The following is a 71,689-nucleotide window of genomic DNA, read 5'->3' as shown; positions in this document are numbered from 1 at the left end:
CGATCTACTTCAGAAAGATCACAGCCACTGAAAACCCTATGGAACACAGTTCCACTCTGACACACAAGGGGTCTCCAGGAGCGGGAATTGACTTCACCGCAACTGGTTTTTTAAAGACAGGGAAAGCCACAGGTGGGGCAGTCGGGAGCCCAGTTTTAGACAGGATGAGTTTGAGACACCACCAAACCTGGGGGGCATGGCAAGGATACAGCTGGAGTCTGGGGTCAGGAGATCAGGGGCAAGGGTCTGGTCTGGAGAGAGGTCAGGAGTGGTCAGTGTGGTAATGGCACTTGGAGCCCCAGGCCTGGGCACGGTCATCCAGGGAGTGGGCATAACCAGAGAGGACGGGCCATGGACAGGAGAGGTGCCTGGGTCACCCTTCACCCAGGGACCCCAGCACCTGCTCCCGCATGCTCCTTCACTGGTGGGACCTCTGGCCGGGGACGCTGCCCGTGACCTCTCCCTCTTCCCCAGGGCCAGTGCTCCCAGATGTGCCACAACGTGTTTATTGTGGAGTCGGTGTGCGTGGGCTGGTTCTCCCTCGAGTTCCTCCTGCGGCTCGTCCAGGCGCCCAGCAAGTTCGCCTTCCTGCGCAGCCCGCTGACGCTCATCGACATGGTGGCCATCCTGCCCTACTACGTCACCCTGCTGGTGGATGGCGCCGCCGCGGGCCGCCGCAAGCCCGGCGCGGGCAACAGCTACCTGGACAAGGTGGGGCTGGTGCTGCGCGTGCTGCGGGCGCTGCGCATTCTGTACGTGATGCGCCTGGCCCGCCACTCGCTGGGCCTGCAGACGCTGGGGCTCACGGCCCGCCGCTGTACCCGCGAGTTCGGCCTGCTGCTGCTCTTCCTGTGCGTGGCCATCGCCCTCTTCGCCCCCCTGCTCTATGTCATCGAGAACGAGATGGCCGAGAGCCCCGAATTCACTAGCATCCCTGCCTGCTACTGGTGGGCGGTCATCACCATGACCACCGTGGGCTACGGAGACATGGTCCCCAGGAGCACCCCCGGCCAGGTGGTGGCGCTGAGCAGCATTCTCAGCGGTATCCTCCTCATGGCCTTCCCGGTGACCTCCATCTTCCACACCTTCTCCCGCTCCTACCTGGAGCTCAAGCAGGAGCAGGAGAGGCTGATGTTCCGGAGGGCCCAGTTCCTCATCAAAACCAAGTCGCAGCTCAGCAACATGTCCCAGGACAGTGACATCTTGTTTGGGAGTGCCTCCACGGACACCAGAGACAAATGAACCCGGGGGGCCGCCGGCGCCGCCGTCAGGACATCCCCTGCCCCTGCGTGGCTTGAAGCTGTTGCCACCCACAAACCTGCAAAGGGACACGCCGCTTCCGAGGCCGGCGCTGGAACGGCTCTGACCGACCGGCCCGGGAGGGCCGTCCGGTTGGCAGAGGGGGCCCTGCGGCTCCTCGGCCGGAAGCGGGGCGTGACCCGCACGCAGCCGCCCCGTCCAGCCCCCAAGTTGGTTTCTCTCGGCGAGGAGACGGCTGCTTGTTCTTTCCACCGTGTAAATAACATGCCCAGCAAAAACGTGCTTTGTGGAGCTTCCTGGAGAAAAAATACAAACAACAGCAACAACGTGCCTGTCTGTGTGTGGCTCATATCTTAAAAGAGGGAACTGTTTCCCAGTCCCTTGGCGGTGCAAGCGTTAATGCACTTTGCGGCTAACTGAGAAGTTGGAGGTTGGAGCCCACCCAGAGACACCTCGGAAGAAAGTCCTGGCAAGCTACTTCCAAAAAACCAGCCACTGAAAAACCTGTGGAGCACAGTTCTACTCTGGCACACATGGGGTCGCCAGGAGCTGGGACCTACTCCATGGCAACTGGTTTTTTGTTTGTTTATCTGTTTGTTTTCCAGCAAAGCCAGCCACAGTGGGTCCCGTAAGTAAACGGGCCAGTTTCCACGGGCTGCTCAGGCCTGATGGGGGCCCATGAGGTTGGAGGAAAAGTAAAAAACAGATACCTTTAGGAAAATTGCCACTAAATACAGTATTTCTTCTGTCTTGTTTCTTTTTGAGGAGCCCCTGGTGGCACAGTGGCTAAAGCACTCGGCTGCTAACCAAAAAGGTGGGCGGTTCAAACCCACCAGTCGCTCCAAGGGAGAAAGATGTGGCAGTCAGCTCCATAAAGATTTACAACCTTGGAAACCCTATGGGGCAGTTCTGCTGTGTCCTCTAGGGTCCCTATGAGGCTGAATCTTCTCCAGGGCTATGGGTTTGGGGTTTTTTTTTTGGGGGGGGGGCTTTTGTTTATTTTTTATTCTCTACCCTTCCTTCCTCCAGGCTGTCCTTGCCCCCTTCTTCCTTCATCTTTTTTTTCCTTCTCCCCCATCTCCTGTTCTCTTTGACACCTCAAGTCATGTTTCTCAGACTTTTCCCCCAAGGCACACACAACAGTTGAGAAGAAACCCAGAAAACCGTTGGCATTGCTGACGGCAGGTGAAATCGCTTCCTTTTACATTTTAAAAATAGTGCGAATCTTTCATTCTACTCCACGTTTGTTTTAATATTTTTAAAAAATGCTTTAAGTCATTTACCTGAATCTAAATCTGAACCTGAAGTGTGACAGTTGCTTCAGGAAGGTGTGCATGCTTCCCCAGGGTGGGCTGTAGTCCCCAGAGCCTTCAGAGCACCCCCCCACACACACACACACACTCCGGGACAGCTACCTGGACCCCCTGCAGTGGGGGAGACATGCAGTGCAGAGGAAACCTAGGCCCCCAGCGGTTCTAGCTCAGCCTGCAGGGATTAGCAACCCCAGTACCAGGCCTGGTGGAGAAGTCCTCTTTCTCCCCCTCTCCCCCCGCCCCTTCAGCACCCTCTCCATCCTTCTCTCTATTCCCCTTTCCCCCTTCACCCCCTCTTCCCCCTCCCCCCCTTCATCCCCGTCTCCCTCCCTCCCTCTCCCCCTCTCTCCGGGTGGGGAGCTGTGGTTATCTCAGCATGGTCTCCACACTATGATGCAGAGTGGAAATACCATCCGAGTCACGAGGGCCTCATTAAAGGTTCCCCTGACACCTGCTTCCAGTGACTCATGCCTGAAGAGTAAGTTTTCCGACTAATTATCTCTCCCTTACCCAGCCTGGTGGGCGTCATAGCATGGGCTGGGCATAGCCATCATCACAGTCATAACTTAGATTTATGGAATGGACTTTCCCCTCCAAAGTGGCTCTGAGAGACAGGAGGCAGTTGAAAATGCTAAACGCACCCGAAATGAGTATAAAGTGGAGCCCTTTAAGACTCAGGGGAGTGGGAAGAAAATTCCATTTGGGGTAGAGGAGGGAGACTGGAGGGGAGGGGAGCCTCACGCCCCACCCACCAGGCTGAGGACTGGGCTGGGGCTGTGCAGAGAAGCGGTCCCTGAGGGCCAGCAGGTTTTTGGCATCTTTGTGGGCAGATTCTGACCCGTCCTGGCAGCCAAGGCAGAGACCTGGACTTGGGCACCTCTCAGACCTCACCAAAGGGGCAAAGGAGCTCCAGATACTGACAGTCACACCCTAAGTAGGACTGATGGGCCCTTACCCCTAATTAATAAGCAGGGAGTTGGTCCCAAAGTTTCCTTCCCCATAAATCAGTGTGATTAAAAGGGCAGTAACCAAGTTATGTTAAGCCCTTCTGATGACAAATCAGAAAATTTGCCACATATATGGGGGCATCCCGAGAAACATTAGACCGCTCCAGGTGATGTTCATCTGCTGAACTTCAGGGATGACCTTGAACTGCATTTTTTTTTTTTCTGTCTATTCTAATTGACTATGATCGTAAGATGTTCCATTAACTGAAAAGTTTCTTGACATCAATTATAAGATGAACTTCACTTTCAGGAATGTAAAAAGTGAAAAAAATACTTATTTTCAAAGTGAGAAAATACAGTATTAAAAGGTATGATTACTTAAAAAAAAAATAGAAAGAAAGAAACAGCAGGGAGGCCTCAGAACACCTAACAAGCAGATTCTAGGACGATGAACAATTTTAAGATGGTGGCTTTTTCACCCTTTTTAACAATGGAACCTATTTTTCACATGAAGTCTGATGCAGAAAGCCCAACTATGAATGAGATGGAAGAGGGGCTGTTCTGGTGGGGCGCGGGGAGGTTCGAGTCCTTGCTCCCACCCTAACAGGACCTTCCTTGTGACCCTGACACAGGCAACTAACCCCACAGAGCCAGGATGTGGTGTGAGAATGACTCCTTTAGGGGTACAGCAAACAGACTTCCAGTTGGTTTTGTGATTTTGTTGTGGAGAGTGGCTATCCTCCATCTCTGATTGAGCTCAGTGCTTCTATAAGACTCACAGACTGGGGGAGGGAGGGGGTTTGGGAAGGCTCATTTCACAATACGGATTCCCAGGCCCCACATTTGAGCAGGGCCGGGACTAGGGTGAGGCGAGTGAGGCACTCGCCTTGGGTGCAAAATTTAAGGGAATGCCAAAACATGCAGTAATCAAGATAAATCATGTTTGACTGCAGTATTTAAAAACTCAAAATTAATGCAAAAACATCTGTGATGACAAGGGGTCCAAATTTTAAAGAAAGACCGGATCTGCCTCAACGCATGAACAGCTCAGCCTCTCTCGCCTCACCCTAGGCTGGCCTTGTCCCAACATCACCAGCAGGTCCTTGAATTGGCCAAGCACAGGCCTCCAGAGCAGTGCAGCTGGGCAATGAGGGGCTCAGGCTGAGCACCACGAAGACCTGCTGCCACAGGGACCAATTCAGAGCAGGCCCCTGCCCTCATGGCCACTCTGTGATGGGGAGAGAGACCGGAAGGACTCTCTGGGGAGGTGACATTTAAAGGGAGGCTGGGAGGACAGGGAGGAGCCAGCTGTGCAGGGAACTCAGAGAAGCAGCATTGCAGGTGGAGGGAACAGCCAGTGCAAAGGCCCTGAGGTGGGAAGACATGTTCATGCAACCAGCTGTGGGAAGCTCGTGGACACAGAGACACCCCACTGCTCCCCCGCACATCCCAGGGAGAAAGCTCAGATGTGTAAAATCAGCACTCTTTGGACAAGCATTTCCAGAGGCTGTGCTCTGAGCCAAACCAATCGTAGCAGCTGGGGACAAAAAACAGACTAACAAAAAACCAAACTGGACTTAGCCCCTGCTATAGACTTGCTCACAATTTGGTGGCAAAAAAAGGCAAGTCAATAAAATGTTGGCACATGTGGACTGCCGGGGATGCAGGCAGGGGCCGTAGATGTAAAGAGGAAAAAGAAGTCATACCCTTCTCACACTAGTACTCAATACTAGTGTGACTAGTCCTGTTAGCTTCATATCCTGAATCTGGCCGCTTTGTGCTTCCTCCTCTCTCCAGCCCCATCCTGTCTCTCCGGGACTAGTGCAGTTGCCTCTCACTGCTGTCTCACCTGGACTACTGCGGTTGCCTCTCACTGGTCTCCCTGCTCCTCTTCCTGCCCATTCTACACACATACACACACACACACACACACACACACAAACACAAGGGACCCTGTTAGAATCTGTCTTTGTCTCCTAGTGCTGCTATAACTAATTACCATAAACAAGGTGACTTGAAAACAATAGACGTTGATTCTCTCACAATTGTAGATACTCTCACAATGGTGGAGGCCCCCAGAAGTCAAGGTGTGGGCAGGGCTGGTTCCTTCCGAGGCTCAGAGGGAGAATCCATTCCATGCCCCTCTCTGAGCTTCTGGTAGCTGCCACCAATCCTTTGCATTTCTTGCATTTACGTTAAGCCCTTCCCACAACAAGCCAAAAAACTCCCCACATATCTGGGGGCTTCAGGAGAAAGGTTAGAGCACCTCAGGTGATGTTCACCTTGTAAGCCTCAGGGATGACCTTGAGCTCTGTCTTCACAGGGCTTTTTCCCGTGTCTCCAGTCTCCCTCTTCTTTCTCGTATAAGTGCACTAGTCATTGGATTTAGGGCCCACCCTAAATTCAGAATGATTTCATCTGGAGATCCTTGCCTTGCTTACATCTGCAAAGCCCCTTATTCCAAATAAGTTCATATCTGAGGTTGAGAGTGGACATTATCTTTTGGGTGCCACCATTCAACCCACTAGAGAAGCAGGTCAACTCATGCTGGTCTTCTGCTCAGGGCCCCTCAGTGACGTCCCACCTCATTCACAGTCCAAGCAGGCAACCACGCACAGAGCAACTGGACCAGGGGGAGGTGGAGAGCGGCTACTGAGGACAGTCTGGTCAAGGAAGGACTCTGAGGAGGTGACATTTAAACACACACCAAGAGGCTGGGGAGGAGCCAGCCATGCAGAGCACTCAGAGAAGCAGGATGGCAAGTGGAGGGAACCGCCAGTGCAAAGGCCCCAAGGTGGGGAAGATGTGCCCATGCCTCCAGCCATCAAAGCCCTCTAGGCCCTACCTCCCTGACCTGGCCTCCTTGCCCCTTCCCTGCCTTTTCTCTTTTCTCCACTTACATCAGCAGCACTCCATTCATTAAATACACTGGGCACAGTCCTACCTCAGGGCCTTTGCACTCGCTGCTCCCTCTGCCTGGAACACTCTTCCCTAGGGTCCCCACCTCACTTGCTCCCTCTCCTCACTCAGGCCTCTGCTCAAATGCCACCTAAACAGAGAAGCCTAGCTGACCACCCCCAATCCTGTATAAAGACCCCACTCCCAGCTCTCAGCATGCCCCACCCACCCCTTACCCTGTTTCATCCTTCCCTAAAACCCTTATCATCACTGGACACATTATATGTTCATTTGTTCATGGTCTTTCCAGCCCCACTAGGTGGTCAGCTCCATGGGGGCAGGGGCTTTCACAGCAGTATCCTCAGTTTGGGACAGCACCTGGTGTATAGTAGGTGCTCAATAAATATTTGTTGAATGAATGAGTCAGTGACTCCCTTACCTCTGTACAGAGTCCCACTAAACACACACACACATTGTCCACAAAGGTCCTCATTTTTTTCAAATTATCATAGCATGAATCTCATTAAGAACCTCTTCACCGAGACCACAATTACAGTGGGCAAACCACCCCCCAGATCACCTAATAATTTCTGCTTGAAGACAACGTCCACCACGGGAGGTGATTCCTCCATCAACATCCTTGCATTCTGAATTAAATGTATGAAAAGATACAATGGAACTTGTGATTGCAACCATAAAATGGAGCCCAGAGATTTTTTCTTTTTCTGAAAATGACCTGTAAAAATCCAAGCTCGCTTTGTTGAAATAAATTTAAAGCCTCTAATGACCTTACTTAAAATTTAAAAAAAAAAAAAACTTTTTTTTAATTAAAAACCAAAGAACCCAGTAAGACTGTATTCAGGGCCTGAATTACTTGGTAGCTATTGGTATTCCCTGACGCTAGTTTTTATGTATATACATAAACCCAAATAAAGAAGTACTTAAAATCATTCTCTAAATCACAAGACCGTTTAATAAAAAAAATTAGGTGTCCAGAATTGCTGCTAAGTGCACAGAGGATATTTCTCTACAAAGATGATTAAATGGGAAATGCATCACTTTAGCAGCTCGGGGGTCTTTTGCAATGGCATACAGTAGTGACATTCAACCCAGGTAGCTGGAGATGGTGGTGGGGAAGAGAGGGGGAGCCCGAGGAAATGAAGCAATACCTTTGGTCTCTTGCCCTCCTCGGCTATTGAATTTTATCCCATCCAGTCTGCTAGACTATATTTTGCTTTCAATGGAGAATAAATTGGGGATTTTCTTCAGCTGATGGGAGCCACAGCATCCAGAGATGAATGGGGGTTAGTTACACCCCACTCTGCCAGACAGGACCCTTAGAGCCCTGTGAGTAGCAGGGAGTACTGAGAGTCCCCCAGGACAAGAAGAAGGAACTTTAGGGTTTTAGAGCCCGAGAATCTCCAGTTGGATTTCCCAACAAGCCACTGTCTGGCTGTGTGGCCCTGAGCAAGTTGCTGAATCTCCCTGAGCCTCTAGTTCCTCCTCTGTAAAAAAAAAAAAAAAAAAAAAAGGAACAATAATACCCACCCTACTGGGGTGACAGAGACCTGATGGCTTAATGGTTAAGCGCTGGGCTGCTAACCGAAAGGTGGGCGGTTCAAACCCACCAGCCACGCCATGGGAGAAAGATGTGGCAGTCTGCTTTCATAAAGATTACAGCCTTGGAAACCGTATGGGGCACTTTTACTCTGTCCTGTAGAGTCCCTGTGAGTCGGAATTGACTCAGGGGCAATGGGTACTGGGGTGACAGGAGGAGGAAATGAAATAATGCATAGAAAGCACCAAGAACAGCACCTGGCACACAGTAAGTGTTCAGTAAATAGTGGCGATCGTTACTGTTGCTAATTATTCCACGAGAACTCAACAGCAACAAGGGAAAGGGTCTGATAAGTTAAAAGCATCCACCAGATAGCAGGGGACATGCTTTAGCAGAAGTTTTGTTTTTTTTTTGACCATTCCAAGCAGCTCACACGTTTCTCGTTTACGTTTTCGCACTTCACTACAACAGACTTGGCAGAAACACAATTTGCACAATTTTCATTAGCAGTTAGATAATGAACGGAGCAGGGCGGGGGGCATTGCACTGCTGTACAATTATTCAGGGATCCAGGTGGCACGCCAGCCTGCCCCACATGGTCAGAATCACGTTGACCGGCCTGTGAGATTTCCTCTGCGGCCCTACACTGCTCCTGTTCACTGAAAGGCGGGCCTGTTGGCCTCCACGCCTCGGGGAGGCAGCGTGGTGGGTGGAAAGGACTCCAGTAGTGGGGCCTGAACAGACCCATGCTGCTTCCTGGTTCACCACTCACTAGCTGGGTGGCCTTGAGCAAGTGACCTAACTTCTCTGAGCGTTCTTTTCCCCATCCGGAAAATAGGGGTGTTAAAAATAAAAGTTTCACAATATGTAATTTGTGTATGAGCTCATAAGCTTTATTCTTCAGTTCACCTACTGGGGAGCGGCTGGGCTGGAAGTCAGACCAGAGTTCTGAAGCACAGCGCAAAGCGGGAGGGTTTTATAGGCTCTCGCACAGCACACGCACACAGGAGCAAGGAAGCTTATACAGGGTAGATTTCAGATTGGCTGGTGGGCATTTCTTTCCTTATTTGGGAAAAAAGGGGAATTTTGAACTGGGTTAAATTGAGCACACTTAGTTTCTTTTCCAGGAGAGTCTGTTGATTGACTTAGGCTTTGGCCCTGGGAAGATTAGGTATTTACAAGAAATAGAAACTTAGGTTTCGGTTTGCTGTCATGGGGCTCAGCACGACTGTCTTAGTTATCTAGTGCTGCTATAACAGAAATACCACAAGTGGGTGGCTTTAACAAGCAGAAATTTAGTTTCTCAGGAGACTAAAAATCCAAATTCAGGGCACCAGCTCTAGGGGAAGGCTTTCTTTTCTGTTGGCTCTGTGGGAGGGTCCTGGTCTCTTCAGCTTCTATTCCTTGGCTCCTTGGTGATCTTCACATGGGATGGCATCTGTCTTCCCCATCTCTGCCCTTCTGCTGCCTGATCTTCGGTTTTACATCTCAAAAGAGATTGACTTAAAACACACCCTACAGTAATACTACCTTATTAACGTAACATAAACCCATTCCCAAATGGGATCATAAGCACAGGTATGAAAAAAAACCGAACCCGTTGTGATGGTTAAGGTTGAGCGTCAACTTGGCTGGGCCATGATTCTCAGTGGTTGGGCAGTTATGATGTAGTTTGGCAGCTATATAAGGATGTAATCACCTCCATAATGAGATCTGCTATAATGTAATCACCTCCATAATGAGATCTGCTATGAGTAGCCAGTCAGTTGAAAGGGAGTTTCCTTGGGGGTGTGGCCTGAATCCAACATATGTGGACCTTCTGACAAAGCTCAGAGGCTTTTTGCTCACTCTGGATCCTGCATCTGACCTCCAGTTTTTGGGACTTGAGCTAGCGGCTTACCTGCTGATCCTGGGATTCGTCAACCTCTGCAGCTTGTGAGCCAGCAACCTGCCATCTTACCTGCTGATCTTGGAATACATTGGCCTCCACGGCCTTTGAGCGAGAGGCCCACTCTCTGACCTGCCAATCTTGGGTTTGTCAGCCTTGCAGCTGCATGAGACAGGAGACACCTCCAGCTTAATCCACAGACTTGAGACTTTCCAGCCTCTACAACAGCAAGAGCCACTTCCTTGATATAAATATCTCTGTCTCTCTCCCCAAAATACGTATATATACATACAGACTTCACTGGCTTTGCTTCTCTAGAGAACCCAGCTTAAGACACCCATTGGTGTCAAGTCAATTCTGACTCCTAGCATCCCTATAGGACTGAGAACTGCCGTATAAGGTTTATAAGGCTGTAAATCTTTATGGAAGCAGACTGCCATGTCTTTCTCCTGCAGAGCAGCTGGTGGGATTGATACTGCATAGGAATTAGGATTTACAACACATATTTTGGGGGGACACAATTCAATCTATAACAGCAAACATCTCCCTTTTGGGCCTAGTTTAGTCAGTTTACAGGGGTAATGATAATGCCTTCCTCCAAGGGCTGTGGGGGGATGGAGAGAGGATTCAATGAGACAGTGTAGTGGAGTCCCTGGCAAAGAAGACATGTTCAATAGTAACCTGTTCCTAAAACCATTTAGGAGCCATGGGAGGCCCAGGGCCTTCACCTGCAGAGGGAACCAGAGCACCAGGGCAAAAGGTCACGGGGAGGTGATCACGAGGCCAGGGATGCGAGGTCACCGAGGGACAGTACGGTGCTGTGGGCACATAGCTGGGGCAGAGCACCTCTGGAAGTCCCCACTCCCATGCCACAGAGCAGAACCCTCGGCAGAGCCTTTTCCTCCTGCAATGCCCCTCCAGCGCCCTCTACTGAGAAGGCTTAACATTGCACTCCCTGAAAAGGAGCGATGCTGAAAGGAATCTGTCCACTCCCGCAGAGCAGGTACTGAAGGGTGAATTTGGAGCTGAGAGGCAATAAATGAATAAGTGGCACGTGCCCACCAGGCCTGGCATTATGGAGCTGGCTCTGTAGGGACGTCCACCTGGCAGGAGGTGGAGTCAGAGAGAAAAGCACAGCTGCAGCCCAGAGCAGGGAACAAAGTCCCGAACACCCCTGTTCTGCCAGCCTCCCTTTGCATCCCCAACCAGATGCCAGCGTGATGCAATCCTTAATGGTCAGGCTCCTGGGCTCCCAGAGAATGGGCCTGGGGAGCAAACAGGGAATGCCCAGCTCAGCAGGTGCAGTCTTACCCCGTTTTACAGAGGAGACCCAGACAGGACAAGAAAATCACCTGATGAGTCACACACTGCCCCAGGTCCTCCATGCTGAACTGACCCTCCTAGAGGCAGCTGAGGAGTGGAGAGAGGGCCTACAACAGAGACCCCTGCTCTTCCAAAAACCATCCGTAGAAGCGCAAGTGCCAATATTGTCCCTTCTGGCAATTCAACAAATCTGCCTCTACTTGCTCAGGAGAAGGGGGTGGGATTCTTTATTTCGCTCTCTTTCCTGCAGGCGGCCCAGCAAGAGCGCTCATTTTCCCGGGCACGTCATTTTCCCGGGCACGTCTTTCCTCTCTTTGCACACTGCCGGGCTGCTGCGGGTGAGGAGTGAGAGAAAGAGAGGAGACACAGAGATGCAAAACACAGCCACACTACTTCCAGCAGGAGGCACTGAATCACCGAAAAGCAACGCAAATACCCAGCGCTCGTGATGGGTGCTGCCTGTGGAGGGGAAGGGTATGGGTTTTAAGCAGAAACACAATCAGAAGCTGATTTTCACTGCAAACTTGGGGCCAATCCAGAGGAAGGGGCGGGTCATGTCTGCCTTAGGAAGTGTAGATGTGCTTTCTGGGTGGACCCAGCCTTGCTCTCTTAGCTATGGCCCAAAGAAGTTCCTTTACCGGCAGCACGAGTGACTTCCAAACCGGGCTGCTCAGTGTGGTCCGTGGACGAGCAGCACCTGCGCCCCCTGGAGGCTGGTTAGAAATGAATTCTCAGGCCCCACCCAGACCTGGGGAGTCGGACCCCAGGTGATTTGTGTGCAAGGTGGCTCGGGGAGCGCCGGTCTAACCGCACACCAGTGGGACCAGGAACAGGTTGGAAATAGGGTGGGGTGAGCTGAAGCTGCTACTAGTGTGACTCACTGCCCCAGGTCACCCAGGATTCTCCCGGGTTAAGCACTGAAAGGTCTGTGCAAACTGGGACAGCTGGTCACCCTAGCTACTCCAACCACCTCTGCCAGTTTCTGGGGCCCAGATGCTAAAAAAATATTGTAGAGAACATGCCTGGCTCCCCAGCGCCCTCAAACTAAAGTGTAAGAGGTCCAGGGAGACCTGGAGCCCACTGTAGCCTAGTTCTGCTCACCTCTTGGCCTCCTTCTTCCCCATGCCTCCCTTCTCTTGGAAGCTCCAGGCACGCAGGTGGTCTGCAACTAGGGCCATGGCTTGCAGAAGGAGGGGAGGCCAGGCGCAGGCAAGCCGCAGCTGACAGCTGGATACATGGGTCTGTCGACACCCATGTCCACACCCCCTGGTTTTCCTGTCACCAGCCTTTCGCACATGCTGTTCCCTCTGCCTGGGATGTTCTTCCCACTCCCTTCTCAACCCTCCCTGCCTCCCAGGGTAACCCCACTGTGAGCTGATGGGCTCTCCTTCACAGCTGCACTCCAGCCTTGAGCCTGGGCCCCACTTAGGACATATTTGCACAGAGACAGCCAATCCAGAGAGGGCACAATGTGTAATAAGAAGGCTTATCATACTTAGCTGGCCTGAGATTCTTAAGCTATCCACAGGTTCTCAGCCCTGCTCACACTAGAATCTTCTGGGGGCTTCCTTTCCCAAACAGAAGGTCTCACATATTTATTACAGAACCAGCCTGTTAATGCAGAAACACAAAAACAAAGGAAGAAACCAGAGATTTCCCAATACAACATGTTCAATTGTTCAGACAGTGGCGAAACTTTCAGCTTGATCCAGTAAGATGCCAGTGAACTTGAGAGAGCATAAATCTGTGCCCCGTCATCCATGTGCAGCTCCTAATAGACACAGCTTGGTTCTTCTCCAATGGAGTTGTGACTGATTTTATTACCAGTTTTCCTTCGAATCCAATGGGAAACGGGACAATTCTGCTTTCATTTCTTGGCCAGGAATCTCTTAATCCTGAAAGTGATGTTAGAAGACATGGCAGGGATAGAAGTCGGCAGCACACACCACAATGGTGGAGAAGGGGGTGTCCTTCTGGGGGCTTTTGAAACTGGGGGACCTGATAACAAGTGCTTCAAACCAGTTCATTCCAGCTCAAGCTCCTACTGAGAATTTGCATTTCTGCTACAGATATACTGGATGAGAATCAAAGTTTTAACATGACTCCCAGGTGATTTTTATGTATAATAAATTTTGAGAACCACTGCTCTACTAGTCATTCTCAGCATTGGTCCCTAACCAGCAGCATTAGCATCGCCTGGAAACTTGTTAGAAATACAAATTCTCAGCAGGGGTTCCAACTGGAATGAACCGGTTGGAAGCCCTGCTGATAATAGGGATTCTTGTCATGAATCACTGAGCTAAATCCTCTGAGCCTGCCAGACTTGGGCCCTGCTGAAGGTCTCAGGGAACTGGGCAGGGACGAGAAGTTCAAACATAGAGCTACAGGCCCAGACAAGCAACCTGCAACTGTGAATTGAGAGGGGAATCACACGATAGAGGGTGGCAGGGCTTGGAGAGCACATGATCCATCCAGATGCTATCAACATGGCCCGAGCAAAGCACATTCAGTGGAAAGCATTACCAGTGATTGAGAATGACTACTTCCCCTTTCTGAGCCTCAGTTTCCTCACCTGTAAAATGGGTATGCTACTGATAGTACCTACCTCTTAGAGTTGTTGTGAGGATAAAATAAGTTATTACATGTTATCATGGGTTGAATTGTGTCCCTCAAAAATATGTGTCAGCTTGGTTCGGCCATGATTCCCAGTTGTATGGTTGTCCTCCATTTTGTAATTGTAATACTATGTTAAAGAGGATTAAGGTGGGATTGTAACACTCTTACCCAGGTCACATCCCTGATTCATTGTAAAGGGAGTTTCACTGGGGTGTGGCCTGCGCCACTTTTTTATCTTACAAGAGACAAAAGGAAAGGGAAGCAAGCAGAGAGTGGGGACCTCATACCACCAAGAAAGCAGCACCTGGAGCAGAGTGCGTCCTTTGGACTCAGGGTTCCTGCTAAGAGAACTCCTAGTCCATGGTAAGATTGATGACAAGGACTTTCCTCCAGAGCCGACAGAGAGAGAAAGCCATCCCCTGGAGCTGATGCTCTGAATTTGTACTTCTAGCCTACTAAAAAAAAAAAAAAATTTTTAGGCTGTGAGAAAATAAATTTCTCCTCCTTAAAGCCATCCACTTGCGGTATTTCTGTTATAGCAGCACTAGATGACTAAGACACGTGTTAATTAAGAGCTTAAAATATTACTTGGCACATAGTAAGAATTTAATTAGTATTGCTATAATCACTATTTCTACCAACCACAACCGGCACCTGTGGGCTATTAGATGTTTGCCCCCCACCCCACACCCGGCTACCAGAGTTGTATCTAGGGTTTGCAGTGGACTTGGTTTTGGTTTGGGGGGTTTGGGTTTTGAGTTTGGGGTGTTTGCTTGTTTGCTGATTTTCATGGATTGAATTGTGTCCCTCCAAAATATCTGTCACCTTGACTAGTTCATGATTCCCTTGTATGATTGTATGATTTTCTACCAGTTTATCTTCTGATGTGATTTCCGTTTGTGTTGTAAATCCTATCACTATGATGTAATGAGATGCATTAGTGGCAGTTATATTGATGAGGTCTACAAGATTAGATAGTGTCTTAAGCTAATCTCTTTTGAGATATAAAAGAGAGAAGCGAGCAAAGAGACATGGGAAACTCATGCCACCAAGAAAGCAGTGCCGGGAGCAAAGTGCATCCTTTGGACTTGAGGTTCCTGCACTGAGATGTTCCCAGACCAAGGGAAAACTAATGCATCACGAGGACCTTCCTCCAGAGCTGACAGAGAAAGCCTTTCCCTGGAGCCAGCGCCCTGAATTCAGACTTCTAGCCTATTGGACTGTGAAAGAATAAACTTCTCTTTGTTGAAGCTCTCCACTTGTGATGTTTCTGTTATAGCAGCACTAGATGACTAACACACTGGTCTACCCAGCCCCTGAGCTTCCTTCTAGATTTAAGAAATTGTCATCTTTTACAGTGAAGGCCTGCCTCCCACTGTAGGACTCACTTTCCCAGCCTCCCTTGCAGCCAGAGCACAGGCACATGGTATAGGATCCACCAATCAGATGGCAGCTAACCCAGGGACCGCCCAAAAGAGGCGGGGACTGCACAAAATTCCTCTTGGTGCCTGCATTGTTCCTGGGCTCCCTCTTTGAAGGCAGTGATGGGGAACTGACAGGTATTCTATGGAAACGTGAAGGCTGCAGAGCCTTTAAGGGGAATCCTTCTAAAATCTTCAGCCCTGGGTTCAGGTCTGCTATAGGCTCAGCCACTAATGTAAACACTTCCGTTACCATTGATTAGACTAGAGCATAGTGGTTGGGAGCTTAGCTCATGATGCCTAGTTCAAATCCAGGCTCTCACTTTCTAGGTGAATAACCTTGGCTAAGTTACCTTTCCGGGCTTCGCTTTCCTCCTCTGCAAGGAAGGGGTGCTAATAATATCACTGGAGTCCCTGAGTGGTGCAAAGAATTAACCCGCTCAGCTGCTAACCAAAAGGTTGGAGGTTCAAGTCTGCCTCAGAAGAAAGGCCTGGCGATCTACTTCCAAAAAATCGTCTATTAAAAACCCTACGTAGCACAGGTCTATTCTGATACATGCGGGGTCATCATGAGTTGGAGTTGACTTGACAGCAGCGGGTGGTTTACTAATATCACCAACCTCAGAGATCTGTTGTGAAGGTTGAAACAGGGCGGGTGTATAAAAAGGACAGAGCTTAAAACAGGGGTGCTTAACCATTTTGTGCCATAGACCCATGCTGCTAACAATCTTTTTAAATGCATAGGATTCCAAAAGAAACCTATTATATCGAAATACAATTACCAAAATATTTTTAAACCAATGGGTAGTTCAATAATAAATACACGCATTAACTCATTCAACAAGCCATAGCAGTGATTCTAATGATTGTCATAATTTTGGAATATTGAGGGATATAAATAGTATTTCCAGATATCTGCAGCAAGTGTAATGTAATATAAGAATACCTGGAATTTTGCAGGCTGTGCGCTAATACTATGGAAGTTTGTGGCTACATTCTTCGTGGACGGAACTGATAAATTTCAGTTAGAGGTCAGTGAAATAAACATGTACTCTTTTCCCATCCAAGTTCAAGCATGCTCCAAATTCTAGCTCTGAAGCCCCCCAGTTTAAAACCCTTGGCCCAACACAAAATAACATTTAATGATGGGTTAGCACCTTAGCAAGGTCCCTGGGTCTGCAAAGGGTTTGCCCTCAGCTACTAACCTAACAGTTGGGGGTTCAAACCAACCCAGCAGCACCACAGAAGAAAGGCCTGGCTGTCTGCTTCCCTAAAGATTACAGCCAAGAAAAGCGTATGGAGCAGTTCTATTTTAACACATGGGGTCAGTATGAGTTGGAATTGACTTGACATTGACATGTTTGGTTTGGTAACATCTTAGCATCAATTAGTGGCCATTCATCCATTCAACAAATATTTACTTAGCACCCTCCCTTTCCCGTCCTTCCTGTGCACAGCCCCCCAGAGGCGTAGTCGACTTCAAGTGAGTTAAATGTGGAATGGGATGTGATGGGTCACCAGCCTCATGTCGTGGGCTGTCACGGGGCCAATCTGCCCAGATTGGATTCCTGGCTTGGCTGCTTAGGGGGTGTGGCACCTGGGCCAAGTTACTTAGGGTCTCTGTGCCTAGCTGTACTCATCCTTCCTGGGGGTAGCAATGATCTGGCCTCCGCATTCAACGGGTGGTCCTCAGACCAGCGACATGAGCATCACCTGAGAGCCTGTTAGAAATGGAGATGCCCAGGCCCCTCCCCAGACCTGCTGAGTCCGAGGCAGCATTTTAACAAGATGACCAGGGGCCTTTGTGTGCACAGTGACGTCTGAGATGCACCCTGTACACTTTCTGGTTTTGTTATGAGGCTGAAATGAGTTCATATCTGTAGAGCACATAGACCAGAGCCTGGCACAGCACAAAGTCAGACCCAACACAAGAGGAGGGAGAGAGGGATCTGCTAACAGAAAAATGACTGTTAGTGACATTTATTACATTCACAAGGTTACACAATCATTACCACTGTCTAGCTCCGTGACATTCTCATCGCCCTAAAAGGAAACCTTGGACCCATTAGCAGTCACCCCCCACCGCAGGCCCTGGCAACCACTGATCTGCCTTCTGTCTCTATGGGTTAGCCTATTCTGGATATTGCACATAAACGGAATCACACGGTTGTGGCGTTTTGTGGCTGATGTAGTTCACGCAGCATGTTTTCAAGGCTCATCCCACATCATAGCATGTATCAGAACATCATTCCTTTTTATGGCTGAATAATCTTCCATTGTATGGATACACCACAATTTGTTTATCCATTCATCAGTTGGTGGGCATTTGGGTTGTTTCCACTTTTTGCCTGTTGCGAATAGCGCTGCTGAGACGCAGACTGAACTCCAAGAGGTCAGTTTCCAGACTTCCTGGTCCCCGACTTCTAAAGGGGGCAGTGTGGTCCAGCTTCAAATCCTGCTTTGCCTCTGCTTAGCTGAGCGCCCTCCCGGCGGTGGCTTGAGCCACTCAGAATGGAAGCTTCTTAGGGTGGGAAGGCACATGAATGATGACAGACGTGAAATCTCTTCCTAGGCATCTGGTGATACAAGAGAGACTTAGGGCTTCCTTCTCCCCCCTCAGTCAAGGGGCCATAACAACTCTTTCCAGAGATGGAAAACTAGTGGCCTCAAGGCTGCCTCCAGACATGTTGCTGTCATTAGCTGCCGTCCAGTCGGCCCCCAACTCACGGTGACCCCATGCACAACGTAACAAAACACTGCCCTGTCCTGAGCCATCCCCATGATGGGCTGCTGATTGGACCATGGTGATTTATAGGGTTTTCATTGGCTGAGTTTTAGAAATAGATTACCAGGTCTTTGTTCCTAGCCCATCTTAGTCTGGAAGCTCTGTTGAAACCTGTTCAGCATCATAGCAACATGCAAGTTATGCAACTCTCCACTGACAGAGGGATGGTGGCAGTGAGTGAGGTGCATTAGCCGGGAACCGAACCTGGGGCTCCTGCCTGCAAGGCGAGGATTCTACCACTGAGCCACCAATGTCCCCACATCCAGGCACAGAAGCGTTTTATTTGGCCCGCACATTGTTTTGTGAGTTGCCAATGCTTTAAAGCTTGAACCTTTTACATAAAACCTAGATTTCTGGCTTCCCTGCAGCCCTGGGCCTGAATTCCAGCCAAGTGACCACTGGCTGCGCTGACTATCAGCAACCACTTCAGAGGGAGGAGTGCTGACCCTGCCTTACTGTCCTACCGGCAGCAGGAGGCCCTGTCTCTGCCTGACCTTGAGCCGGAGTGTCTGTTGCTATTTCTTAGGGCTGTTATGTTTCTTACAGAAGAAACATATTTCTTGGTGCTTTTGATTCTTTTCTAAAGTGGGGAAATGAAGCCACTGCAAAAGAGCACGTGTTTCTTGCGCCGACGTCTCTTTCACTCATCGACATTCCCTGCACGCACCCTCATTTATACAGTAGTGGGGAGTCAGAAGGAGAAAGAGGTTTTACATGGGTGTCTTGGCCCATAACAGATGCTCCGGAAATGTTCAATTCACTCCTTTGGAGCGCATATGGGCCCAGACATGTTAAGTGTACCAGAAACTAACGTTTATACACTTATGCGTGGAAATAGATTCAGGGAGTGATTGGAGCAACCTGAATTGAAAAGAAGCCCTGGTGGTACAGCATTTAAGGGCCTGGCTGCTTTTTTTTTTTCTGCTAAGCAGAAGGTTGGCAGTTTGAACCCACCAGCAGCTCTGTGAGAGAAAGACCTGGCGCTCTGCTCCTGTAAAGCCTTGGAATCCCTCTGGGGCAATTCTACTCTATTCTATGAGTCAAAATTCACTCAATGGCCACAGGTTTGATTTTTGATTGTTGCAAGAGACCTCTTGTCTGTTCCTGGTCCTTCACCTCCACCTTCCGGTTGTTTCAAGAACTACAATCTGAGTCAAACCTGCTCTCCCTAATGGCATTGCTTGTGACTGAGGACAGTGTTGGTGGTTGTCAGGGCAGCAATGATGCAGTTGACTCCCTCCCCCGCCCCCTTAGGGCTGGGTGGGGCACCAAGGGCAGTCCCTTCCCAGGGGCCTCACCTGCGCCCCCGGAGCAGACAGGGTGGGGCTCTTGCTCAACCTGACATCTCCGCTGGGGCCATTCACGCCTGACACTCAGCCCAAAATCCAGTGGCCCCTTCAGAGCTTCCACCAAGGATTCACTCCAGGTTCCGCCTCCCACCAACATGCTGGGACATGTCCGCTGCCCTCCCCAGACTCAAGCCCCTCTGCAGGGGGAGGGGAGCATCATTCTTGCCTAAGAATCCCAAGCCCCTGCCCCACCCCAGTCCTGGCTCCAAGCTCTGCACGTGGCAGGCACCTGAGAAATGTCAGGTGCACACAGCAGAGTGTATGGAAGGATGATAGCCGACACCTGGGGTCACACCTGACCCTGCCTTTCCACCAGTATAGAGGCAGCGGAGTGCAGTGCAGATTCCAGAGCCTGGGTTCAATGCCAGCTCTGATGCTCACCACAGTGGGACTCAGGACAAGTCCTCTAATCTCTGCCTCAGTTTCTTCATCTGGAAAACACGGATAATAATCGTACTCCCACATAAAGTAGTTGTGTGAATTAAATGAGTCAATATTTATAAAGTTGTTTGAACAGTACCTGGCTCACAGCAAGTGCTGCATGAAGTTTTGTTCTTGTTGTGGTTGTTGTTAGGTATTTATTTTAATGTATGAAAGGAAAAAAAAAACGTTGCCATCGAGTTGATTCCAGCTCATAGTAACCCTATAGGACAGAGTAGAACTGCCACATAGAGATTCCAAGGAGTGGCTGGTGGATTCCAGCTGCCGGCCTTTTGGTTAGCAGCCAAGCTCTTAACCACTGCGCCACCAGGGCTCCATTTTAACAGAGAGTAGGGAAAAAATAAAACCAATACAGAAAGTCAATTATTTCATGAGTATTATTATGAAATACTCCCCCTGAAAAAAAGAATTGACTTAAAGAATGTTACGGTTTTTTAAAAGGTAGAAGTGGCACATAATGACGAAATTTTTTAAGTGATCTAGCACCCCCTTCTGGTACTGGAACAGCAGCCGACTTGCAGGTCCTTTACGTCCAAAGCTGAAGAGCAGAAAATCAGAAACACTGAGGGTGTTCTGCTCTGTAAGCTCACGTTCTTCACATCCTGTTTGTTACTAATTGAATTGTGTCCCCCCACTCCCCTCGCAAAAATGTGTTGAAGTCCTAACCCTGGTACCTGAATATACCTTATTTGGAAATAGGGACTTTGAAGTTGTAATTGGTTAAATGAATATAACATCAGACTGGAGTGTCATGGATTCAATTAGGTCCCCCCAAAAATGTGTGTATCAACTTGGTTGGGCCATGATTCCCAGTATTCTGTGGTTGCCCTCCATTTTGTGATTGTAATTTTATGTTAAAGAGGATTAGGGTGGGATTGTAACACCCTTACAAAGCCAATTCCCTGGATCAATGTAAAGGGAGTTTCCCTGGGGTGTGGCCTGAACCAACTTTAATATCTCAGGAGATAAAAGGAAAGGGAAGCAAGCAAAGAGTTGGGGACCTCATACCACCAAGGAAACAGCACCGGGAGCAGAACGCGTGTCCTTTGAACCCAGGGTCTCTGCGCCTGAGAAGCTCCTCAGCAAGGTGAACATTGAGGACAAGGACCTTCCTCCAGAGCTGACAGAGAGAGAAGGCTTCCCCTGGAGCTGACGCCCTGAATTTGGACTTTTAGCCTACTTTACTGCGAGGAAGTAAATTTCTCTTTGTTAAAGTCATTCACTTGTGGTATTTCTGTTATAGCAGCACTAGATGACTAAGGCATGGAGTAAGGTGGGACCTAATCCAATATGAGTCAGGTCCTTATTAAAAAAAAAAAAAAAGAGAGAGAGAGAAGATACATAGAAACAGACACAGAGGGAAGACAGCCATGTGAAGACAGCAGCAGAAATTAAGAGTGATGCGGCTGCAAACTGAGAAACGCCAAGGATTGCTGGGAACCACTAAAAGCTGAAAGAAGCAAGGAAGGCTCTTCCCCTAGAGCCTTCAGAGAGAGCACGGCCCCACGTATACCTTGGCTTTGAATTTGTGGCCTCCACACCTGGGAGACACTACATTTCTGCTGTTTTAAGCCACCCATTTTGTGGTACTCTGTGCTGGCACCCGAGGAAACTAACACGCTGACTTAGGTGTCAAGTTGTTCCAGGGTAAAGCCTTAATATTCCATATGGCCAACCCTGAGAAATGTGGTCCTGCAGTGTGGAAGGAGCTTAGTGGGGAGCCCACCCACCACGTTCCTCCAGAGAAATTAAGGGCTCAGTGCAGCCCAGGCTGAAAGGCCAGCCAGACGCAGCCCAGCCACCTGTAGCCATGCAGGGATTGCTCTCTGGTTTCCATCCCGGTCCTGCCCTGGGATAGCTGATAATTTCCTGGGAACGTCCACAAGTTTGAGGGACCCCAGGGAAAGCCCAGGAAGCATCTCCCCTGGGGCCCTCGTGGCCAAATCACCCCCCTCGGGGTGGGGGTAAGCGTTTGCCTTTTCTGTGCTTGGTGCTCTTTTATACATCTTGTTTTTTAGCCCCCAGCATGTCCTTAGAACACAACCCAAATTCCTCACCGTGGCCTCCAGGCTTATAGTCTCTGACCTTGACCTTATCCTGTGCCCTCTCCCTTTTCTGCCCCCAGTTCAACCAAACTGGCCTCCTTTCTCTTCCCAAGCGCACTGGACTTTTTCCCACTTCGGGGCCTTTGTTCTTGCTAGTCTCCCTGCCTAGGTTGCCCCCACCCAGGTTTCCACAGGGCCCCTCCCTCCCGAAGGTCTCTCTCTACCTGGTACCATCCCTCCCAACCATCCTGCTGACCTGGCCCCCAGCCAACCACTCTCTGTCCCACTAGCCTGTCTTATTTCCCTCATGACACCTCTCAGTGATCTCTCTTTTTTTACCTGTTTATCATCAGTTTCTCTCACCAACTCCAAGCGCCAAGGGAAAAGGTGCCTTGTCACTCAGCCTCTCCAGCCCCAAGTATTTGTTGAACAAATAAGCAATGTAGCCACTTTACACCCAAGGGAACTCAGGTGGGGAGACTTGATTAAGGAGGGGCCCTGAAGGTCACGTCTTTGACCTCTGCTGTACTGCTGACCCAGCATGGTCGCCCCCTAGTGGGGCCAGGGATCTCCAAGGAAGCCGTGGCTTAGTTGGCCACCGTTGCTGTAACAGAAACACCACAAGCGAGCGGCTCTAAAGAACAGGGATTTATTTTCTCACGGTTCTGGAGGTGAAAAGTCCAAACCAGGGTCTCGGCTGTGTTGATGCCTCCTGTGAGCCTTTCTCCTAGTTTCCGGTGTCTGCCAGCGTTCTTCGGGGTTCCTTCGCTTGTAAACGATCCTCACATGGCGCCTGTCTTCCTCCTCTGCGTGTGTGTCCATGTTTATTCTGCTCTTTTTATAAGACACTACTCAGAAAGTTTAGGCCCTGCTTTACGCCACCATGACCACAGGGACATAAGAAAACAAAGCCCCTGTTTCCAAACAAGGTCATATTTACAGGTACAGGTCGTGTATCTTTCTGAGGGACACGCAGCTCAGTCGATACTAACCACCTTCCCCTTAGGGGGAGGTCACCCCTCGTGTATGAGGTCGTCTGCATCCCTGACTCTCGTAACATCACATGGGGAGGTTTAGTCATCAGTCGGCTCCCATGGGCCAACCCCATGGTGAAATCCCTCAGCCCATGACTCATTCCACTGACATTTTCAAAGAATGTGTAGACAGGATATCAATGGAACTTTTCACTCACAGCAAAGGGTAATGGGTTACTCATTCCTTCGGCCACTGAGTTGCCAAGTGAACTATTACTGCCTCCAAGAGCTGTGGACAAAGGGGGGACCTATTCTAGGGATGTCTACTGGGCACACTCAAAACCCAGACACATCACACAGGTTCTGTTCAAATATTCCAAACCCTGATTCAGACCCGACAATAGCTGCCAGGGCAAGATGATTCAGTCATTCATTCAACAAATATTTATTGAGCACCTACTGGAGTCCCTGGGCGGCACAAATGGTTAAGCACTTGGCCTCTAACTGAAAGATAGGCAATTTGAACCCACCTAGAGAGGTGCCTCAGAAAAAAGACCTGGAGATCTGCTTCCAAAAGGTCACAGCCATGAAAACCCTATGGGGCGCGGTTCTACTTTGCACGCATAGGGTCACCATGAGTCAGAATTGACTCGGCAGCAACTGGCTGGTTGGTTGGTTAGTTCTAGGCACTGAGGATACAGCAGGGACCAAAAAGAGGAAGTCCCAGTCCATAGAGAGCTGACATTCTCATGGCAGAAACAGACAGCAAGTAAATAAACAAGGAAAACACATAGAAAACCAGGGAGAGAAGCAGAGTGGGGAAGCAGGAGCAGAGGGGAAGTTTTAAGTTAGATGATTAGGGAAGGCCTCCCTGAGAAGGTGTCATTTGGGCTAAGTAGAAGGAGTAGCAGGTGCAAAGGCCCTGAGGAGCATGCCTGGTGTACTGAAGCACAGCAACGAGGCAGGTGGCTGGAGTGGAGTCAGCAGGGGAGCACACGGGAGATGAGGCCAGAGAAGGAGAAGAAGGGCAGATCTTAGTACTCACGGGCAATTTACTGAGTAGACGGGAGCCAGGGGAGGGCTTGAGCACAAAGGTGACAGGACCCCACTTGGGTGTTAAGGGAAAGGGGAAGTGATTGTTCAATGGTAGAATTCTCTTCTTCCACGTGGGGACCCAGGTTCCATTCCCAGCCAATGTACCTCGTGCACAACCACCACCCATCTGTCAGTGGAGGCTTGCATACCGCTATGATGCTGAACAAGGAGCCTTGGTGGTGCAATAGTTAAGCACTTGGCTGCAAATCAAAAGGTTGGCAATTCAAACCTACCCAGCAGCTTCATGGGAGAAAGACCTAGCAATCTGCTTCCATAAAGATTATAGCCTAGAAAACCCTATGGGGGAGTTCTACTCTGTCACATGGGGATGCTATGAGTCGAAAATCGACTCCATGGCACACAACAACAATGATGCTGAACGGGTTTCAGCAGAGCTTCCAGACTAAGATGGACTAGGAAGAAAGGCCTGGCGATCTAATTCCAAAAATCATCCAGTGAAAACCCTATGGATCACAATGATCTGATTCCGCAACTGGTCAGGGGAATGACATGGGACCAGGCAGCGTTCGGTTCCATTGTGCATGGGATCGCCATGAGTTGAGGCCAGCTCAAAGGCAGCTAACAACAACGGCTGGCTGCTTTAGGAGAACATTATGGAGGTGAGGTGAGAGCAGGAAGACCAGTGAGGAGGTGTCTTAGGCTGGGTTCTCTAGAGAAGCAAAACCAGTAAGGTGTATAAATAAACAGAGAGAGAGATTTATATCAAGGAGATGGCTCACATGGTTGTAGAGGCTGGAAAAATCCATGCATCAAGCTGGAAGCTTGATTCACATAGCCACAAGGGCTGATTCACATATCCACAAGGGCTGGCGAACCCCAGATGGGCAGATCAGAGAGCAGGGCTCTTGCTCACAGGCTGGGAAGATCCATGAATCCCAAGATCAGCAGGCAAGACCACAGGTAAGGTGCTAGCTCAAGCCCCAAGAACCAGAGGTAAGACGAACAGGAGCCAGCCGCAGGATTCACGGCAAGCAAAAACTCCCAAGCCTTGCCAGAGTGTCCACTTATATTTGATGAAGCCCACATGCCCAAGGAAACTCCTTTTCAACTGGCTGGCTGCTCACAGCAGATCCTATATCAAATCTCATGGAAGTGATCACAACATCATATGACTGCCAAGCTACATCATAACTGCCAACCCACTGAGAATCACGGCCCAGCCAAGTTGACACACAATCCTAATGATCACAGGAGGTGACTGCAATAGTTCAGGCTGTGGTGCTGGTGGCCTGGGCCAGTGGAGGTGGAGAGAAGTGGGCAAATTCTGGATGCATTTTGAAGGTAGAACCAACAGGGTTTGATGACAGAGAGGCTGTAGGACTAAGAGAAAGAGAGGCGTCAAGAATGATGCCAAGGTCGGCCTCAAGCATTATGCCCTTTTAAGAACTATCTACGTGGATCAAATTGACAACAGCAACTCGAAAGATTAGACAGGAACCATAGGGGGAAGTGAGCTTATGTTAATGAGGAGGAACAACTCAGACAAGGAGAGTGAGAATGGTTATACAACTCGAAGAATATAATCAATGTCACTGAACTATACATGTAGACACAGTTGAATTGGTATACGCTTTGCTTTTAATAGTCTCAACAATAACATTAAAAAAAAAAAAAAAAAAGCTCCAAGTCCCGGGCCTCAGCACCTGGAAGGATGGAGGTGCCATTTTCAGGGGGTGGAAACGACTGTAGAAAGAGCAGATTTGAGAAGGAGGGTTCAGGGAAACATTGGCATGCCATACCAAACTTGTCTGGAACCATTAAGATCAAGATGCTCCCAATGTGATCTCTCTCAAATACTCAAACACCAGTTTGGTGCCAGGGGAAATGGCTCAGTTCAAGCAGTTTGCAGGCAGATGAGAAAAATTTCAATGGGTATGCAGAAACTCCTGTTTTGATGACATGAGCCACTGGAGAAAAGAGAAGGCTGAGCCCTGAGGAACAAAGCATCCTGGTTGGAAGGTGGCACCTGGAGCCCCCCTCCCCCTGCACAGAATCAAGGGCCCAGGCCACCTTGACTCATCACCTTCCACCTCACAACCACAAAGGAAATGCCTTCCAATCCGCAGCTTCTAATTAATGCGCCAGCCCTCTGGGGAGGGTTTGCAGTAAAGAAGGAGGCGGGGCGAACAGCCAGAAGTGACTCAAAATCTGACAGTCTCCTCTCAGCTGAAACTGTCCAAGCGGCAGCTGCCCTGAATGGGCGTCTCTCACCTCGCCTGATGCTCGCGACTCTGAGGTGACTAACCGTCCTGTTCATGCCTAGAGACAAACGTTTTGAATGGCTCAGGTCGCCCCCTGTTCCTGCGACAGCAGGCACACTTCTGGGCAATTTTAAACCACGCAGGAGGGCCTGGTGCCAGGGGAAGTGAGAACAGCAGCCACCGTCAACTGTTGGTTTTCCCCGACAGTGATGAGGAATGAATGGCGTGGGAGATGTGGCCTCTCTGACACTGTGACCTGGGGCAGAGAAGCCTGGAGAAGACCTGGACATTTTGTCAGGGGTCCCAGGATGAGACAAGCGGGGAGGCCTACGGATGCAGTAAATCCCAGCGACAAAGAAAGCCAGTCCTTTTGAAGTGTGAGGTGAACACTGGCCAAGTGAGCAGAGTCCTTATTTGGGATCAGAAGCAGCTGGAATTTTATTTCTGTCATGCACAGCTTTTGTTTCTGCCTGTCCAGCGTCTGTCTCCAGTTCTTCTGTGCACAGAACCAGGATTTTTATTTGGAAAACCACCTCTCCCTAACAGGCAGTTCCTGGGGGTGGATGGGGATTACGTCATGCTCAGCCCCGTTCCAGGGGTGGGCATGTGACCCAGGCCTGGCCAATCAGAGCATCCCACCCTTGCTTGTCTGAATGAACTGTTCAATGGGAGTCAGCCCAGAGACTTTAGTTAGAACTATTGGGAAAGAATGGCTGACCTGGATGATATCTCTGCCTTCCCCTCACTGCTTAATTCTCAAGCAGGCTCTCCCCAGTGGGCAGCGCCAAGAGCCCTCTTGAATGAACACTAGAACCAGTCAGCATGGTGGTGTTTTCTGCCTGGATTCAAATCCTGTCTCTACTACTCTCTAGCTGTGTAGGCTTTGACAGTTATTTAATTTCTTAGTACTTCTGCTTCCTTATCTGTAAAATGAGAATAATAATAGTATCTGAGTTCCCGTGAAGATTAAATAAGTGAATAAGTATAAAGCACTTAGTGCTGATACACAGTGAACTGCATTGGATCACTATTTGCTATAATTATTATTCTAGACAGAAAGGAAAGGACCTCAAATAAAACCCTCACATTTCTGAACTTTACAAAAAGAAACACTACTCTCTGAGGAAGACCTCTGCAAAATGGATCTTCCCCCCAGATATGGCAACGCCTACTGCTAAAAGTAACCTTTTGGTGGAGATTTCTCTCAATTCAGGTCAGCAAATTACGGCCCACCACCTGTTTTTGTAAATAAAGTTTTATTGGAACACAGCCACACTGTCTACCTATGGCTGCTCTCATGCAACAACAGCAGAATTGAGTAGTTGCAACAGAGACCACATGGTTTGCAAAGCCAAAAATATTTACTATCTGGCCCTTTACAGAAAAACATTTGCAGACCTCTGTTCCAAGTGGCTTATGTTCACAAGCTGTAGACTTCTGGACACTGGACACAGGCTGCCTGGCATCCTGGCAAAGCTGGTACCAACATTATTTCCTGCTGTTTCTTTAGCAAAAATAACATGGGCCTGGACTAGAGCAGGAAGTGAGCTGTGAAAGCATCATTTCGCTTGGGGAGATGTTCAGGGCTGGAATTGGATTCCTTATAAAAATGCTGTGGGCATAGGCTGGTGCTGCTATAGTGCGGTTACACTATCCCTCTTTCAGCCTTTTAAAGAGGGGCTCCTGGGAGACTAATTCCACCTCTGAGATCCTGAAGGAACTACACCTGTTCCAGGGGGAACACCCCAGGCTGCAGCTGCTGAAGGACCACCTACTCTACCTGGCTTCATAATGAGATGCCACACAGCCAGGACTGGGCAGAAGAGGAAATTAAGGGAGATGCATTTCAGCCCCAATTGCTTTGGACTTACAACTCATAAGGGCAAGGGGACTTGAGTTTAGCCTTTAATTCATTTGAACTTCAATTTACTTGCACTTTCAGTTACAAGGAATCTTTAGACATTAATTTGTCCCAAGGAATATAATAAAGACAGACTTTATATTCAAATGTGGGGAAATATACTGTTGGCTTTTATTATTGGAGTATATTTAACCTCATTACTGAACCCCTGGTGAGTCACACTGGACAACAAAGCTGGACATAATTTAAGATGGGAAATGAAATACGGAATTAATTTTCAGTGTGGAGTGCTGAGTAGCCTTTGTATTGATTTAACGAATGTGCTTTTCCCGGCCCATTTCTGAGCCAGTCAGACCAGGGGGATTCACCAAGGGTCACTGGTTGACGTTGGGGTTCAAGAAGGCAGGGCCAGGACTGGGCAAGGAGGCCATTATTCACCCATGGGAACAGCCCACCCTGGTTGTCCATAGGCTCAATTATTACACCTAGTTCAAGAGACGCAAAGGCAATGGGATGTGGTAGGGGGACACTCATGATTCCTTGGAGAGGCACTTTGGTTAAAGCAGTGGTTTTCAACTTTGGCTGTACATTGGAACCACCTGGGGTCCTGGAGTGGCCAGATTTAGGCAATAAAAATCCAGGACACCCGGTAAAATTCGCATTTCAGATAAGCAACTAATACTGTCTTAGTATAAGTATGTCCCATGCAATATTTGGGATACGTTGTTATTAGTTGCCAAGTCAGTTCCAACTCATGCTGACCCCACGTGTGCAGAGTAGAACAGCTCCATGGGATTTATGGCAGGAGAAGATTGCCAGGCCTGTCTTTCAAGGCACCTCTGGGTGAGTTCGAACAGCCAATCTTTCATTTAGTTGTTGTAGTTGCTGTCAATTCTGACTCATGACAATGCCATATGTACAGAGTAGAACTGTGCTCAATAGGGCTTTCAAGGCTGTGACCTTTCAGAAGATCACCAGGTCTATTTTCCAAGGCACCTCTGGGTGCGTTTGAACCACCAACCTTTCAGCTACCAGTCAAGCACCTACTGTGTCATAACTGAAATGCAAATTTGATAGGACATCCTGTAGTTGATTTGGCAACTGGGGGTGGGGGGTAAAAAATACTAACCAGAGGTGTAGCTAAGGTATGGCAGGTAGGGCGTGTGTCCTGGGTGCTGCCTGAGGAGGGGCGCTAATGAGCAGTTTCCATTGGCCATAGCAGTTTCCATAGCCAGCTGTGAGAGGTCATTCAGCAATTTAAAACTAATTGCCATAGGCACTATTTTCTGTAGATACCAGCCAAACCAAACCCACTACCATAGAATCAGTTTGGTTTGCAACTTTATAGGACAAAGTAGAACTGCCCCATAGGGTTTCCAAGGAGTGGCTGGTGGATTCGAACTGCATACCTTTTGGTTAGCAGCCAATCTCTTAACTGTCTCGCCAGCAGGGGTCCGTAGATAAATAAATAAATAGGCCCCTGCTAATGCTGGATCCCACCCCCAGATATTCTGGCTTAGTTGGGCTGTAGTGCAGCCTTCTTGGTGGGCTTTTCAAAGCTCCCAGGTGGTTTTACTCTCCATTAGTTAATAGGAGGAACCCTTGCTGAGAATTTGCATTTCTAACAAGTTCCTGGGATGTTATACATAAGAATCACCTGGGGCTATTGTTAAAATGTAGATTCTGATTCAGCACATCTGGGGTGGAAATGCAAATTCTCAGCAGGGATTCGGACCTAAATGAACTGGTTTCAAAGCTGCTCTCAGCCCTTGCTCTCATGCCTATTCTGGGGAGATGAGAGAGTTAATCTGGGAGAAGGGATTGGGGATGTGTTTCGGCCCCTCTTCTCTCCTCTTTTTGAGGTCAGCCTACAGGGTCAGGAGGGTGCGTTCTGGTGAGGAGCAAGGGAGCTTTGTTCCTGGGGGTGGGCCTGCAGGTCAGGGGAAGGGAAGCAGCATCTTAGCAAGGCTAGGGTCACTATGAGTGGGAATCGACTCAATGGTAAAGGGTTTAAGCACAGTCTCCAAGTAGCTTTGTTAGTTATAACGAGCTGCTGTCAAGTGGACTCTGACTAGGGGTGACACCATGTGCGTGAGAGTAGAAATTGTGCTCCATAGGATTTTCAATGGCTGCTGTTTTGGAAGGACATCACCAGCCCTTTCTTCTGAGGTGCCTCTAGGTGAATTCAAACCTCCAACCTTTTAGTTAGCAGCCATGTGTTTTAGCCATTTGCACCACCCAGGGACTTCTTAGCAACAAAGGTGGTACTTTCACTATTGTCTTCCACAGTAGGGAGGAGAAGGGTGTTCAGTATTGACCCCCTAAAGCCCCAACATCTGCTATCTTCTCTCTTCCTCCCTAGCTTGGCTAAGTCATTCACATTTTTCTGTGTCTCAGCTCAAAGATCGTTTCCTCAAAGAAGCTTTCCCCAGACTAAGGCAGGTCCCCTGGCTGTCAGTGTTCATAAAACCCTCTGAATTTTTTTTTCTTTCTGGCTCACATCAAAACTGTAATTAACTAGATCAGGGCTTCTCCACCTCAGCATTATTGACATATAGGGCCGGATCATTCTTTGTCACAGAGGCCCATACTATGCGTTGAAGGATGTTTAGCAGCACCCCTGGCCTCCATCCACTAGATGCCAGTAGCAACCCTCTCCCCAAGTTGTGACAACCACAAATGCCTCCAGATGTTGCCAAATGTCCCCTGGGGAGGCAAAATGGCCTCTGGCTGGAAACTACGGAACAAAATAATTGTTTTCAGGCCAGCTTCGTGGATAAACGACCTAAACAGTCATGCAGGCCCCCACGCTTGGCTTAATGATCTACTGTAGCCGTCTTGAAAGTCTTAAGTCTTTGAATGAGGGGCCCCACAAATCACGTAGCTGGTCCTGATTGTGTGCCTCGTTTTTCCCTGCTTCTCTGCGGCTACCACGTGGGCGTGGGAGGGCAGAGTGTCTGTCTTATTCACTACCGTATCCCCAGGGCTGGCGCACAGGAGGTGCTCAAAAATATTCACAGAGGGCAGGAAGACAGCAAGAAAGAGAAGCTGAACACAGGCCCTGCGGCTCACCCCCAGCTCTGAGGGACAGAGGGGAGAATAACCTTGGTCAGTGGAGTAAGCTGCTCCTTTCAGTAGCTAAGCCTTCCTTCCTGAAGCTGTGGAAACATTATTCCAAGTTCCTCATGCGTGTCAAGTGTGCCCTGTGTGATCTGCAGGTCTTTCACATGGCCCTCCATATGCCGCGTCAGCTGGACCGAGCAGTAATCCCCAGATGTCACGGGAGAGTCTTCGCGCTGAATTTCTGAGCGCTACTCATTCATGGGGGCCCTGGTGGGGCAGCGGTTAAGTGCTCAGCTGAAAGGTCAGTGGTTCAAACCCAGCAGCTATTCTGTGGGAGAAAGATGTGGGGGTCTGCTTCTGTAAAGATTACAGTCTTCGAAATCCTATGGGAGAGTTTTACTCCGTACTATAGGGTGCTATGAGTCAGAATCGACTTGATAGCAACAGGGCTTTTTTTTCGTTTTTGTTTTTTCTTTTGTTACCCATTCAAGGCAAGCCTTCACTTTGCATTCATCTTGGGCAGTTTGGCTTGTCCTCCCACTCTGAAGTCTGAACGTCCAGGTTGCAATTCTCATGCCAGGATGAGCTAAGGACAGCAGGTCCTAGCTAACCGAGTGTAATTGGCACCAGAAAATGGCCATTTATCATAAATCCTGGTGGCATAGTGGTTAAGGGCTATGGCTGTTAACCGAAGGGTCAGCAGTTCGAATCCGCCAAGTGCTCCTTGGAAACTCTATGGGGCAGTTCTACTCTGTCCTATCGGGTTGCTTTGAGTCCGAATTGACTGGACGGCACTGGGTTTGCTTTGGCTTTTTTATCATAAATCCACTGAAAATGGGAACTGAAATATCAAAGAAAATAGCTGTTGTTGTTGTTAGCTGCCATCAGGTTGGCCCCCAACTCATGATGACCCCATGCACAATGGGGTGGGACTGTTATGATTCATACCCACTGGCTGATTTTCAGATTAGATTGCCAGGCCTTTCTTCCTAGCCTTAGTCTGGAAGCTCTGCTGAAACCCGTTCAGCATCATAGCAACACACAAGCCTCTGCGGACAGAAGGGTGGTGGCTGCACGTGAGGTACATTTGCCAGGAATCGAACCAGGTCTCCTACATGGAAAGCAAGAATTCTATCACTGAACCACAAATGCTCCCAAAGTAAATAGTAGGAGGGAAAAAAGTTTGGGACTCTATCTTGAAAAATGAAAGTAAAATTTATCTTAAAAACAAGCATATTCATGTTCATAGCAGGTTTATTCATAATAGTCAGAAACTGGAAACCACCTAGAGGTCTTTGAATGGGTGAATGGTCAAACAAACTGTGGTACGTCCATACTATGGAATACCCACCCAGCCACTGCCAGCAAATCTATCCTAACTCATGGCAGCTGTGTAGGACAGAGTAGAACTGCCCCACAGGGTTTCCAAGGCTGTACTCTTTACAGGGAGCCCTGGTGGTGCAGTGGTTAAGAGTTGCACCTGCTAACCAAAAGGTCAGCAGTTTGAATCCACCAGCGACTCCTTGGAAACCCTATGGGGTAGTTCTACTCTGTCCTCTAGGGTCGCTATGCTTCGGAATTGACTCAAAGGCAACGAGTTTGGAATCTTTATGAAAGTAGACTGCCGCATCTTTCTCCCGAAGTGTGGCTGGGGGGTTACTACTCAGCAGTTAAAAGCAACAAACTACTGATACACTCAACAACTTGGATGTGCCTCAAGGGAATCATGTTGTGAAAAAGCTAATCTCTAAAGGTTTCATATGGTATGATTCAATTTATGTAACATTCTTGAAATAACAAAATTATTAGTGGTTGCCAGGGTTAGAGATGGGCAAGGGGTGGCAAGGCTATAAAGGGACAGCGGAAGCATCGTGGTGACAGAACAGCTTTGTTTCTTGTCTGTGGTAGCAGTTACACGAATCTAAATGTGGTAAAATTGCATAGAACTATACGTGTGTGAGTGTGGGTGCCTGTGCACACACACATGTGTGTGTATATCTGGTGAGATCTGAATAAGATCTATGGACTGCAGCAATGTCACAGTCCTGGTTTGGATATTGTCACATAACTATGCGAGATGTTACTATTGGTGGGAGCTGGGTAATGGGTACATGCACCTTCCTACACAGTTTTTTTTGGCAACTTCCTATGGATCTATAGTTATTTAAAAATAAAGTTTAAAAAAATAAGTTTATAAGCTCTCTTCCTTGATGGTGCCACCTCCTACCTGGCAATGACTACAGCTCGTACACAGACCTGGGTCTCTACTACCATTCCCCACTGAAAGGGCTTGTCAGAGAAATGGCTGGTTCTAGGGCTGAGACAGGATGAACCTGGAACATCCTGTTATGCCAGAAAGTAAGAAAGTTGCAGTTCAATGGATGACTTTTGTGTGCCCTTTCTGGCCATGGTCCTGTAACTCCCAGCCAAGAGATTGGGTAGGACTGTGAAAATAATTGTGACCCATCAAGGGGATTGGTCAATTTTGCAATCCCCTTGGGCTTGAAATGAGCCATCCCAGAGGCGGGAAGGAGAAGATACCACCACCACCTAGGAAGAACAGCCAAGAGTGAGCACATCCTTCGGACCCGAGATCTCTGTGCTGAGAAGCTCCTGGAACCAGGAGACAGAGAAAGCTATAACACTGAAGGCAGCGAGAAGCGGCAGCAAGAGACCTGCAGCAGGAGGCAGGGTGGTGGGCTTCCCAGCCCACGGAGAGAGAAAACTGAGTACCTTTGCCCAGAGGCCAAGGGCCAGGGAGAGGTGTGCCTGCAAAGCACGGCTGGGAAGCGGCTGTCCTGATGAAAGAACTGTATCCTGAGTGTTCCTGAGCCTGAATTGTAACTGTTACTTCCCTAATAAACCCGATAATCATGAGTATGGTCTGTGAGTTCTGTGTGGCCATTGCAAGGAATTATCGAACCCAGCAGAGAAGTACAGAGTGCTGTGGGAGGGACGGTTGGTGTCAGAATTGGTAAAGATACCAGAAAGAGGAGGCAGGTCGGACCTCTGCCTCATAGGAATCAGCCTTGGGCTGTTGATCTTGGTTCTCCTTCTGCTTGTGAAGTTAAAGGTCAGACACCACCCCCATACCATTATTACAAACGTGTTCCCCCAAAATGATGGCGGCATGTTGCAAGGATGTAGGAGTCATCTTGAAGTGCCCCCACTGGCTACAACTGGGGCAATTTGAGCACCAAAATAATGGCGTACAGTAATGAACTCTAAACTATTGCCAAAAGAGAAAATCAGGAATCCACACTGATAGTAGAGCTAATAAGGGAAAGAAAGGTATCTTGCTTACAGCAGAATGCCAAGGGCAGGCTGCAAAACAGGGAAGGAGGGCTAGAGTTGGCAAATTATCATGTGCAGCTATCACGGTGAAGATGAAACAGGTAAGAATCACCCATGAATGCTAAATCCAGGGTAGAAATTTGGTGAAGAGCAGGACATTTTCAGGGTGTCAAAGTACGTCCCCATGTGCCGCTTGCCCCCTTAGATGTGACTCCCTGAGAAGAACACCTCACCTCTGCAGGACCCTGGCCTGGAAGCTTCGCTTCACTCTAATAACAATCACAAAATAAATACAAAATGCAGGACGTTCGTTTGCGAAGGGGTGGAGGTACCATGTTCTTCAAAAACGGCAATGTCATAAAAGACCAAGAAAGGAGGCTAAAGAGACATGACAACTAAGTGTGATCCTGACCCTAGGCTGGGTTCTGTACTGCAGGGAAAATGCCAGGAAGGGCAGTATCAGGTCAAACATGTCCAGGAATCCAAGAAACCATTGGAAAAGGCAGCATTATGTGATGGCTAAGAGCGTGGACTTGGGAGTTGCCTGAGTCGAATCTTAGCTCTGTATTTAATAGCTCTGTGACCTTGGGCAAGTTACTTAACCTTTCTCTACCACAGTTGCCCCACCTCTAATATAGGGATAATATATTATCTATTTCATAGAATTGTTATGAGGAGCAAATGAGTATATACATATGTATGTGTACATGTAATCAAAAAATAAAGCCACTACTACCATGGAGTTGATTCTGACTCATAGTGACCATATAGGACAGAGTAGAACTGCCCCCATAGGGTTTCCAAGGCTGTAATCTTTCCAGCAGACTGCCACCTTTCCACACAGAGCAGCTGGTGGGTTCAAACCACTAACCTTTTGGTTCACAGCCAAGTGCTTAACCACTGCACCACCAGGACTCCTAACATTATATTCAACCCATAAAGAAGAATGTCAGAAATATCTGCTCTTAGCTAATAATCCAGGTGTCCCATGTACCCTGACTCTAACCATATAGTCTTTAAAAAAAGACCAAAGACTGTGCTAACTGATTCTTACCCTATGAGGAGACCATCAAAAGTGGACCAACAGGATACAAGCCTCATTATACTGGCAATTCACCGTGCTCACGATGTCCCATCGTCATTCTAAAGAAAAACTTTTTTGATAACGATAAGGACATACAAGATACTTGGGAACAGCTGAAAAATTCACCCAGTGTATAATGGAATCTTTTCTAAAATGCTACACTGGGACGAGAGAGCCTGATCTCATTAGCGACAGAAGGATTCCACTCTGAGAACAAAGCTCCCTGCCCACTAAGTTATTCCAGAGAAATCTATTGAGATGTAATGACATGTAAGTGGAAAGTAGGAAAAAGAGATAATACTTTGTATTTCAGAGTTGTTGCAGAATTGAATGAAATAACGTAGGTGGGAAAGGACTCTGTAACTTATACCTATAAAGTTGTAAAATGAGAAGGGAACACCTGGAAGGCAGGCCCCACATCTAAATTATCTTGTATCTTCAGGACTTGGCCAGGGCCTGGTACTAAGTAGGCTTTCAATAAATGTCTGCAGAATGGATTTATTAAAAACTCTTGCTAAGGAATATAGATTGCTTTTTCTTATGTGTTTTTTCATAATCATGTATATTAATAAGAACGAGAACACAATGCAGTAGAAAAACGAGTTAAGAATAAAAACTGTTTTTTACAAACTGAAAAGGATTTTAAGTGTATAAACACTGCTCAAACTTACTCAAAAAATCAGAGTAACACGATGTTTTTGTTTTATCATCAGATTGGCAAAGATCAGACTGTTAGAGGAATATGCTGGTAAAGGTGTTAGGAAATGGCCATTCTTAAGCATGCTGATAAACATTAATACAGCCTCTTGGAAAGGGCATCTGTCACTGCCTGTTTGAAACTAAAACATACTCTTTGACATAATTCCATTTTGGGAGTTTACCCTATGGATATACTCACGGGGATGCCTACGACTGTCTGGCACAGAGTAAGCACTTTATTATTTGTTAAATGCATGTGTACAAAGATATAAACATTAATATTTGAAACACTGTTATTAAAAACAAAAGACTAAAAAAAGTAAGTGTCCACGAAGTGGGTTAAAGAAATCACAATGCATGTATATAATGGTATTCTAAACGGTGGTTAAGAAGAACAAGGCTGACCTCCATGAACTGAAATCAAACCTAACTGCAGCCAATATATACTACTTTTCTAAAAAGCAAGGTGTAGGAACAGTATAAAGGAAATATTGCCATTTATGTTTAAATACAACAAATAAGCATGTATAAGAACATAATAGGACTGGTTACTTGAACTGTCTCTGGGGAGGGAACCTGAAGGACTCGGGTTAGGAGAGGGAGGGAAGCCTTACACTTTCTGCATATTTTTCGTTTTGAAACTTTTTGACATAATTTTATATTTTGGAATAATATTAGAGTTGCAAAGATAATACCCATATATCCTTCACCCAGCTTTCCCCAATGGATAAAAACCTTTTAAAATAATCATATGGTCTATCTTTCAGTGAATCTTTTTTTTTTTTTTTTTTTAACTTATTCCATTTACCTTTCTTTTCTCCTGCCATTAATTTATGGGTCTAAACTAGCCTAAAACAATGCAGGTGCAAATTTTTACAAGTATCAAGTGTAAACTCTCCCTTCCATTACTCTTTTCCTCCTTCTTCACTCTGATTACTTATTATGCAGGGACATTTTCTAAGAAATTACATTCAACCAATTCATCAAAATACTAGAAGCAAAGGACGGATAGCGCATGTAGCTCCCCGATTCCAGTTTTTCAATCTTTCGAAAATATCAGTCTCAAATTAATTTACATCTCGAAATGATGACGTTAAAATGATTGAGCAAAAAATACTTTTCTTCATATTTTAACTAAGATGATTAGCCTACAAATGAAAAACACAAATGCAGGTGGTACCTAATTTTTAAAGCTGTTCTGGGCTTCCCCCCAACATTCAGCCACCTCTGCGTCCACCAAATTTAAAACTCAAATCATGGATCTTTTCTATTTAAGCCTACAGGCTTCATTCAGCCTACTGAGTGTTTCTTCTGGGAAACAGTTTCAGAATATTGGAATTAGTTTTTGACATTTAACTTAGATTTTGAAAAAAAAAAAAGTTTAGATTTTCTTACAATAGTGAAAGATAGGTAAGACTGTACCCACATTCTAGCCGAAATTCCCAGAGAAAACAAAATTTCAAACAATAAAAGTGATTTGGATAGCATAGTGGGCATATTATATTCTTCCACTGTTTGCGAAAATCTCACTTCATGAGTCCTCCCTCCTTAATTTAAGTCAGAACTCAAAATTCCCAGCTCCCCTTACACCTAAACTGCAGGCATGCACTAGGCTCTGCCTATCAGACACACCTTCATGAGACTGATTCAGAAGAAAACCTAAAGTCACTCTTGGCAGGGGTTCCCCGACCCTGCTCCTTTCTCCCCTGCATGTGCAGTGGCTGAGTATTGGGCTTTTAGGGGAGCAGAGATTGCCTGGACAAGGGAAGGCTGTGGCAGCTACTTCCTCTAGTACCTGCAAGGGCAGCACAGTGCTGACAGTTTGCTCACAAGGTCAGTTTGGGGCATTGTTCCTAGAAGTTCGTTGAGCTTGTCCCCAAAACACTTCATATCACTTTAGTGAACTCTTTTCCCCCTTAATCACGCAGTTAGCTTCTTGTCATCTGTCTCCAATGGCTAACAGGTTGGCAGGATTTACCAAAACTCTCTAACTTTAGGACATTCCATTTTACATGAAATAGTTCCTCTATCTACCTGTTTCCTGACATATACCAGCTTTGTCCCTGGAATAAACAGCTGAGAGACACAGGCCAGCCATCTTTGCTCTCCCCTGCAGGTCTCAGTCATTTATTTCCACAGCTTCTTGAGAGAAGCAGTCACAGAAGCCTGCCCCATCTTCATAACAGAGGGCACGGCATACTTTCAGCTCATCTGTTCAAAGAATTGACTCAATCATAACGGGTTTGGTTTTTTTGTTGTTGTTGTTCAAAGAATGAATTACAATATGTTTGTCCCCCAGTAAAAAAGTGATGTTTATTCTAATTTTAAAGTCGATTACTGAACAAAATCATCTTTTTATAACAAGAGTCCATACCAGAAGTTGAAAAGTGGTGACCAGCTAAGTAAATCTGGCCTGCAGGGCTTTTGACTTGCCAACAATAGTTTTTAAACTTTTTTTTTTTTTTAATTTTCCACCAGAGATACAAAGATTTTCACTTTTACATCTGTGATTTCTGCCTTCTCTTTAAAAAAAAAAAAAACAACAAAACTGACAACAATGGGCCTGCATGTCAACAATCAGCTGGAGAACAGAGACCCCGTTTTGGCAGGGCATGTTTTTCAACTTGCTACTGATATATACTCATATATTAAATTTCTGCTTTTAATTTTGTTGTATACAGGGAAGGCAGGGCAGACTACCTTCCATTTCATGAAAATGTTAAACAAACAAAAAACTCTGTATTTAAACTTCCATAAAATGCCGGAATAAAATACACTAAACCAAAGTAGAAAAGGCAAAATAAAAGGATGAGAAGAGGCTAGGACTTGGACTTAAAGATCTTAAATTAATTCAAAATGTTTAACTGAATAACACTTCCCAGATAACTAAAACAATTTAAATATTAAAACACTTATTTCAAATATTCTATCCTTTGAAGTAGAAATCAAACCCAAAGAATACCTCACTAAACAATAAGCTGTGATCAATTCGGTAAGACTAAGTTTGTACATCCCAATTCCAGGCATAAAATGGACCATTTAAAGATCTTTGGGGAAAGCGGAAAACCCGGTGGCATAGTGGTTAAGAGCTACCACTGCTAACTAAAAGGCTGGCAGTTCAAATCCACCAGGTGCTCCTTGGAAACCCTATGGGGCAGTTCAACTCTGTCCTATAGGGTTGCTGCAAGGTGGAATCCACTCAAAAGCAACAGGTTTGTTTTTTTTTTAGGGGCGTAAGGCAGAAACAAGTGGTTGAATAAATGATCTGAAGTTTAAAACACAAAATCTGTCCCTTACATTACAAACAATGGGTTCAAAACTCTCCAAATGGTGAAAACAAGAGGGTTCTCAGAAACAGTGTTATTAACAAGTACTTGTTATTAAATAAAAGTCATCCAATAAATTCCAATCAAAAAGCTCCTCATAAAAAAGGATCCCATGTATTTTTGTAGAATCCCAGTCTCTTCCTCACATTTCTGAAAAATGTAAATAAATTTATCTTTGAGATATTACGGCAATCCACATATCTCAGAAGTTAAGGCTACAGTTGCCGTTTCAGTACTGCGGAAATGTATCATCAATTTTGGCAGCCCACGCCATGAGGCCCCCCACAACATCCTGAACTGTTAAAGAGTCTAACTCTTGGGCTGCTGTTAAGGACTGCAGGATCTTCACGGCTTTCTGGGAGTCATTTCCCAGTTTGCAAATCACATAAACGGGGACAGCTGCCCCTTCCTGTACGCCCTGTTTCCGTTCCCGGACTGCTTCTCGTAAGAGCTTCAGGCTCTCCGCATCCCCTCGTTCTAAACGTTTCAAGGGGATGTGTAGGGCATGAGGCAAACGACAGATGTCCACCTCCACTTGAGGCCTGACATCCAGCAACAGATGAGATGTCCCAGAATCCAGAAGTTGCTTATACTCGGTGACAGAAACTCTTTCTTTTGGACTCAGCAACTGCAGGGAGCGACACTTATCCGTAGCTGAAGAACCACAGAAAGCTTCGTAGTCCTGCAGGTCAGTGACAGTGGGCCGCTCCCCGCAAGCTGCACAGTTGGGCCTGCGCTTCCGGAGCCGAATACAGCGGAAATGGCCTCTGAGAGCATCGAAAAGCAACAGGCTGCCACTGTAAGAGGGGCCCAGACCCGCTGCGATCTTCAGCACTTCCAGCGCCTGGAGGCAGCCCAACACCCCTGTTACGACGCCGAGCACCCCACCATCCGCGCAGTTGGTCACCGTCTCCGCTGGGGGTGGCTGGGGAAAGACGCAGCGATAGCAAGGCCCGCCGTCATAGTGGTAGACTGTAATTTGGCCCTCGAAGCGCAGGGCGCTGGCCGACACGAGAGGCCGGCCCGCCAACACACATGCGTCGTTAACCAGGTAGCGAGTAGGCACGTTGTCCGAGCAGTCGGCAACCACGTCATAGCGGCGGACCAGGTCTAACGCGGTGGCTGGCGTAAGGGCCTGAGCATAGGGCACGCACTCCACCGCCGAGTTGAGGCGGCGCAGCGCGGCGGCCGCCGAAAAGGCCTTGGCCTGCCCGGCCAGTGCCTCGTCATGCAGCACTTGGCGGGGCAGGTTGCTCATCTCTACTACGTCGTAGTCCACCAGGCCAATGCGACCAACGCCGGCCGCTGCCAGGTACTGCGCCAATGGGCAGCCGAGCCCACCACAGCCCACGACCAGCACTGAGGCGGTCGCCAGGCGCAACTGTCCGTGCACGCCCAATTCAGGCAGCACGAGCTGCCGACTGTAGCGCAGAATCTCGTCTCGGGACAGGGCGGCCTTCGGAGGAAGCGGCGACACTAGAACCAGCCGTTCTGACTCAGATTCCTGCTTCTCCAAAAGAGCCGCAGCCAACCTCTGCTTCAGGGAACTCAGCTCTTCCTCACGCTGGGCAACTTCAGTCCTCAAAGCCAGAACCTCGTCGCGGGCAGCCATGGCGGCCTCCTCCGGAAGTTGTCGTGAAAGGTATTTCCGTTTCCGGCCTCCCGTCTCCTAGCGACGGGAATAAACTAAAATACTTTATGGAGCTTGGAAAAAGGTGATGAATATATATTCCCTGAAATAATATTAATATTTTACTTTAAATATTACTAGGTTCTCACTACTCCCAATGGTATTATACAGAGAGCTTTAGAAGAGCGAGACCATTCCCCTCTTCTCTTGTTTGGTACGGCCCGACGCGTCCACTTCCCGCACCGCGTTTACGTCATTCCGCTTCCGGCATTTTGCACAGTTCCGTCATGGCCTCTATGGAAGGGAGTAGCTTTCGCAAGTCTCACCGGGATCCGGAGGGGCGAGCCCCGCGGCAGGACAAGTTTTCTGTGCTTTTACCCACCTACAACGAGCGCGAGAACCTGCCGCTCGTCGTGTGGCTGCTGGTGAAAAGCTTCACTGAGAGGTAGCGCTCCCGGCCGCCGCCCCGAGATGAGCTGAGCTGTGTCGGCTGTTGGCTGCGCGAGGCGGCCCTGCCCGGCCTCTCCTCGGCTAATGTAGGGAGCTTCAGGGAGGAAAATAGGCGATACATTTCTTGTTCTCTCTGTGCACTGGCTTTCATACTTGCCCTTGGGTTTTGTGAGACACTCTTTTATTATAAACGATTTTCTTTTACTCCCCGCCAATGAGCCGGCCATTCTTTAACTTCAGAGCGAGGCTGAAAGCCTGACCTCACTCGTTCCTCTAGGCCATCAGATCTCCGGCAGGAATCTGTAGGAGCGCGCTCACTCCCCGCCCGGCGCTGAGGGCTTATGTAAGAATGAGGTTTGGTCTCTGTGGGTTGGGGAGGTGTTGGAGGGCAGGGTAGCCGTTTTGGAAAGGAGAGAACAGAAGGGCTATGCGTACATCTTATCACCTGGACTGTGGGTATTTGGTGTCGCTGATAGAAACTGGAGGTCGGGGAGGTGGGGAGGTGTTGGAGTTTCAGTTTGTAAGGTTATACAATTTTTTAAAAACTGAAGAAAATTCTTTACCAATACGAAGTAACTTGTTTTAAGGTTACCCAAATAGCATCACGCTGTACGCATCGCTGAAGATCTTTCCACCTCAGCGCGTGTAAACAGCATTTTTCTTTAAACCTTGGGTAGTATTCTGTATGGGCGTGTTATAATTTAACCGGGTCATATTAGTGAACACAGATCATTTCCAGAGTTTTTTGTTTGTTTTTTGGGGGAGGTTTAGCTTTACAAATAAGAACAGGGAATTTTTTCATGCCTTATTATCCCATCGCTGTCAAGTTGATTCCGATTCATAGCGACCCTGTAGGACAGAGTAGAACTGCCCCATAGGGTTTTCAAGGAGTGCCTGGTGGACTCTAAACTGCCCACCTTTTGGTTACCAGCTGAACTCTTAACCGCTATGCTTGATACATACTCCTTTACTAAAAGAGTCTTGTAACAAACACACTCCTGCTTTTGCCAGTACACACGCACACACAAAAAACAGATCAACTCATATTGACGCCATGGGGTTTCCAAGGCTATAAATATGTACGGAAGCAGACTGCCACACTTCATCTTCTACTCTCGGAGTGGCTGGTGGTTTCAAACCGTGGACCTCTTGGTTAACAGTTGAGTGCTTTAACCACTGCACCACCAGGGCTCTTTTTTTGCTACTGACCCTCAACGAGGTGGATTGACACAGTGGCTGCAACGATGGGCTCAAGCATAACGACGATTGTAAGGATGGCACACGACCAAGCAGTGTTTCAATCTGTTGTGCGTAGGGTCCGCATGAGTCGGAATCGACTCAATGGGACCTAACAACAACAACCAGGGGTAAAGTCCTCATACTGGATTTGCTGGGTCAACAGAGATACGCTTAAAAGTGATAGTTACTGCCAAATTGTTGTCAAAAAAGATTTGTCTCGCCTTCTGACTCCCTAGCAGCCTTTTCAAGACAGTGCCTGTTTCCCCACCAAGCAGCCATTCTGTGCGTTACTAAACTTACATTTTTGAGAATAGCTAATTGGTGAAAAATTGCTCTTTTAATTTGCTTTTTTTTTTTTTTTTTGGACTGAGATAACTGTCAATTCACATACATGGCCCCTCAAAGTTTTCGTTTTATTCATGTAATTTCCATCTTTTTATATTTAATTGTTTATCTTCTTTTGGTTTCTACAAGCTCTTTCCAAATTGGGGAAAACAACTCACATTAGCTGATTTCTTTTCAAAGCAGTGGGTGCTTTGAAATTGGGGGGCGTGGGAGGGTAGTTGTGCTTCTGAATGGCTCCATTTTGTTTATGGGTTATATCTTCTGTAAAAGATACATCAATTAGAATCATCTTATATATTTTGGCATGTAAAGAACTGTATCCAGTTTTGAGGTTATAGTAGGAAGCTGAAGTCAGTGTATCTTTTGTCTTCCAAGTTTGCTGGAGCTGACTTTTTTTAAGCATTTAACAGTGGAATATGTTGTTGAGTTTCTTGCATATATTTCTTAAAGTGGGACCAAGTGGAAACAGAATATATGTTGTGAGGTTTGGCTGTGCCTCCTTTTTCTTTTTCTTCAAGTTTCTTAATAAAGTTAACAAAGAGAATGTCCCCCCCCCCTTTTTTTTTAAATAAAAAAGAAGACATGTTGATGATCAAGTGTACATCTGTGTAATATTAATCCACCAGGTAGTGTTTGCCTGGGGCTTTTAGAATAGAAACTGTCACATGAAGTTATTGCAAAGTAACATAAACCAAACCATGGTTGGATTCCAACTCATGGTGACAGTACGTGTGCAGAGTGGAACTGTGCTCCATAGGGCTTTCAAGGCCCTGACCTTTCAGAAGCCTTTATTCCCAAGGTGCCAGGTTTTAACTGCCAATCTTTCAGTAAATAGTGGATAACTGTTGGCACCACCCAGGGACTCTGGAAAGATACATTAATTTTGTAGCTCTGTGAATCTTTTGTAATTCTGTGCTGACTTTTTCATCTGGTAATGTGGGATGATAGGTACAACTACTGAAATAGTGTCTTCGAAGATTGTTTTAAGACACCATCCTAAACAGGAGTTTTTTTACGTTGAAATTAAATCAGACTTTATTCCTGATTATTGAAATCTATTGGGGATTAAATTTAAAATACTTACAGCAACTCAGTTTATTTTGAATTGCTTTTTTATAGGTACTCTTGAAATGTATAACTTAAGATTTGATATTAAAGTTTCACAATTCAATTTCCATAGTTAGTGAATAATATTTCATATAATATATATCATATGATTTAATTGAAAAACATATTTTAATATACATATGTTTTAATTAAAGAACATATTGTCTGCATGTGAATATTTTAATATCTTATCTCTTCAATAGCATTTTCTTGCAACACACTGAGTTTAGAGGTGAATTACTAAATATTTGGCATTTCTTATTTCGTTTGATAATTGAAGTTTTCTTTACCAACTAACCCCAGTTACCAACTAATACGGCAATAAATTTTTACTTATCCTGGTGAGGAATGGGTAATTTTTAAAAAATTATTTTGTTGTTGAGAATATACACAGCAAAACATACACCAATTCGACAGTTTCTACATGTACTATTTACTGACAGTGATTACATCCTTCGAATTGTATAACCATTCTCACCTTCCTTTTCTGAGTTGCTCTTCCCCCACAACATAAGTTCACTATTCCTAAGGTTCCTGTCTAATCTTTCGAGTTGCTGTTGTCACTTTGATCCCATATAGATGGTTCTTAAAAGAGCATAATGCTTAAGGCAGATATTTTTACTAGTTAAGTTAAACTATTCTTCTATTGTTTAGTTTTAAGAAGACTTCAGGGGATATTTTTGGTATTTTTTTAATTTGAGAACATTTTATCTCCAAATGTTAATTCAAATTTAATTTTTTTTTTTTAATTTTAGTGGGATCAATTATGAAATTATAATCATAGATGATGGAAGCCCAGATGGAACAAGGGAAATTGCGGAACAGCTGGAGAAGATCTATGGATCAGACAAAATTGTAAGTTATAGCAACATTTTTGTGTCTCGTGAATTGTGTTTATTTTATGTAAAGGAAATACGAGAAATGAACAATGTTTAAATTTAATTTTTTTTTGTCTAGGAACTTAAAAGATAAAGAGCAACTTATAAGTAAACTTGGTTTAGATGCGTTTTCGTTGTGCTTGAGGTTTTACATATTTTTGGTATATTGGGTCAGTGGTGATTTATAGCACAATAGTGAACCTTTGTATGAAGTCTGTTTTTATGACTGATTCTGCAGATAAATTTCTGGGAGGGCACAATTAGAGCATGATACTGAATTGACTGGGAATATCGTGGAAGCAGATTGCAGTTACTACTGTGTGCATTTGTTAATCCTCCTTGGCCCCTTTCTCCAAGCAGTAGCTTGTAGCTAGATAGGCTTACTGTTTGTTTTCACCTGCGGTTTGAGAGCCAGCAGACCAATATTGTGACACAAAGCTCAGGTTCATCTTCAGCTGTACAACAGTCTTGTGGGGGTAGAGGGACTTTCTGACTGTTCTGACTCCTGAACTTTAGATATTTCCCCTGTACTTTCAAGCCTGTTGTTCTCATACAGAAGTAACCTAGACAAATGCAGAGTTAATTTTATAATGGCTTTGTAATTTTATTTTTGATCACTGGTTTATATTTATCAAAAAACATAGAGGCCGTAGTTTATTTCATAAATGCTTTTTTTTTAATATACTTGGGAGTTTTACTTTGGATAATTCTTGGGCCAAAAACATACAGTTAAGTACAGATTAGATTAGAAAACACATTCTAGGCGTTGGGTATTTATCTGTAGTATGTACAGACCAGGATATCTCAACCTTAGCACCACTGACGTTTTAGGCCTTAGAATTCTCTGTTGTGGCAGAGGTGCTGTGAGTCGTAGGGTGTTTAGCAGCATCCTTGGCCTCTACCCAGTAGCAACGCCTCTCCCCAGGGTGGCAAAAAAAGTCTCTGGACATTGCCAAGTGTTCTCTGGGAGGCAAAATACCCCTTATCGCAATAGAGAGAACACTGGTGTAGACAAATCAAGAAAGAAGGCTCCTAGAGAACCTTTTTTGATATTTGGATTTCGAGAATTAAGCATCATAAAGAATAGTCACTAGGTCCAAATATTCTTGACTAATGACAATAATAGAAAAAACTTCTATTATTAACATTCTTAGAGGTAAATGTTGGCTGAAGGAAATCTTGGTTAGTGGGAGGAGCTTAATTTAAGGGAAATGTTACTCATGTATATAGTAAGTCCATTCTGTACTGTAGATTCTTTCAGTCTGTCTCACTGATAATCACCTTACAGATGTATCCCAACTCATGTCCTCTGGAAAAACCTTCTGATGTATAGGAGCACTCACCTTATTGCCACTGAGTTGGTACTGACTTGTTGCTGACTTTTTGGAAGTAAATCTCCAGGCCTTTCTTCTGAGGCACCTCTGGGTGGACTCAGACCTCCAGCCTTTTGATTGGGAGCTATGCGTGTTAATCATTTGCACCACCCAGGGACTCATACAGGAATACAGAAGGTGGTAAAAAGCTGACACATTTTCAGCATTCTAGCGGTGGTTTCCAATGACGTGAGGTTCATATTTTTGGCCAATTCCTGAGTTTTTCTTATAAAAGCCCTAGGCCAAGACCACTGATTTATATTTATTGTATATAGGTTACCCTGAGTTATGGGCTACTGTTTAACCTGGGAACATCAACCTGACAATATTTTGAATGATTTTGTCATGGTACCTAAGCCTTGAGGTTTGATTGATCATTCGATTGATCGATTGATATTAGAGAATGCCTTCTTCTAGATTCACTTTCCCAAATTCTAAAACAACATTGTCCTCAGAGGTTCCATTTTTCCTGTCAACCCAATAAAGTTCAAAATAATGAGAAAAGATTAAAATTCACTATCATGATTTCCTTTTAGTAGTAAACAAAAGTTCTTTAGTCATCATTTTATATAAATCTTCAGCTAAGAAAGGCTAATGTACTCCTATCTTGCAACTATTCATTTATTGGTAAGGCTCAATTTCTTTTTTAATGTTTACTTTTAAATCATTTAAGCTAGAAAATGACTATTTTTTAGCAATGCCAGAAATGGCACTTATCTGCTTGTAAGTGACATGTATGTTTAGTTGAGGGGAAGGATAGAGAAAGATGAGTATGGAAACTATCTTAGAATAACTTATTCAGTACAGATGCTCTGTCAGCTGGCCTTTACCCTGGCCAAAATGAATGTTTCAGGAAAAAAGCCATGGTTAAAGATATGTACATATCTTTTTTTTAACCTTTGTAGAGGAGAAAACTGAGGCAAGAAGTTAAATCACTTTCAGAGGTCATTGTTGTTAGATGCCATTGAGTTGGTTTTGGCTCACTGGGACCCTGTGTACAGCAGAAGAAATACTGCCCATTCCTGCATCATCCTCACAGTCTTTGCTATGTTTGAGCCCCTTGTAGCTACTGTGTCAGTCCATCTTGTTGAGGGTCTTCCTCTTTTCCGCTGACCCTCTACTTTTCCAAGCATGATGTCTTCCAGGGACTGGTCCTTCTGACAACATGTCCAAAATAGGTGAGACAAAATCTTACCATAATTGCTTCTCAGGAACACTCTGGCTGTACTTCTTCCAAGACAGGCTTTGTTCCTTCTTCTGGCAGTGCCTAGTATATTGAGTATTCTTTTCCAACACCGTAAATCAGAGGCATCAATTCTTCTTTAGTCTTCCTTATTCATCATCCAGCTTTCACATACATACGAGGTGATTGAAAATACCATAGCTAGAGTAACGTACATCTTAGTTCTCAAGGTGACATCTTTGCCTTTTAACACTGTAAAGAGGTCTTTTGCAACAGATTTGCCCAATGTAATACATTTGATTTCTGGACCGCCGTTTCCACGGGTGTTGATTATGGATCCAAGTGAAATGAAATCCTTGGCAACTTCAGTCTTTTCTTCATTTATCATGATGGTGCTTATTGGTCCAGTTGTGAGGATTTTTGTTTTCTTTATGTGGGGGCATAATCTATACCGAAGGCTGTATGTAGTCTTCGATCTTCATCAGTAAGTGCTTCAAGTTCTCTTCACTTTCAGAAAGCAGGATTGTGTCATCTGTATATCACAGGTTACACAGCTAATAAATGGCAAAAGTGGGACCAAAAAAAAATTGGAGGCACACATTCTAAGCTGTTGATAGTGATTATAGTGCAGGAGGATCCAAGGTTGTGGAAGACTCAACCTTTGCATATTGAATGCTTCTGTTGTGTTTGATTTACATGGTGTGTGTCATTTCACAACCTAAGATCAGATTAAGTTACCTACTTTTTGTCATTATTTTATATTTTAATATTTTTAAAAGTTCTGATAGTAAAAGTAATACATGTTAATTATTTTTAAAACATTAAGATGGATTTCACTACATAAAAGCATTAAACTTAATGTCCATTCTAAAAAATAAAAATACTATCTCTAACAAAAAAATGTGTACCTTGAAACAAATAAACAGGTAACTCATAAGACAAAAGGACTAAACATGGCCAAAATCCTGTTGCTGACTCATAGCGACGCTATAGGACAGAGTAGAACTGCCCTATAGTGTTTCCAGGGAACAGCTCAGTCAACTCAAACTGCCAGCCTTTTGGTTAGCAGGCAAGCGTTTAACCACTGCATCACTAAGGCTACAAAAAAAAAAGGCCAGTAAACATCAAAGAAAAAATTGAACCTCACTGATAAACGTGAACAGTTGCAGAATAGGAGAGTGCAATTGGCCTTTCTTAGCTGAAGGTTTATTTTTACTATCTTCCATTCTTTTTTCTTTTCAAGCGAAAAACATCCATTCAAATACTGTTGTTGATCTTAGCATAAGTTGTACCATTTTTCTGAAACGTCATCTGCCGGTATTCTTGTGACCCTCAAAAATGTTCATACCTTTGATGTAATAAGTATAAACAGCAGGCTCTAAAGCTCTGTATGTAGTACAGCCTCCATTCTATTTTCAGTACATTCAGGAATATTTTTTGTTACAGTTATGTCTTTTTTCATATGATAAAATTTTTTCAAACGCTAAAGTTTTCTATGATAAAACTTTTTTACGAAATAAGTTGTCAGACATCCTGTAATCACGTGAAGTACTTTGTATGCAGATGTGAGCATACTGGAAGAGCATGTGCCAGACACTCTTCCAAGCACTTTACATGGATTCACTGCTATTCTTCCTGGCAGCTCTATGAGGTCAGCTTTGTTGTGCCTTTGGCGTGACCAGGATCACATAGCACAAAGCAGTGTAGCTACCAACCCTATGCTCCTACCTGCTCTGCTGTCCTGCCTCACATTGAAGAGGGCAATCAGATTGATGTGAGAAGGCTGAAAGGGGGGAGGGGTGGGACTAAGGATCTGAAAGTAAAGGACACTTTTTTGTACCTAAAAATAAACAGGTGTGGCTCATTGGTTAAGAGCTACGGCTGCTAGCCAAAAGGTCGACAGTTTGAATCTACCAGCCGCTCCTTAGAAACCCAATGGGGCAGTTTCACTCTGTACTATAGGGTCACTATGAGTCAGAATCAACTCAACGTCCGTGGGTTTTTTTAATTCTTGTTATAAAATCTATATGTTATCAATATAGCTGAAGTTGCCTTTGATGAGCATTTCCTGATCTTCATCCCAGTCCCTTCCCCAGTGGAGACCCTGGTCAGCAGCTTGGCGTGTTCCCTCACACCTTCTCTGTGCACATATATGTATGAGTCTACGTCTGTAGAACTCTAGGTAGTGTGGTAGCGGCTTTTGTTTTTAAACATGAATGCAGTCTTATGGTGTCATTCTCTTTTTAACTGTATCTTGGAGAGCTTTCCTATCACCAGATTACCTCATTCTTGTAACTGTTCCATAGAATTCTATCTTCTACAAAGTATTTTTTAATACTTTTATGTAAATGAGCATTTTATAAGTTGCAAATAATGAAATTATCCTTTTTTTTTTTTTAAAAGAAAGGTTTTCCAGCTTAAATATAGGGTTGTAGAAAAGCTCAGATGAGCTTTAAAAGATTTGCTTTTTCAATTCAGATAGCAGATGTGATATTTTATCAGTAACTTAATGATTTTTAGCCATAAAATCAAATAAAACTCGGCTACAATCTGACATATCTTATTTGACTTTGTTTAGTAAATTGTAATTATTAGATAATTGTATGAATGTCTGTTTCTCCTCTATATAAACCCCTATAGAGCAGGAATGCATTTTATCCATTTTTATTCCTTCCCTAGATGTACAGCAACTTGCAGGTAGTAAAAATTAATCCATCCTGATAGAATTGAGTAAAGATTTATTATCTGGGGAAACCTGCTTATGTGTTAACAAATGGAGAGGGGAATAGTATATGGTCACTAGTGAGTCTGCCTGAGCCCCGTATCTAAAAAACTCAGAAGAGCCACAATCTCAGCATTGTATTTTTTTAAAGTTTCTGGCCACTCACGCCAACACTACTGAAACTCCCAAACTCATTCTGTGAACCCAGTGTAACCCTGATGCCAAAGCCAGGCAAAGACACCACCAAAAAATAAAATTTCAAACCGGTATCCCTTGTGAATAATATCAATGCAAAAATTCTCAACAAAATTCTAGCCAGTAGAATTCAACAGTGTATCAAAAAAATAGTACATCCTGACTGAGTGGGGTTCATACACCAGGTAAACAAGGATGGTTCAACATTAGAAAATCAATAAAAGTAATCTGCCACATTAAAAAAAACAAGAGAACCACATAATCACCTCAGTCAGTGCAGAAAAGGCATTTTATGATAAAGTTCAACACCCATTCCTGATAAAAACTCAGCAAAGTAGGAGTAGAAGGGAAATTCTTCCGTATAATAAAGAGCATTTACGTAAAACCAATAGTCAACAGTATTCTCAGCGGAGACAGACTGAAAACATTCCCCTTGAGAACAGGAACTAGACAGGGATACCCTTGATCACCACTTCTATTCAACATTGTACTGGAAGTCCTAGCTAGAGCAGTTAGACAAAGAAAGGAAATAAAAGGCGTTCAAATTGGCAAGGAAGAGGTGTGATTATGCCTGTTCGCAGATAGTATGTGATCTGTGCATAGAAAATCCCAAAGACTTCACTAGAAAGCTACTGGAACTAATAGAAGGATTCAGCAAAGTAGCAGGATACAAGATCAGCATACAAAAATCAGTCAGATTCCTCTACACTGACAAAGAGAACTTCGAAAAGGGAATCAGGAAAACAATACCATTTACAGTTGCCCTCCAAAAGTAAAATACTTAAGGATAGATTTAACCAGGAGCATAGAAGACTTACAAAGAAAGCTGCAAAACACTACTGCAAGGAACCAGAAAAGCCCTATATAAATGGAAAAACACACCACGCCCATGGATGGGAAGAGTAACATTGTGAAAATGTCAGTACTACCCAAAACGATCTGTAGATATAATGCAGTCCCAATCCAAAATAAAATAGCATTCTTTAACAAGACGGAAAAACTAATCACAAATTTTATATAGAAAAGAAAGAGGCCACAGATCAGTAAATTGTTACTGAAGAACAAGAACAAAGTGGAAGGCCTCACACTTTCTGATCTCGGAATCTGCTACACAGCCACAGTAGTAAAAACAGCCTGGTACTGGAACAATGATAGACACATAGACCAATGGAACAGAATTGAGAACCCAGAAGTAAATCCATGCACCTATGGATAACTGGTCTTCGACAAAGGGCCAGAATTCATTAAATGGGGAAAAGACATTCTCTTTAACAAATGGTGCTGGCAAAACTGGATATCTATCTGTAGAAAAATGAAACAGGACCCATACGTTACAACAAACACAAAAACTAAAAAAGGACTGAAGACCTACGTATACAACCTACTACTATAAAGATTGTAGAAAATAAAATAAGGACAACCCTGCGGGCCCTAATACAAGGCATAATTAGTATACCAACCACAGTTAAAGATGCACAAACAGCAGAAGATAAACTAGGTAAATGGGACCTCCGAAAAATTAATGTTATGTTTAATAAAAGACTCTTCCAGATGAGTAAAAAGAGAACCTATGACATAGGTTTCAAAGTATCTGACAAGGGGTTAATCTCTAAATTGTATAGAGAACTTCAACACCTCAACAACAAAAAGACAAGCAATCCGATTGAAAAGTCGGCAAAGGACACGAACAGACACTTCACCAAATAAGACATTCATGTGGCTAACAGACACATGACAAAATGCTCGTAATTGTTAACCATTAGGGAGATGCAAATTAAAACTACAATGAGATACCATCTCACCCCAACATGAATGGCACTAATAAAACAGAAAACAGCAAATGTTGGAGAGGCTGTGGGGAAACTAGAACTCATATACACTGCTGGTGGGAATGTAAATGATACAACCACTATGGAAAACAATATGGCGCTACCTTAGAAAGCTAGATGGAAATGACATATGATCCAGCAATCCCACTCCTAGTTGTATACCCTAGAGAAATAAGAGCCGTGATACAAATAGACATATCCCATGTTCATTGCAGCATTATTCACGATAACAAGATGGAAACAACCTAAGTGTCCATCAACAGATGAATAGATAAACAAACTGTAGTACGTATACAAGATGGAATTCTATACAACAACAAAGAATAACGACAAAGCCGTGAAACATCTTACAACATGGATGAATTTAGAGGACATGATGCTGAGTGAAGTAAGCCAATCCCAAAAGGACAAATGTTCTATAATCCACTATTATTTAAAAAAAAAAAGATTTATACACAGAAAAAAACATTGCTTGATGGTTACCAGGAACCGGGCAGCATTTCATTCTCTTGTACATATGGCTGCTTCGAATAGGAACTGACTCAATGGCACTTAACAACAGGGAAGGGAGGTGGGAGAAAGGGTAAATTACTAAATAGATAAAGACACATGGTAATATTGGTGAAGGGAAAGGCAATACACTGTATGGGGGCAATCAGCACACGAGAAAGGCAAAGGAAGACACTGAGAGGAGCGCAAAAACAAAGTGCAACTATGGCAATTACTGCAACAACAGATTTAACAGTTTACAAAAGGATACATAGGTGGATAGGTATGCTAAAGAGGCATGGGAGGGTGTAAGAGCGCTCGCTCACCTGCAGATTTAGGTTAGGTTGTGGCTATCTCTACATATGTATTTGTAGGTGTTGTATGTATACTAATACAGACAGTAGAACACACAAGGGGCACAGTCATGGAAACTTCCTGTGCACAACCAAACACCTCCTGGGAAGAAGGTACTAGGCTGGAAGGCTGAGGACCATAGACTTCGGGAACATCTACTTTAATTGGTGTAACAGTGCATAAAAACAGTGTTCTACATCCTACTTTGGTGAATAGTGTCTGGGGTCTTAAAAGTTTGTGAGCAGCCATCTGAGACACAACTAGTGGTCTCTTCCTGTCCAGAGTAAAGGAAAGTGAAGAAAAGCAAAGACTCATGGGAGCAATTAGTCCGAAGTACTAATGGACCTCATACACCACAGCCTATATGACCCCAAGATCGGAACTAAATGATGCCTGGCTTACCACTACCGGTCCCTCTGACCGAGATCACTGGACAGTGTAGGAGAAAAATATAGAACAAAAAGTCAAATTCATTTAAAAAAAAAAAGAAAAAAAAGGCCAGACATACTCGCCTGATAGAGACTGGAGGAACCCACGAGACTATGGCTCTAATACTCCCCTCTGACTTGGAACTGCAGCCATTCCCAGAAACCACCTTCCAGCCAAGCAACAGACCAAAACCAAACCAAACATGTTGCCGTTGAGTCGATTGTGACTCATAGGGATTCTATAAGACAGAGCAGAACTGCCCCGTAGGGTTTCGAAGGAGCAGCTTCTGGATTCAAACTGCTGACATTTTGGTTAGCAGCCATTGCTCACCTTAGCTCTTAAGCACTGCTCCACCGGGGCTCCAAGCAATAGACATGCTTATAAAATAAACAGTAACACCTAAAAAGAACACGCTCCATAGAACAAACAATTATACAAGCCCAAAAAGGCAACATTTGTCCAAAAGTAAAGATGAGAAGGCAGGAATGGGTAGGAAAACCAGACAGAAAGGGACAGGGAACTCAGTACAGAAATGGGGAGAGTGCTGACACAGTGTGGGGATTGCAACCAGTGTCATGGAACACTTTGTGTACAGTTTGTTAGATGGGGAGCCAATTTGCTCTGTAAACTTTTCACCTAAAACACAGTAAAATAAAGTTTTCAGCCAAGGGGTAAAACGCTAAACAAAGTCAGGGCCCAAATAGGAATCACAAATACAGAAAGACTGAGTAATTGGTAAACTGTAAGAAAAGAGAACGATTAAAACTTCGTGTTAGTAATATTCCCCCGAAGTCATGTCTTAGGACCAGGAGAAAATGAATTGCGGTCATCCAAGCATAAAATCGAGATACAAGTTGATGAAAGGGGAGTGGTCTACACATTTACAGTCACAAGGGAGTAGAAGAAGGTATGGGATGAGTGAGTTATTTCTTCAGTTTTCCTAAGAAGGAATCGATAGATACTGTTCAAGTTGGTAAGTAAGAGATGTAAAAGTATATCGTTTAATATATGGTAGATGGCATGGGGGGGAAGTGTCTAAAATTTTGACTGTTGTTTTTCCTCAAAAACTCTGTTAAACTATTTGTTTTTTTAATCAAACGCTCGTGTTACTTTGGCAAAAAATGTTCAGCATGATGTGCTTTCTCTTTTTAAGGTATAATAAGTAAGTTGTATTTCTGTTAGCATGGGTTGTCATTTATGAATGGGATAAAATTAAAACTAGTCATATTTTTGTTTATTTGGGTTAAAAAAATTTTTTTTTTTTTCTTTTAGCTTCTAAGACCACGGGAGAAAAAGTTGGGACTGGGTAAGTAGGCCCTCTGTACCTTTCATACCTGATACTTGCCTCGGTAAGATTATCCAATGCTTATTTTCCCAGTTTGGAACAAGGCCAAAATATAGTAACCTTCTACGATGTTCCTTAATGATTTTAATAATATTTAAATGGTTTGACTTAGGCTGCCTGTATCAGTCAGGCCCACTCAGGAAAAGAGAGACCACTGTAAGTCCTTCAATATAGGGAACTTAATACCAGGAGTCTGGTTACACAGGTGAAGGAATTGCTGAGAAGCCAGATGGAACAGTGAGGCTACTCAGAGATTAATAACAGCTGGAGGCCGCTATCACTCCTAGGGATGGAGCAACAATGGAAGAAGATAGTGTTTACAGAGCCCAGGAACCAGGGCTACCCCGAGAGAGTTAGAACCATGGAGTGAGGGATACCTGGCAGGAACTGGAACCATGGAATAGAAGATACCCAGCTGTTCCTGAGGGCTAGAGTAACAGGGGTGGAACACTTAGACTTTGTCCCTTCTGCCTCCGTGTAGTCTTCTCCCTGAGGCTCCCATTGGCCAAAGCTATTGGGAAGCCAGTTGACAGAGAACCTGGGAAATGTAGTTCTCTACAGTACAGAACAGAATAGGGAAGGGCCAGAAACATTCTGGATCTGAGGGCAGACATCTTGGACCAGCACACCACCTTAACTAGTAACTCTGAGATGAAAATCTGAATATCTTTTTTTTTCTGTTGTTGGTTACAGTTGCTAATGTTGAGAATTGGTATAATTTTAATGAAAAATGTGGGTGCTCAAAGGAAGCACAGTTCTTAAAAGCTGATTATCTGCTATCCTGCAGACCATCAGCTTTTCAAATGGTTAAGAAATCTGAGTCTAGAAGGCTCTTTAGGATTGAAATCATCTGGGAATTGCCACAAAGGCAGCCAAGAATTACTAGTGCTATACCCAAAAAGCTATAGATAATCACTACTTCACAAAAAGAAGTTGAAAGAATTTAACCTGCCAGTAAGATCTATGATGGTTTGGGGCTAGGGAATGCAAGGGATTCCAAATCTTGTTCCTGGCCAGGTAGTTACCCTTACCAGCCAAGTCCCTGAGGGACCTACAGGCATAAGGTGGCAAAGTAGCTGTTAGCTATGTCTTTGGTCCCAAATAACCAGAGCAGGACCCTGGTGTAACAAGCTTGCAGTCCAGAAGATGCTTGTTAGGTAATGGTCTTAGCATCAGAAGGTGGTACTTAGGACTGAGGTGGAGAAAAAGAATGGAATTGAAAGATGTTTTGGATATAGAATCAATAGGACTTAATTTTAGTTTACAAATTGGAGGTAAAGTCAGGAAATCAAGGATCATCCTAGACTTGTGGATGGAAGGACCAGGTAGTTGGTGGTACCATTTGCTGAGAGGTGGCTTGCTTGGGGGTGACGAATAGAGAGTTGGTTTTAGAATATGTTATATTTGAGATTTCTGAATAACCAAGTGGAGTTCTGAAAAAAGGCTGGCCTGACTCTATGGGATCAAAGTGACAACAGCAACTCTAATGAGTTTCCGTTAGATAGGAAACTCAGGGGCCAGTGAGTTTATGTTAATGGGGAGGAACAACTCAGAAGAGGAGGGTGAGGATGCTTGCACAGCCCAAAGGATGTATCAGTGTCACTGAATTGTACATGTAGAAACAGTCGAATTGGTGTATGTTTTGCTGTATGTTGTTGCTCAACAACAACAAAATAAAATTAAAAAATAAATATAAAGAGAAGAGGCTGTCCTATAGGTAGATACTTAGGAAGCTCCAACATAAAGATGTTTTTTTAAACCATGAGAATATGATAATTGATATATAATCTAAGACGTTTGCATTATTTCCTTGCTAAACTGAAATACAGGTTTAATCTTTTCTGTTAAATCAGCATCTGAATTGGAGGTGGGATGCCAGCTACCATTTTGGCTCTGTGTGTGGTGTATGTGACCTGCATACTGTAGAGGAAGAGTCACCAATGTACTAGTATCACACTGAGAGCACCAGCATAGGCTTTTCAGGGGCTTAACAGTTTCCTTCCTATTTAGATATGTACTTAAACATTTATGGTGGTTTTCTTTTAATGGGTATAAATGCTCTTATTTTTAGGAACTGCATATATCCATGGGATAAAACATGCCACAGGAAACTACATAATTATTATGGATGCTGATCTCTCACACCACGTAAGTTGTGTATTCCTTTCTTAGCTTCTTATGGCAGCTTCAGCCTGTTTCACTGACTTACTGTTTATTCTTTCTGAATTTCAGCCAAAATTTATTCCTGAATTCATTAGGTAGGTATTATTTCTAGTATTTGAAGGAATTATGATCCAGGCCATTTATCTTACATTGGTTTGGGTTTATTTGCATTTTGCATTTTTTATTTATTAAAAATGGACATGTGTTTTACATTTTTTCTCGAAATATAACCAATATATATAGATTTTAGATTCATGTGTGTAGAGATATGACTAAATGATGTCATTTAGGAGCCCTGAGGGACAAATTAACAGGTAATTCCACTGTTATCTCAATTCTTTGAGACCACAGAAAATGATGTAACACTCTCCTATTAAATGGGATTAAGCCCTGCCTCATTTCATAAAGCACCATAAAGAGGCAGGGTTTGGTCCAGGAATGCCAGAATAGTTCATCCCCAGGAATCTGCGTATGTTCACTTACCACATTAACCATGAAAGCAGTGTGATTAACACTGTAGATCCTAAAATGTATTTGACAAAATTCAGTAGCCATTTATAATTAAAAAACTTTAAGGTAGAAATAGAAGGAAAGCGCTTAAACATGATAAAGATGGCCCAGTCCTAACACAGACATCTTAATAAATGGTGAAATGCAGAAGCATTTCCAGTAAATTAATCAAGACAGGGGAAACCCTGGTGGTGTAGTGGTTAAGTGCTATGGCTGCTAACCAAAGGGTCAGCAGTTCGAATCCGCCAGGCGCTCCTTGGAAACTCTGTGGGGCAGTTCTACTCTGTCCTATAGGGTCGCTATGAGTCAGAATCGACTCGACAGCACTGGGTTTGGTTTTTTTGGTTTAATCAAGACAGGAATGCCAGCTGTCATTCAACATGAGATTGTAAGTAATGCAGTAAGACAAGGATCAAGTAAAATTTTAGTAAAGGATACCAAATTATAGTTATTTGCAGATTTGAATGAACAGATCTGTCTTGGAAGAAGTACAGCCAGAATGGTGTGGTGAGGGTGGCGAGACTTCGTTTCACATACTTTGGACATGTTATCAGGAGGGATCAGTCCCTGCAGAAGGATATCATACTTGGTCAAGTAGAAGATCAGTGAAAGAGAGGAAGACTCTCAACAAGATAGATTGACACAGTGGATGCAACAATGGGCTCAAGCATAACAAAAATTATGAGGATAGCACAGGATCAGGCAGTGTTTCATTCTGTTGTACATAGGGTCACTGTGAGTCGGAATCGACTTGACAGCACCTAACGGCAACAACAACATGGGAGTAGTAGTAGTAGTGTCACAACCTGTCTGAGAATCAAGATCAGCCCAAGGCTGATCCCCATGAGGTGGAGGTCAGACATACCACCACTCTACAATCTTTATTCCAATTCTGATATCACACAGAACTCACAGATTACACTTAAAGTGGTTTATTAAGGAAGCAGCAGGTACAACTCAGGACCAGGAACATGTAGGCAAAACCTCCCTCCTTCAGTGCAGGACAGGTCTCCTGTCAGCCCCCTCAGCATAGGCTCCTCTCAGTCCCCTGGGGATAGTCTCCTCTTGGCCCTGCCGTCTGTCACCACCAGCTCTGTCACAAGGCCCCTTCTGGGCCTCTCAGTGTCTTTGGAGTTACAGCCTTTAACCCATATTACGGCTCTTTTAGGAGGTTCCTTGCCTCTTCTCTTTGCTTCTCTCTTTCTTCCTTTTGCTTCTTCCTGCTGCTTCTCTTTCTGTTTCTTAGAAACCTCTGTGGGACCGGCTGCATACATACACAACCCCTTGTCAGTTTCCAGTCATGGCCTCTCTGAGCAGGGGGGGCTACAAACCACCCAGTCCTTTCTTGGTAGGCCACAGACACTTCATTTGCATAGTAGGCTATAGTCACTACATTTGCATAGTCTATTCACCAATTCTTGCAAAGCGCCTACCAATCACAGGGCAGGGTGCAGCCCAGGGCCTTACAAAATGTATCAAACCACAAGTTGTTTACAGCTTACCCAGGAAATGTCAGTCAACCCCGACAAAAGTAACAAACCCTCTGGGATAGAAAACTAGGGCAAAGGTAACTCCTCAGGGCTTAAGGGACAAATCCTCTCAAGCTGTTTTTCCGAAGAACCAGGGCAAAAGGCCACATAAAGGATCTCATTTCTCTACAAGGTGATAAAACTAAATTCTTAGAAACCCTGAGAGACCACAAAACACCTCTCAAAATAAAAACTTGGAAGTTGTTCTAAATGTAAGCTAAATATACAAAACCAAAATCAGATCATGTAAAAACACTCCTGGGAGTTTCCGTCACACATGAGGGGAAAAAATCGAGACTCCTTACCTTGCCCTCCTGGGCGCTACGTGATCTAGCCCCTTTCTGCCTTTCTGAGCTCATCTCGTGCTCCCTCCACTTTGCGTACAGGCGTATTCTTTGCATTTCTGCGTTCACGCAGAGTTCTCTGTCTCCTTTGTCTGAAATGCTCTTTTCCTGCTTCTTAATGGCTAACTACTTCTTATCTTTGATCTCTGCATAAAGTCACCTCAGAGGCCTTCCCTGACCACCATATTTTTACCATAATCAAAGTTAACGATCAACCAACTAAGAAAAATACTTTGAATCTATAGTACAAAGGACTTAGATCTCTAATACACAGAAGGCCTTTTAACCTCATAAGGAAATAGAACCAGTGGAATAGAAAATGGGTAAAAGATACAAACAGACTATACGTAGAAGAAATCAGAACCAGCTAATGAACTTCAGATGTTCAACCTGGGATATAAGCCGGGAAATGCAAATTAAAGTAACTGCATGTGAACTATCATATTACCTGTTAGTCTGTCAAAAGTAAAACCTAGAGCGGTAACATCCTGTGCCAGTGAAGATGGTAGAAAATGGGCACACTGATTGCTGGAAGCATCAGTTGCCAGAACCTTTTTGGAAAGTAATTTCTGGCGATATCTGTTAGAATTTAAAACATTCATAAGCTTCGTTTTAGTAATCCCATTATGTTCCTTCTTGTGGGGCCTAAGCACCAGGATATCCGTGTATAAGAACGCTGATTGCAGTACTGTTCACGTACTTTAGAAACAACCATAGGGATATGTGAGTTGAATATTCTTTTGCAACTATTAAAAAGAATAGGAAAGATCACTGTTGACTTGAATGCATGTCTGTGATGTGTATTGTTAATTGATGAGAAGTAAGTTGCAAAATGTACTTTTTTGGATTCCGGTTTTTAAAAAGCAACCACTATACAAATGTGTCTTTAAAGATCTGGAGCAATATCAGGGTGTTAGCACAGGGGCAAGGAAAGAATATGGCCCCAGGGGAGGGAAAGAGTTAATAATTTCATTAATACGTTTTTGGATGGTTTCGTGTGGTACAATCAGCAGATACTACTATTTTGTAGTTTTAAAAATCAATAAAAAAAAATCAGACGTTTAAAACCCCTGCTTTGAAAGAAGGTTTTTCAGTAGTATAGTCCATCTGTTGTCTTGGCTTTATGGTTTTTTCGTGCTGGTCTTAAAAGATTTGTGTTGCCTTTGGCTTATAACCATTGAAACCTCAATAGCTTTTTCTAATTGTCAGCTAATTTTTCCCATAGGAAGCAAAAGGAGGGTAATTTTGACATCGTCTCTGGAACTCGATACAAAGGAAATGGAGGTGTATATGGCTGGGGTTTGAAAAGAAAAATAATCAGGTATCTGTGTGTGCTCTAATTTCTTTATCTTTTCGTGTAACTGCTGCAAATACATTTCTAACAGGTGTTTGGGTTATATTGCCATGCTGTGTTGGGATTTGTGAGACCAGATGATAACTTGTGAATAATATTCCCAGATAGCTTCTTCCCTACAATTTTTCCTATGACTGGAGTATTTTATTAAGTGAACTATGTATATTTTTGGACTAAATAAGTATTTTTTTTTTTGTATGTACATTTTTATCATTTTAAGTAAATAAGCCACTCCAGAGTTTCAATAACCGTAAAGTAGTGAGGCTTTGGAGTCACACAGACCTGGGTTCCGATCCTGGTTTTGTCGTTTATCTGTGTCACCTTGCATATTTTGCTTTTTCTAAGCATCATTTCAATTAGAAAATTTAAAACAAGTCCACAACACCCAAGATATGACCTTGATTATATCCCGCCTGAATTTAGAGACCATCTCAGGAATAGATTTGATGCATTGAACACTAATGACCAAAGACCAGACAAGTTGGGGAATGAGATCAAGGACATCATATTTGAAGACAGCAAGAGGCCATTAAAAAAGACAGGAAAGAAAGAAAAGATCAAAATGGATGTCAGAAGAGACTTTGACACTTGCTGTCGAACATAGAGTAGCTAAAACAAAAAGAAGAAGTAAGTAAAAGAGCTGAACAGAAGACTTCAAAGAGTGGTTGAAGAAAAAGTATTATAACGAAATGTGCAAAGACATGAAGTTAGAAAACCAAAAAGGAGAGAACTGAAGGAAAAATTCAAGCCTCAAGTTGCAATATTGAAGGATCCTACAGGGAAAATATTGAATGATGCAAGAAGCGTCAAAAGAAGATGGAAGGAATACACAGAGTCACTGTACCAAAAAGAATTGGTCAGTGTTCAACCATTTCTGGAGGCAGCACATGATCAAGAACCAGTGGTACTGAAGGAAGAAGGCCACGCTGCACTGAAGCACTGGTGAAAACAAGGCTCCAGGAATTGACAGAAGAACAATTGAGATGTTTCAACAAATGGATGCAGCATTGGAGGCGCTCACTTATCTGTGCCATGAAATTTGGAGGACAGCTGCCTGGCCAACCGACTGGAAGAGACCCATATTCATGCCCGTTCCAAAGAAGGATGATCAAACAGAATGCAGAAATTATCTAATAATATTGTTAATATCACACACAAGTAAAATTAGGCTGAAAATCATTCAAAAGCAGTTGCAGCAGTACATCTGTAGGGAACTGCCAGAAATTCAAGCCAGATTCAGAAGAGGATGTGGAGTGAGGAAAATCATTGCTGATGTCAGATGGATCATGGCTGAAAGCACAGAATACCAGAAAGATGTTTACCAGTTGTCATGAATTGAATTGTGTCAACTTGGTTGGGCCATGGTTCCCAGTATTGTGTGATTGTTCGCCGTTTTTTCATCTGATGTGATTTCCTATGTGTTGTAAATCCTGCCTCTATGATGTTAATGAGGCAGGATTAGAGACAGTTACGTTAATGAGGCAAGACTCAATCTATAAGATTAGGTTGTGTCTTAAGTCAATCTCTTTTGAGATATAAAAAAGTGAGCAGAGAGACACAGGGGACCTCATTAAAAAAAAAAAAAAAAACCCAAACCCAGTGCTGTCAAGTCAGTTCTGACTCCTAGCGACCCTGTAGGACAGAGTACAACTGCCCTATGGAGTTTCCAAGGAGCGCCTGGCGGATTCGAACTGCTGATCTTTGGTTAGCAGCTGTAGCACTTACCCACTATGCCACCAGGGTTTCTCATATCACCAAGAAAGTAGTAACAAGAGCAGAGGGTCCCTGCGCTGAGAAGCTCCTAGTCCAGGAGAAGGTTGGTGACAAGGACCTTCCTCCAGAGCCCACAGAGAGAGAAAGTCTTCCCCTGGAGCTGGCACCCTGAATTTGGACTTCCAGCCTCCTAGACTATGAGAGAATAAATTTCTCTTTGTTAAAGCCATCCACTTACGGTATTTCTGTTAAACAGCAATAGATGACTAAGACACCTGTGTTTTATTGACTGTGTAGAGGCATTCGGCTGTGTAGATCATGAGAAATTATGGATAACAATTGTGAAGAATCCCAGAACACTTAATTATGCTCATGCAGAAACCATACATAGACCAAGAGGCAGTTGTTCAAACAGAACAAGGGCATACTGCATGGTTTAAAGTCAGGAAAGGTGTGTGTCAGGGTTGAATCCTTTCACCATATTTACTCAGTCTGTATGCTGAGCAAATAATCTGAGAAGCTGGACTGTATGAAGAAGAATGTGGCCTCAGGATTGGAGGAAGACTCATTAACAACTTACGATATGCAGATGAGACAAGCTTGCTTTCTGAACCTGAAGAAGACTTGAAGCACTTACTGATGAAGATCAAGGACTATACAGCCTTCAGTATGGATTGTACCTCAACATAGAGAAAACAAATCCTCACAACTGGACCAATAAGCAACATCACAATAAATGGAGAAAATATTTATGTTGTCAAGGGCTTCATTTTACTTGGATCTACAATCAATGCACATGAAAGCAGCAGTCAGGTAATCAAATGACTTACTGCATTGGGCAGATCTGGTGCAAAAGCCCTCTTTAAAGTGTTAAAAAGCAAAGATGTCACTTTGAGGACTCAGGTGCACCTGACCCAAGTCGTCTCGTATGCATGCGAAAGCTGGATGATGAATCAGGAAGACCAAAAAATTGATGCCTTCGAATTATAGCGTTGGTGGAGAATACTGAATATACCATGACCTGCCAGAAGAACAAACAAATCTGTCTTGGAAGAAGTACAGCTAGAATGCTCCTTGGAAGCAGGGATGGCAAGACTTGTCTCATGTCCTTTGGGCATGTTATCAGGAGGAGGACATCATGCTTGGTAAAGTAGAGGCAAACACTCGAGGAGATGGATTGACACAGTGGCTGTAACAGTGGGCTGAAGCATAATGACTGTGAGGATGGCACCAGTCTGGGCAGTGTTTCGTTCTTTTGTACATAGGGTTGCTACAAGTTGGAACTGACTGGACAGCACCTAACAAGCTTCACATTTCCTATAATATGGAAATAAAACCTATCTGTGTACAACAGGCCACACCAAAGCTGAGTGGTGTCAAACAACATTGATTTATTATTCTCCGGTTGCTGTGGATTGGCTGGTGATACCTCTGCTGGTTTCACCTGGGTTCATTCATGCAGCTTCCTTCAGCAGGAGGGTCAGCTGTGCTAGAAGGGCCAAAATGGCCTCACCCATAGTCCAACAGTTGATCCTGGCTGTTGGCCTGGGGCATCCCAGCTCTGCACTTGGCCTCTCATCAACCAGAAAGTTAGGTTGGCTTCTTTACAAGCCATTCTCAGGGCAGCATCCAAGAGTACAAAGGTAGAAAGCTTCAGGGTCTCTTGAGGCCTAGGCTCTGTGGCTTGCACAGTGTCAATTTTTGGCAAAAGCAACCCCGTAATCAACAGGTAGAGAAATAGAACCCAGTTGTTGATGGGAAGACCTGCAAAGAATTTTTGATCATAGCTTATCAACCTTTCAGAGTTGTTGGGAAGATGAGATGAGTTTCTGTCTATACAGGGTTTATATACCCAATTCATAGGAAACCCTGCTGGCGTAGTGGTTAAGTGCTATGGCTGCTAAGCAAAAGGTCAGCAGTTTGAATGCAACAGGCGCTCCTGGGAAACTCTATGGGGCAGTTCTACCCTGTCCTATAGGGTCGCTATGAGTCGGAATCGACTTGATGGCAATGGGTTTGGTTTTTTGTTGTTGTTGTTGTTGTACCCAATTCATAGCGACCCTATAGGACAGAGTATAACTGCCCCATAGGGCTTCCGAGGCTGTAAATCTTCACAGAAGCAGATGAGCAGATCTTTTCTCCTGCAGAGCCGCTGGATGGGTTTGAACCTCCAACCTTTTGCTTACCAGCTGAGTGCTTAACCACTGCACCATCAGGGCTCCTAAAGGATCTATATATAGCTTCTTTCCTTTTATGTAATAATAGGTAACATTTATAGAAATCCTTACTAATGTTGATATTTTTTATCACCCACTTCAATCCTGTTAAAGATTTCATTAAGGTAACCTCAATTCTCTCTCTCAACTAACTGTAGAACTTTGAGCAAGTTATTTAAAACATTTAAGAGCCTCAATAGCTTTTTCAGTGAAATGAAGAAGTTGGATTAAGACAGTACTTTTCAACCCCAGTTAAACATTGGAATGGTGTAGGGATAAAAAACATACACACACAACTGCTCCTTTACCCTTGGTACATTTTAATGAAGAGATCTCAGTTTCAAAACCCATTACCTGTCAGCCCACACATACACTCTCACACTCATTTGAGGGGTAAACTGCATCCTGGAATGTTTTTGTAGCTATTAGAAGCACGTTGATGAGGGAATTGTGTTTTATAGCCATCATCTCAGCATTATCCCTGTGACATCTACCTAAAAAAACAGTTGCTGTCGAGTCAGTTCTGATGCATGGCGACCCCATGTGTGTCAGAGTAAAACTGTGTTCCAGAGGGCTTTCAGGGACTGGTTTTTCAAAAGTAGATTGCCAGGCCTTTCTTCTGAGGTGCCTTTAGGTGGACTCAAACCACCACCCTTCTAGTTAGCATCGGAGCACTTAACCATTTGTGTCACCCAGGGTCTCCATGACATCTACCTGACCTTGTGCTTATTTGCATAAAGCTAATCTTTCTTATGAGGCCTTTGGTGGTTCCCTCGGCTTCGAAGAGAAACTTTTCTCTCCCGGCTACCCCTGAAAATTCTGAGGACACTAAAATGGCTGCAGTACAAAAGTCATTCTCTCCAGGCCCTTTGACATCTTTGTAAATGTTAGTGTTAGGTGTCAGTCACTAATAGTTGTCACTGATTGAATATCCAGTGGTGTTTGAAGCACATACCCTGAAATCATGGAATGAGCCCGAGGTCAATTTCCAGCCCCCAAAACAAAACCCGGGGTCGATTCTGACTCATAGCAACCCTATTGGACAGGGTGGAACTGCCCCATAGGGTTTCCTAGGAGTGCCTGGTAGATTGGAACTGCCGTCCTTTTGGTTAGCAGCCATAGAACTTAACCACGATGCCACCAGGGTTTCTGAGGTCAGTTTCCAGGGATTGCCAAACACCAAAACCTTCTCCCACTTATGCACCTTCTTTGAAAGAAAGCAAGCCGTTTTTGTGCAGACTGATGTTACCTTGGTGAAAACACAATCCCTGTATGCTCATTGGAGTCTGAAACGGAAACTCCGTGCTAACAGATGTTCATATTTCTAGATAATAGCTGTTGGTCAATATTACCAGAGCTTATTTAAAAAATCTGTTTTAGTTCTTAAAGTTTGGAAAGATGGTTCATTCCGAGTCCCTTCTAAATTTCATTTTTCAAAGAAAAAAACATCCTTGTGTTCTCTAAAAGCGTGAAGTATCAGATCTCCTTTTATTGACTAAACACTTCTCTTTTTTCAAGTGAATTAACATTTTTGTGAAATTAGTAAGGCATTTTTAACACACGACTCTTGGATGTGTTTCTCCAGAATAAACTGTTTTATAAGAAAATTTGATTGTTTTTTTTGGCAGCCGTGTGGCCAATTTTGTGACACAGATTTTGCTGAGACCGGGAGCATCTGATTTAACAGGAAGTTTCAGGTACTGTGAAAACTCTTAACTTTGTATTGTCTACTCTTTGTCACTCCTTACCTAAACTCGCTTTATAATCACTTATTTCAAAGAAATGCTTTGTATTTTTAACCCCTTTTTTGTTCTGAGAGTTAAAAAAAAGCAGACTGAAGTTTCTTAGAAGCAGATAATGAATTCTAAGTGCTTTTTTAAAGGGAGAAATACTGTACTTTTTAAAGAGCATCAGTGGCAGGGCTTAGGTTAGTGTGCTTGTTTCCGTTAGTGTCAACACTTAACCCACAGGAGGACCATCCGGGCCGGAGGTGGCCCCTCACTGCTCCTTGGGAACAGGACTGTTACTGATAATGTGCTCCGAAGAACTGCAGCCAGTCCAGTGATGTTTAGCAGTTTATATGAGTATAGCATCGTCTGCAGAAAGGTTTTAAATCTTTAATATTTGTGTAGAGCTTTCTCAGTTATCTTGTTCTCCGTATATCCAAAAAGTTTCTTGTTTAATTGGACCAAGCCCTCCTTTGTGTTTTCCATGTTTGCTTTGGGGGGGTTTTGGTTGTTTGTTCTATCATTTTAGACTTGCTGCAGTAGCTGAACTGCTGTGTGTGACCATGGCAAGTGACTAAAGACTGCCAGGTTTTTTAGAGAAAAACATAAAATGCCTGTTCATCTATTCTAAGATCTAAACCCCATGCCTTAGTTAATGATTTCTATTACCTGATTTTTTTTCCATTAAATAAGATAAATTCTTAGGTCCTTCATTAAATCCAGGAAAATCTAGGTCCGTAAGTATCCTAACCGACAAAGATGAATAAGTTAGGAGCCAGCTGTCGAAGGTGCCAGCACCCCTAGTGCAGCTGCAGGTATGTGGAGCAGCAGTGCAGACGACGAGCCAGAGCTTCACAAGTAGAGAGGGAAGCCGTGACAGATCAGAGGCCCCATGCAAATGAAGTCTCTAGAATTGAAATCAGTTAGAAAGCAGAATTTGGTGTCTAAAAGATAAAACCAAATCCTTTGCCGTCAAGTCGACTCCAACTCATAGCGACCCTGGAGATAAATAAACCAGAACTCAAACTGGTTGCCACTGAATTCATTCCAACTCACGGTGACCTCAGGTGTGTCAGAGTAGAACTGTGCACCATTGGGTTTTCAGTGGCTGATTTTCAGAAGCAGATCTCCAGGCTCTTCTCCCAAGGCACCTCTAGGTGGACTCGAACATCTAAGCTTTCAGTTGGCAGCTGAACGCATTAACTGTTTACACCACCAGGGACTCCAAAAGATAGATAACCCATTGCCATGGAGTAGATTGACCCTATAGAACAGAGTGAAATGCCCCATAGGTTTTCCAAGGCTATAATCTTTACGGAAACATACTGCTGCGTCTTTCTCCCACAGAGTGGCTAGTGGGTTCAGACTGCCAACCTTCCTGTCAGCAGCTGAGTGCTTAACTGCTGTGGAACTAGGGCTCCTTCAAAAGATAGACAGGGGCCCCATAAATACATCCCTTCAGCTCCACGCTTCAAGGCAGAGGAATAATGCGTTATCTAATTAAGGTCTCTGACTGCACGCAGCAACAATGCAAAGAATAGTGGTACTCCCGAAATCTCTGGAAAGAGGGGCTGGCCAGTGTGCATTTCACAGGCCCTGGTGTTTGATTGTTTTGAGTGAAGAGCCAGGGAAATTGGAGATGGGGGCTTTGCTTTTTGGCCTAGTTCCCCCAGTCACTTCATCAAAGGGTTGACCACCTCTAGGAAGCTCTGCACGCAGGAAGTATTTTTGATTATCTTCAGTGTGCCAAAAGAGTAAAAATTTCCTGTCCTCATGGAGTTTACACATTTAATGGGATTAGACCCACGCTTATGTAAAATATATGCAATGTCACATGTGGATTATGCTGTTGAAGAAAAAAAAAACTGCAAGGAGAGTTAACCGTGGGAATGGAAAGGGAGGGGGAGGGATGAGCTGGAGCTCTGGATTCCACGTAGTGAGAGCCCTGGTGCGGTGTCCTCTATGCAAGTAACAGAGAAAAAGTGAGCCAGTTAAAAATGTGGGTTTTTAAAAAATACTTTGAAAACTCTTATCTCTTCAAGAGTAGTGATTTATTAAAAACATGCATTTATTATTATTTATTAAATACATATATCAAAGTACAACTTGTCATTAGAAGGCATGTGCCTTTTATCAAACAAGACAGGGAATCCGAAAAGCACTGTAGTCTGCCCTAAAGTCATTTCGTAGCAAAGACCACCTGGATGCTAACTATCCTATTTATGGGGCTATATGGCTTCGTGTATATAATTTTACTTCATTAGCCGTCATCTTTAAGGTATTGTGGTGGGGGAAAGGGTAATGAGGAGAAACAGATGTCTTAGAAAGTGATTCTTAAGGGAAATAAAATGACTGTTAAAGGGAAAGAATTCCTAGCTGAATTCCAGATTTAAAGATTGTGCTGTAAAACATTGTATTGTGGCCAGATAGTCTTCCCCACCCCATGATTCCATCCTTCTTCCTTCACTTAATGCCATCTGACGTATCACATATCTTTATTTAGTTTCTAGTTCACTGCTAAAACCCCAAAGCATGAAAAGTCGTTAACCCATTGCCGTGGAGTTGATTCTTGGGTTGTAAATCTGGGGAGCTCTGTGTTTGGCTTGTGGTCCATCTCAAGTTAGGCCACACATTGACCCTTTATAAACTTCTAACTGGCTCTAGGTAAAACTGGTTGTGGGGCCTAGTTTCTGTCTTAACCTAACTGGCAACCAGGCTCATCCTAGAGAAGGGACTCAGGAAGATCTTTTTCTCAGTAACTGGGGTCTTTCTTATCATCCAGTTTATAGTGCCACTTTATCAACCTCTGTCAATTCTTTTGTGCCAATATTTTGGAACACTTTCTCCTCTTTCAACTTTAAAAGTAAAATTTAAAAACTGAAAATAATGGGAGGTTCTGCTTCAAATGGTTCACTTTACCATATTTTAATAATTTCAGATAGTATGATAGAAAATTCTCTTAAAAATTCATTTCCAAAATGATTTAGCAAATATTTCCTGACAAATGCATCATAATCATCAGTTATGAGAACTTTTCTATATACAAATTGGCAGTGAAAGTTTTAGGCTCTACAAATACCAACAAACATTTTCAATGGTCAAGATATGTAGGCAAGTGTTTTTATCCACATGTTCACATATAATTTTAATTTCTTACAGATTATACCGCAAAGAAGTTCTACAGATATTAATAGAGAACTGTGTTTCTAAGGGCTATGTCTTCCAAATGGAGATGATTGTGCGGGCGAGACAGTTGAATTACACTATTGGCGAGGTATGGGATGAAAATCCTTCATAAGGAAACAGTGAGCTTTAGACTTTTTATATTAAATTGTTTTAACTTTCATACTACCAAATTAACATGGAAGACTTCCCGTTGTTTAGACTGTCCATGTACTCAAAAATGAAAATTCAAATCCCTTTTAAATGTGCTTGACCGACCAAGGTTTAACACGTTAAAGGAAAGGAGCACTCACATATAAATAATTAAATGTGGCTGGTACCTTGTCCATCCCGGCCTTTTCTTTTGACCATTAGCACTGGTGGGATGAGTCTCTTCATGGCATTTCCTCTTGCCATAGCTAGCAACCACCCTACTTTAGAGTGAGTGGTGAATCCTATGTGCCAATTTCCATGAGTAGATGAAAATTACTAGGGAATACCAAGCGAGGCAGAGAGATATCTTAATATTTAGGGTGAGCCAGTGAGCTCCTTGGGAAGACGGCCCTCATTTTAACACTGATACCCTTAATCAGAGACTCCTTGCTGTCCAGTCAATTCCGAATCATAGTGACGGTGGCGTAGTGGTTAAGTGCTATGGCTGCTAACGAAGGGGTCGGCAGTTCGAATCTGCCAGGCGCTCTTTGGAAACTCTATGGGGCAGTTCTACTCCGTCCTATAGGGTCGCTATGAGTCGGAATCGACTCGAGGGCACTGGGTACTGGTTTTGTTTTTTTACCCTTAATCAAAGGAAGAAAATGGCTAACTTGAAATGCCACTTGTCTTGTGGCAGTTACAAGCCTTTCACATAATGCTAAAACATAGTGATAGTTAAATTTGACACATAACTAAAAAAATTCAGTGAAAGGCCATTTTACTTGTGGAGTATAGTTTTTCTTTGAATTGCAGCAAGACTGACTTTAATGTATATATTTTTTTAACCAGGTTCCAATATCATTTGTGGATCGTGTTTATGGTGAATCCAAGTTGGGAGGAAATGAAATACTCTCTTTCTTGAAAGGATTATTGACTCTCTTTGCTACTACATAAAAGAATTCATGTATATTTATCATGTTCATTTCAATTAAAGCATTAAAGAAGCCTGGTTGATGATTTTTATAAAATGTACTCTCTTAGAGCGTAAATCCTAAGGTAAGGTGAATTTCATGTAAATCTTTTTTTCTGAAGAAATTCCACCACTTAATATTTCAAATTGAATTATCAAAATGAGCAGTTTTCTCAATTTTCATTTTACTGTGTTACGATCTATAAATAGATGTATATGGTTTTCTTTTGCATAAAATATTGCTACTTTCATTAGAGTATGTGAACGCAGAATATCTTATATGGGGAAGAGTTTAAAATATTCTTTATAAGAACTGAATTATAGCTCTTTGTACCTAACATACATCAGAAGAGAAATGTTAATTATATTCATGAAATGTAAATGACCGTTTCTGTATGAACTGGAAAAAAAAATACACACTTTTGCCCTTTGCTCAAAAATGTATCTCATATTTCTTAAACCAGCTAAAACAATACATTTAGAATAAAATTTTAGGGTTTTGGTTCTTTGCAGTTATTGAACTGATGAAATATTTCTTCTACTAAAGCAGGTCTAAGTATGTATTGTGAATTGGAAACGGCATGGTGGCAGTTGATTGCACGGCTGGGTTTTTTTTTTTCCCCCTGCTTCTAAGCAATAACCTCTATAAGTAAGGAAAAATATTGAAAGCACTGAGGCACAAAATATCTTACTGAATTACTTTTATAAAGATTTTTCTCTCAAAATATTTGTTTTTATATTATTTCAAGACCCTCACCAAAGCACTTATCTTTTCTAATATGCAAAAAAAAAAAAATCCCTTCCCTATAGCTCTTCTC

The 71,689-nt window shown here is 44.4% G+C and overlaps 3 protein-coding genes across 3 annotated transcripts in view; 2 read left to right on the top strand and 1 right to left on the bottom strand.

Annotated features, from left to right (window-relative positions):
* The window catches only part of KCNG1 (potassium voltage-gated channel modifier subfamily G member 1), a 20,993-nt gene extending 19,411 nt beyond the window's left edge, over positions 1-1,582 (top strand). The window contains exon 3 of the mRNA XM_003419931.4: positions 475-1,582. Within this exon, the coding sequence (XP_003419979.1) occupies positions 475-1,242 (768 nt within the window). The 3' untranslated portion in view covers positions 1,243-1,582. The remainder of the gene's footprint in view (positions 1-474) is intronic.
* A 35,315-nt stretch (positions 1,583-36,897) lies between these two features.
* Positions 36,898-41,115, bottom strand: MOCS3 (molybdenum cofactor synthesis 3). The gene has a single exon (XM_003419896.4). The coding sequence runs from the start codon at positions 41,072-41,074 to the stop codon at positions 39,692-39,694; it is 1,383 nt and encodes a 460-aa protein (XP_003419944.1). The 5' UTR covers positions 41,075-41,115; the 3' UTR covers positions 36,898-39,691.
* A 238-nt stretch (positions 41,116-41,353) lies between these two features.
* DPM1 (dolichyl-phosphate mannosyltransferase subunit 1, catalytic) lies at positions 41,354-71,311 on the top strand. The gene is made up of 9 exons (XM_064276219.1): positions 41,354-41,537; positions 44,989-45,088; positions 54,958-54,991; positions 57,102-57,178; positions 57,263-57,288; positions 60,802-60,897; positions 66,488-66,556; positions 69,746-69,860; positions 70,751-71,311. Exons 1-9 carry the CDS (start codon positions 41,380-41,382, stop codon positions 70,853-70,855), a joined length of 780 nt encoding a protein of 259 aa, XP_064132289.1. The 5' UTR covers positions 41,354-41,379; the 3' UTR covers positions 70,856-71,311.
* Positions 71,312-71,689: the final 378 nt, after the last annotated feature.

Source organism: Loxodonta africana, chromosome 24, assembly GCF_030014295.1.
Source record: "Loxodonta africana isolate mLoxAfr1 chromosome 24, mLoxAfr1.hap2, whole genome shotgun sequence".
Lineage (NCBI taxonomy): Eukaryota > Metazoa > Chordata > Mammalia > Proboscidea > Elephantidae > Loxodonta > Loxodonta africana.
This window is presented reverse-complemented; position numbering and strand designations above follow the sequence as displayed.

What these genes read in the sequence shown, in the direction of transcription:
- MOCS3 (XM_003419896.4), bottom strand. Translation starts at nt 41,074, where the DNA reads ATGGCTGCCCGCGACGAGGTTCTGGCTTTGAGGACTGAAGTTGCCCAG.
- DPM1 (XM_064276219.1), top strand. Translation starts at nt 41,380, where the DNA reads ATGGCCTCTATGGAAGGGAGTAGCTTTCGCAAGTCTCACCGGGATCCG. An exon ending in GATTTAACAGGAAGTTTCAG is followed by an intron (nt 66,557 to 69,745) that starts GTACTGTGAAAA and finishes AATTTCTTACAG; the next exon opens with ATTATACCGCAAAGAAGTTC. An exon ending in TGAATTACACTATTGGCGAG is followed by an intron (nt 69,861 to 70,750) that starts GTATGGGATGAA and finishes TTTTTTAACCAG; the next exon opens with GTTCCAATATCATTTGTGGA.